Source organism: Cryptomeria japonica, chromosome 7, assembly GCF_030272615.1.
Source record: "Cryptomeria japonica chromosome 7, Sugi_1.0, whole genome shotgun sequence".
NCBI lineage: Eukaryota > Viridiplantae > Streptophyta > Pinopsida > Cupressales > Cupressaceae > Cryptomeria > Cryptomeria japonica.
The window spans coordinates 163,554,753-163,626,841 of NC_081411.1; the positions used below are offsets into that span (position 1 = coordinate 163,554,753).

The 72,089-nt window shown below is 33.5% G+C and overlaps 2 protein-coding genes across 2 annotated transcripts in view; both read right to left on the minus strand.

Annotated features, from left to right (window-relative positions):
• Nucleotides 1–10,751: 10,751 nt before the first annotated feature.
• Nucleotides 10,752–39,116, minus strand: LOC131856541 (uncharacterized). The gene is made up of 3 exons (XM_059208365.1): nucleotides 38,908–39,116; nucleotides 20,669–20,770; nucleotides 10,752–12,720 (listed from the first exon to the last, which is right to left on the minus strand). Exons 1-3 carry the CDS (start codon nucleotides 39,114–39,116, stop codon nucleotides 10,752–10,754), a joined length of 2,280 nt encoding a protein of 759 aa, XP_059064348.1.
• A 27,366-nt stretch (nucleotides 39,117–66,482) lies between these two features.
• LOC131856542 (uncharacterized) overlaps nucleotides 66,483–72,089 on the minus strand; it is an 8,073-nt gene continuing 2,466 nt past the window's right edge. Inside the window, exon 2 of the mRNA XM_059208366.1 lies at nucleotides 66,483–67,732. Within this exon, the coding sequence (XP_059064349.1) occupies nucleotides 66,483–67,732 (1,250 nt within the window). The remainder of the gene's footprint in view (nucleotides 67,733–72,089) is intronic.

Below are 72,089 nucleotides of genomic sequence, written 5' to 3' on the forward strand. Positions count from 1 at the left end.
CCTTTTGCATTGACACTAACATCAAGCCCAAGTCTTGCTAAACTTCCTCAACATACTATCCATAGATAACTTAGTTTCCTAAACAAAAAGGATAGCAGGAGAATTAGAGACAACTAGCTCACAAATAGGCTTTTTTCTAGGGTTTCTATTCAACCCCCTTACATTTCATGGACAAAAAAATCATTTTAGGGAGGAAGTAATGTGAGATTCAATGGTATTCATAGTTCTAGACTTCACTAAAGTCTCTCCTACAAGGTTCACCTTTTCTTGATCTTTTTCTTCTCCCACCTTAGGAGGCTTCTCCATAGTACCCTTTTTTAAGAGCCTTTTGGTGAATACCCAACCCTGGTGGGATATGCTTGCTCTTGTTGCCATCCTGTGAATATTTTACCTTATTTAAAATAGGTCTAGTGAGAGAAAGACTATCTTTTATAGTTGAACCACCACATGTTCCTAGAACTTCAAGGTTATCCATGGGTCATTTTGTATCTATTTGCATACCTAATCCTTCCTCTCACATTCCCTCCTGCATAATATTACCCTCTTCCTTAATAGGTTCCTTTGTCTTAACAAGTGCTTGTCCCAGAGGTTGATTCACAATCACACCATCAAATTGATCCAAATCATCCAAGGCATAAAACCTATTAGAAACCTCATCATTCTTTCTATCATTAAAAGTCCTCTTTTTGCCTCAACCGTTATTACAATTTTTGTAAATATGACAAAACCTTCCTTATCCTCCACCATAGGATTATTTCCCTTATATTGATTTGGGGGAGAATTAATTTGCCCAAATTTACAAGAACCTATAAATTTGGACTTGGGACACATCAACCACAATTGCCCATATTTGTGATAGATATGACAACGAAATGCCAAGGTTTCATAATTGATCTACTCAATCCATGAGGTTGTTTCCAATCGAATTTTCATAGAATGGGGTAAAGATTTATTTAGATCAATTTCAACACAGACGCAAGTATAGGTGATTAACTTTTAAATTCCAAAGGGAACCAAGGGAGTATCACCCAAATCAGAACCTTTGATGGAAGGTCCTTTGTACAATTAAACCCAATATGCCATGGGTTAATGAAGAGACCAACTTGATTGTAGAAATAATTTCCTCCTTCAAAAACCTTCTTTGTATCTGAAATACATGAAAAAGTCACCAGAAAATACCCATTGGTAATTACTTTATTAATTTAAGCTAAACTTAGTTATTTTATGTTTTATTAGATTAGGATAATAATAGATTAAGTTAACTTAGTTGAGCTAATATTTAGTTCTTTGAGCTAATTTTAGATTAGGTTTTGCTTGTTTTGTACAAAGCAAGTCATTCATTCATTGTAATCTACCAAATTTCATTACAAATTAATCTACATATCAAATTCCTCTCTAGATAAATTCTCTCTCAAGGTTTCGTATCATTAATCATGACTTCTTTTTTTCACATGTGATAGGTATTTTACATGCAAGTGATTCATGGGCTTGTGGGGTTGAACAAATATCTCCATCATGGTATTAGAGTAGTTTCTAGAGTTGCAAAGTATTTGGATTTGGATTCCCATTTCTTCCAATTTATGGGAGTTTATTCTCATATCTCCAATGGATTTGTTTCTTCCTAATGGGAGAAATTTTGTTTGTAAGGAGTGGATCATGTTTTGTCTTTAGGATACTTCTTCATTTGGAGGATCCATATCCTTATTTTATTTCTCCTATACGTAGATATTGATTTTACTTCTGTGATAGATTCATTTTTAGGGAGACATTTGGTGTCCTTTGTTCTTAGTCACAAGTACTGTTTTTCAGTTCTTTTTTTCTCTTTTGGAGAGAAGATTTTTTTCACTAGTTTTCTTTCCTTTTCTTCATTTGTGGGAGTTGTATTAATTTATACATGGGTACTTAATCATGCCTTGTTTCCAAAACCTATTCATGCTTACATTCATGCATTCATTATTATCTCTTTAGCTTATCCCTAAGTTAATCTTAAGAGAGGGTGTTGGAATAATTAGGATATTATCTAATTATTTAATTAATTAGGTCCTTTAATTACTTAATTTGTCTGTTTTAAAATTAGCTACTCTTTTATCGTTTATTAGACTAGGCTAGTAATAGATTAAGTTCACTTAGTTGAGCTTATCTTTTTTTATTTGAGCTTATTTTAGTGTCCTAAATTTATATTAGGTTTCTCTTGCTTTCTATAAAGTACGCTATTTATTCATTTATTATAAATTATCCAATTCCATTACAAGTTAATGTACATATCAGATTCCTTTTTGGATCAATTCTTTGTCAAGGTTTCATAGCATAGACCATGGCTTCTTCTGTTAACATGTGATAGGTGGTTTACTTGTCGGTGATTCATGGGCTTGTGGGGTTAAGAAAATAACTCCATCATGGTATTAGAGCAGTTTCTAGAGACATAGTATTTGGATTTGGATTCCCATTTCCTATAATTTATGGGAGGTTCTTCTCATATCACCAGTGGATGTGTTTCTAAGGGAAGAAATGTTGTTTCCAGGTAGTAGGTTGTGTTATGTTTTTAGACTTTCATCACTAGCACATGAGTTACTTCATTGGGGGATTCATATCCTCATTTTATCTCTCCTATAGGGAGATATTGATTGTTTTTTTGTGACTAATTCAATACTTGGGGGAATATTTAGATTCCTTCATGCTTGGTCACATGTACTCTTTTTCATTTCTTTTTCTCTCTTTTTCTGAGGAGTTTTATCCCACTTAGGTTTTTCTCCTTTTCTTCATTTGTGAGAGACAAATTAGTTTGTACATGGGTACATAATCATGTGTTCTTGTCGATACCTATTCATGCTTGCATGTAAGCATTCATCATTATCTCTTTAACTTATGTCAAAATTAATCTTATAAGAGGGAATGGAGGACTAAATAACACATTATCTAATTAATTAATTAGATGGGTCCTTTAATTAATGTATTCACTTAAGTTAAACTTGTTTTCTTTGTATACTTTATTAGATTGGGCTAATAATAAATTAAGTTCACTAAGTTGAGCTAAAATTTAGTTCTTTGAGATAATTTTAGTTTCCTAATTTTAAATTATGATTTTCTTTCTTTCTATAAAATAAGTCATTCATTCACTATAATCTATCCAGTTTTATTATAGGTTAATATACATATCAAATTCCTATTTGGATCAATTCTCCCTCAAGGTTTCATAGAAAATATTTGATTCACAATTTCTTATTTTAGATATTTGAAATTTAGTTTTTAAATCTCTAGAAAGAGATATGCATATGTATGTGTATGTGTATATGCATATGCATATGCACATGTATATGTATATGTGAAATGAGAGAAGAAATAAAACCATAACCAAATCTTGGAGAGAAGGTAAAGAATATAAATAAATAGAAAATTATATTTTAGAATAAATAAATTTTGAAGCCAAAGTCTATAGGGTGACATGTGACGATTATATTCACATTGAATAATCCAAATTAATTAAATAAACACAATCTATAATCACAATTAATCCAGATTTATTAGTTGGATCATTGATAATTGTAATAAATATTTAAAAATAAAATGAGAGAGTTTAATATAAAACCCTAATGTAGAATAAATAAATCTTAAGAGCAAAGTCTATGTGGTGACATACATACATATACAAAAATGTTCATTATATCACTATATAATTATTCATCTTCTTTTATTTTTATTTTTATTTTTACAAAAGAATAGTTACATAGAAATTAGGTATTACTCTTAGTTCAATATACATTTATTATAAGTTAAAATAATTATTATTTTCTTAGTAAGAAAAAATCGAGTTAAATATTTAAACTTAAAAAATAAAATAGTATAAAACTAAAATTACCAATGACAATTTTAGCTTAATTTATTCTATTATTTTAGTTTTAAACATTAGTAATTTATTAGACATTAATTTTTTACCTATTTATTTTAATTCACCTTATTCCCAAACTCTTCAAACCAATTTTAATTACCATTAATAAATATTCTCTTTATCTATAAATTATTAACTAAGTTATGGCAACATATATACGAGTAGAGATGATACCAATTTACATAATAATTATTCTATTAATAGTAATAATAGAATAATGTTGCTCATTTATATTTTTTGTTGACAAAATTAAAATTTATGCCCATAGAAATTAATATAGACCAATCAAATGAGAAATAAGTCATATTTTTTAATAACTTTTGTTAAAATTTGTGCATGTTAACTTTTGAAAAGACAAAAATTTGAATAAATATTCTATAATCTAAAATTAAATTTCATATTTTAATATTTTTTTAAAAATATGTATGTCCCTCTCTATTGACTATAAGAAGTATAAGTTTATTTTTTTTTATTTTTTTTTATATTATGTATTTCATTTCCTTTTAACAAGGGTACACTATTTTAGTGTCTCATAGCATCCTATGTTCAATGACTAAATTCATTGTAGAATTCATCTACATCATCCTTCGTACGACAATTAAATTCATTGCAGAATTTTACAAAGTGAACTGCATTCTTAGGAAGAACATGATTCTAAAATATTTCATTTACTTATTTTCTTCCAAGCATCAACAGTAGAACACAAATAGTGTATTATATTTTGTAAATTAGAAAGTGTGCATACACAATAGATGTGAGTAAAGAGGAACCATGCTTGTAGAAAAGGAGGAAAAGAAAAGAGTACCAATATAAAACTCCATGGAAATAACATAACCTATCTATCTTATCATGTGATAATGCTAAGAAGAAAAAATATGAACCTATGAGAAATGACGACACAACCAAAAAATGATTTCAATACGGAGAGCCAACATAGATTATCAACATGTTATCTCACGAGTACTTGCTCTAAAATAAATTATCAAATATGCACCAAAAGTGGACGAACATCTAAAACTTATACTACTATGTTACAAGAATATTTGTAACCCAACAAGAAAATCATCTAGCTCTCACAGCACATGGAAAATCCATGACATAAATTGTGATGGAGCATGATATAGGAGCACAATAAATGTGTCACATGGTTTAGAATTTATCTATGGTCATTTGGAATCAACCTTTCACATATTTGAATGTTGGACAAAAAGTGTTGCACCAAATAAAAACAACAACAAATGAAAACCAAATCCAATCTAGCTAGTTACATAGCTACATTAAATGACCTCTAAAGATAGAAACAATAACAATACTCAAATCTACAAGATCATTTTCTTATTTTGCAACTTGTAAACAATGCAAATGGAAAGAGAGAAAGGGAAGATCCATTGTTAATGTTTATTCGAAGTTCTACAACATCCCAAAGGAGAACTCTTAACAATTTGAAATTTTTTATTGGATTGAGCTACTCATATACAAATATTTTTTCCACATACAAACTAACATAGGAGTTACTAAGGATTCAATAATTGTGAATTGGAAGCAAATGAGTGCAACCAAATATGATGTATGACACATCAATTGGGCCATTAAAAAGTAAGCAAGCTTAAAAGAAGAAGAAGATAATAATGATATAAACACAAGGAGACATTAGATATGTATAAATGGAATCATTTTCATAGATGGGACCCTCAAAAAATATTAGCCTAAACTAACTCAAGATGCTTGGAAGGAAAGAGTTTGATAACAACAACAGGTGGGATCAAATTGCAGTACTCCGACATTTACATGAAAGTATGACAGAACTCATAAATATGAAAAAAATATTCAAACAAGATGAAAACATGCCATCTAACTTTGAAATTCCAAGCTATACCTCATTAATTAAGAAAAAATAGTACTCATGATAATTACAAACCATAAAAAGTGTCCCTTGATTAAACTATTGAACATGATCATTCAAGGAACAACGGCTATATGGAAACTCTACATAATCAGTCCCATAAGAAATGCACTCAAAAGTAAAATACTACAATAAAAAATGTAGTTACTCACACTAGCTCCTATAAAACTGTCATATTCAACGCGCATGCATCAACTATACATTCAACACTTAGGATTCCTATCAAATAAATGCAACTATTATGAGGACAATCATTAACAAACTTTCAAGAAGAGACGAAGGAAATATTATACATACTCATTGATGAGATGGGCTTCATAGGGCTAAAACTACTATTAAAAATAGACAATAGACAATCTGAGGCATTTCCCCACCATCAACATCTATGATTCAATGGAGTGTCCATTGTATTGGTTAGTGGTCTCACACAACTACCACCTCAGATGCACAAGCCTACATACACTTCACATTCAATTGCCAAAGCATTGTGGGACCAAATGTTAGTGCATAATCCTATCCTATAAGAGAGAAATATAATATGGTAGTCTCACCCATCTCACAAGTTGTTGTGATATCTATGATCTTTCTAACTTAACTATGAAAATTAAAATCTAAGCTTTGAATTAGTTAATCCCATCTTTCACTTTGATCGTGATACATTGTACAAATCTCTACATTTTGGATATTTTTTCTCATAATACCCATCTATTTTCAACCACTTCTCTAACAAAATGGTACTACATTCCAATATCTTTTGGATTAAATATGGTAAGGAAGGTTCTTGATCACCATGGCTATCATTATGAATCTTTAGCATATTTTATACCAAACCAACTTGTATGCATAGCCATTGTAGCCATATTACTTCCTTGCATGCATGAGTAGTTCTTATGAAGTTTGCCTCTCTTGCAGATAATACAAGAACTAGCTATCTTTTTCTCATCAAACTTACTATTCCTTCAAAAAGATGGAACACATATCCACTAGTACATATTTGATAATCAAAAACATCTTGATACTATTTATTCTATGATAATAATTTCTTTGGTATTTTCTTAATCTTATCACCTTACATTTAAAAACTCATTTAAATGAGGTTGATTTGTATTTAATTATTTCATATAATTAATTGACCTAGATATTAATTCTTTAAAAAATTACTTTCTAATATTTAAAAAATATTTAGTACTTAATTGAATTATGAATTAATTCATTATTATAAACATAATAAGGTCTTTTAGATTCTATTGATTTCTTATTCTAGATAATATGGAAACTTAAGTAAATAAAATATAAAAATGTAAACACAAAATAAAATTTTATGCACACACATCTGTATGTATGTATGTATATGTAGGTACATACGTACGTATGCGCACATGCACGCACACACACATATCATGACCACATTACCTTTTTTTTAACACAATAACTTATTTTAATAAAAAAACAAATACTTAAATATAATTATTTTTGTTAGTGGAATATATTCTAATCATCCAAGAATTAATGACCCATCATGAAAAACTGACCGTTGGCATGTACCCATACATTTAAAAAAAAAAGGAACAAACATTATCTTTTTCCATCAAATCATAAATATATTATATAGTTATAAAATTGAATCCACTATTTATCTAATTAACCTAAGGAACACTATTTTTTTCTTTCTATAATATACGTTAAAAAATGTCAAACAAACTAAATCTAGTAGAACATAAAAAATAAAATTAAAATATTAACATTGTAGTTATTTATTAAATTATTTAATTTTTATATTATATATGTAAATATTTAACAATTTTTTGAAATTAATAAAAAAATATTATATAATTTTTATTTAAATTTTCATAATTAAATAGACATTTTAAGAGAAAATATATATAATTAAAAAATATTTTCAAATAAGATGCAATAGCATGATTGGTTTAGAAATTACATATTTTCATAAAAATTCTCAAGAAGTCTAATGACTAATAATAAGTGTTTTAGACACCCATAATATGAAAGGGATGTCAAACGATTAGTGTGCATTAAACCTATTCTAATTGTGTTTTATTGAATACATCTATTCTTTCAATAGAAGAAAACACTTTCAAATAAGATACAACTTTATGACTAGTTTAGAAATTACATATTTATATAAAAAGTCTCAACACATCTAACCACTAATAATAATTGTTCAAAGCATACATCATAAGGAAGAATGTCAAAAGGTTCATGTACATTTAATTAACTTACAAAACTATAAATATAGCTATGATTTTTGAGAGGGGTTACAAACATGCAAATCCATAAATATACATATTCTAATTGTGCTTTATTGAACACATATATAATACAAGAAACTTCTTTCAAATAAGATACAACATTATGACTAGTTTAGGAATTAAATATTTGTATAAAAAGCCTCAACACACCTAACAACTAATAATAAGTGTTCAAGTCACCCATCATATGAAAGTGATGTTAAAGGATTAGTGTGCATTTAAATAACATACAAATCTATAAATATAACTATCATTTATTAGAGATGTTAGTAAGGTACAAATCCATAAATATATCTATTGCAATTGTTCTTTATTGAATACATACATATTATTTCAATACAAGAAACTACTTTCAAACAAGATATGGCATTATGACTAGTTTAGAAATTATATTTTTACCACTAATAGTAAGTGTGAGACGCCCATAATACCAAAATAACATACTTAAGCTACTTAAATATCAATCCATAAATATACTTTTTCTTTTATAACTATGCTTTAGCTAGAGTCTTGGAGTTGAACCCAGAACCAATGAAAAGCAAACTCACGGCCCAAACCAACTCAGCTACCTATACAAATTCCTGATTTATTAAAATGACAATTAACATACCAATCCATAAATATACCATTCTAATTGTGCTTTATTGAATACACCTTTGTACAGCCGTCATAAGCAACATATCAAACGCTGCTAGGATAGTCACGAAAAAACACAGTTTTGAGCAATACGCTTCCTTCACACCCCTCTTTGGCTTTTTCCATGGGCTGTAATAATGTTGTTTCGCCTGTTCAGCAGCTAACTCAAACTTCAACTCATAACTATCAATATCAAAAGAAATTCCTTTTCCGAGGTGATTGAATATATCCGCTACTTCTTTATCACTGCCGAGGTAGCTATCGATGATTCCAGCCCTGTGTAATAATTCTACACGTGGGGTAGGCCTGTTCTGATTATTGATTCTGTAATCAAATCCATATGCTATTATTTTCTTTTGGCGAGAAAGCTATTTGAGTTGGTGAAGCTTGGAGAAAAATTAGGTAGTCTAGTTTTGGCATCGTTTTGTGGATTTGAGGGATATTTTGGGAATGTGAAGCTATGGTTTTATTGCTATTATACAATTGGATATTCAAATCTGTATATTTTTTTTTGTTGATATAAAAAATCAATTTAATAATGTATTATATAAATTTCATTTTTTATTTGTCTTCTTTGTTTAGGAACTAGTTAATTAGTTTTGATGTTTTTGAATGAATTCTGGCGTAATTGATCAGTTATTTTTCAAGTCTAAAAAAATCTTAATTTTTGAATTGAGAACACTACATAATATATTAATCCATGTGACCCCTTTATAAGAATGAAAATTATTTAATTAAAAAGGATAAATGGGTGGATATTATTAATTAAATAACTTAAAAAATATATAATTATTTCCTTAGGCATCAAGTGATAAGGTGGTGACATATATGTACTAGGTGCTAGGGTGACTAAATGAATTAGATGAAATGAAGATCTAGGTGATGATTAGAAAAGTTAAGTGATATCAATGAAATGATCATTTTTAAGTGTTTACAAGAGCTACATAAGTTGTTATTTTTGAGATTATATCTATTCCCTATTTCTATGTACAACAAGGGTGGAAAGGTACATTATTCTAGAATTAAATCAAAATGGAGCATCTTAAGTATGTGATCCACTACATAATCCTAGTATGTGTGTATCAACAATAGTCATATTATTCTTAAAATCATAAGATCCTTTATAACATTTATAATATATCCTTCATTCACATTAAACCTGTTCACACCAAAGGTGTTCTTTGTCTATTCAAACAAGGGGAACCAAGGAAGGTAATTCTTGCTATACACTAATAAAGATGGCTGCCCATGTTCTAAGATTTTTTCTATGTGTGACCACCCTACCTCAATCACCTTTCAATATATTGATTGAGCATGCTTAACCCCTTGTTCTTCCTCATCCTTTTTCATTGTCCTTTGTTTCTTTTTTCTTTGTTTTGTCCCCCCTTCATCTTTAAAATGACCATGTGCTAGATCCCTTACCTATAGTGGGCATTTTTGTCATCTTCCAACCTCTCCTAATAAAGAGTAGTGTTTTTGTCAAATCCTTATTCACTAATAACTACAATTCCTCTTCCTACTCATCCCACTTAGATTTTATAAAGATTAAAATTTCAATCAAACAATAAATGTAAATAGAATACTTAATTTGCATTCTAATCACATATATACTCAAAACAACAAGACTATAAATACTTAATTCTTAAGCATTCACTTATAAAATCCTGCAAATCATTTAGTGTTTTTTTTTAAAAAGTCATAAACAAAATAAATTGATATTGCATGGAATGACACTAGACTCTTAATCACACCCAATCTAACAATATTAGATTCACTAGACAATACTATCAAAACATCTAACATACAATTATCTGACTACCTATAGTAAATAATCAAATACGTCCAGTACAATTTAAACTAATCTAATCTAACCTGTCGTTGTCTATAATAATAATAATCATAAGTTTCTTAACAAAATTACATCGGGATGAGCTAAATTGTAAATAATCTAACTAGTCGTTGTCTCAAATAATTATAATAATCATAAGTTTCTCATCCAAATTACATCGGGATGAGTTAAATTGTTCAAAGTACTTAAAGCGCTCTCTCTCTCTACTCAGTCCTTTTGTGTTCCAAATCCCATGTGGCCAAGCAACGCCCATAACTGTGTGATAAACTCCCCTCCAACAGTTAAGTACTCTGCATGAACTAGAGGTTTCTTAAAATTAGCATAATAAATTAGTACTGCAGCCCAATACTCTGATAACATCCTCCATCTATGTGCAGTTTCCATTCTTAGCAGCATCCTCGCTAATTTTGCCCCATTTGATAAGGTAGATGCTCCCTCGTAATGCTGATTATCATACTTCTCCTTGTAATGCCTCAATCGTTGAATATCAGACCTGGAGAGAAAGTCAAGAAGCTCAGAGTGGACATCTATGTACTCCATTCTTGCAATGTCGGAGTGGAGAGGCAATAAGTCTCGCTTCGAAACAAGCAAATGAGCACAATAATTTGAGAGCGTCTCGCTGAGACGAGCAAACTTGTTTATTTCTTCATTATCCTGATCTCTCCTGCGCTCCATCAGGCAAATTGTGGTAGCTATATGCCAGTGTAGAATTAAATGTTCTTGATCTGTTCCGGAAGCCCACTCCAGATCTGTCCCACACTTCGTATTGTAGGATGTAATCGTCTGTCTGCATTGTTCCGTAGTATTTTGATCAGAAGCTAAACCATTTAATTTACCAATGATGAATTGTTTGAATTCCTCTTCAACAGGCTTTGATTCAATATACCAGGACGTGACAATGTCTGTCAGGATCAGTCTTTTAGCCCACTTCCATTTGAAAGGAGAAAGGGATTTGCAGGTGTCTATCAGAGAGTATTGCTGGATCGACTCCTTCCAATACTTGCGTTTACGCCAACTCCGAAGCTTGTGGAGCAGCCAAAGAGCAATGCGGAGAGAGTTGTGCTTCAATTTGGTCAACCAGTCCTCCTGGGACTGCTCGGCACTTGAGCAAATTAACCACACCAAGGTCCAGTCAGAAGCTATAATTCTCAATAATTGAAGCAGCTCCACTATCACTGCTACAGAAATAACAATATAGGCCACCACTTCCACTTTCTCATGTCCGGGAATCAATCCTCTGTAAGTACACAAACCGCCAGCTACCAGCAGACAGATGTTGATTATGCGCATTGTAGCCCCGATTTTGCTGAAGGCTATGAACATTGACTTGGAGAACAATGCATCATACATGAACTTTAATTCTATTTCTATTACTGTAAATATATTGTCTTCAGATAAATGAGATAAACGGTCACGAAAAAAGAATTCTCTAGTCTCTTCCCACTGTATTTCATGAATATACAGATCTGTGTACCTTCGCATATTCATTTTGAACAAAGCGTGAGACAAGCAGAGGATATAGTTTTCCATTCCTTGTTGACTCTGATCTCTCCAAATATCTTGAATAATTGTGGGAAATTTTATCTCCCTTGTAGTCCATGTTCTTTCCCACTTCACGAGACCCATTACCGCATAGCTGCATCTTCTCGAGTAGTCCTCTATGCTCATATATTTGTACACTGGTTGACAGTACTTTACTATTTGGGAATTGCTGGCTAATCTCAAGGTAGCTGTTTTTTCTGCGTACTTAAAGCCTCCTACCAATAATAGGAGGATGGAAGCAGCTAGTAAATAGCTTTTCATATCGGATGCATACATTACATAGATTGCCACTAATACCTGGTACAGCATAATCAACAAGTGCCTTGTCCACAACTCGTTGTCAACCGTGGAATATGCAGTGATTGTATCTGGACCTCCCAAGTGCAACAGCAAAAGTGGAGCCCAAACCCCAAATATCCTAGTATGAGAAGACTCTCGTGCCATTGTCCCAAGGGCATAGATAGCCACAGCATCCGAAGACATATAAGCCAACCACAGAACTAACTGCAAAACTATCGATGAAAAGCGATGTCTGAATGATCCCCCAAATACCAACACAAGCTGCAGGGTCATGCTAAACAGGACTACGAAACTGATAAGCAAACTATCGGAAAGCCGCTCCATAGACAAATGGCTGCAAAAAAAACCAGAAGAAATGAAGCGACTGTCACTGCACTTACTTAATGTAGTGATCGTTGGCGGCCAATATTTTAAAAGTGAAGTTGATAAAATTAGAATTCAAAGCCACTATTTCTTTACTTAGAACACACAAAAATGCACTCCGTCTATATCTATTTGAGGATATGCCCTTTCTTGTAAATCTAACCACTTGTAAATACACTTGCTCGATTTTCTCTTTTCTGATATGGTATCATGGTATCATATCATGGTATTAAAGCAGGGAAATTTAGTTAATTTACATTGTAACTCGAGATATAAAAATAACTAAAGCATAATTATACATAGTTTCACAAGTGAATTATGTTATCAAAGGTTTGGACTTATCTATTCATGGGTATAGATATGGTACTATTTCTTCCCTGGATAAAGTAACATTCAGATATTTGTGAATGATGTATGGTTGGAAAGTGTGACAGAGACCCATGTAAACCCATAATTATTAATAGATATACAAATTATTAATAGATACACATTTTAATAAAGTGGAGTAGTCAAAAGGAAAATTAGAAATTTAGTTGAAATAGTTGGTTGAATAATTTAATCAAAATATTTATTATTGTCTTGTTGGATACAAATGGTAAATACAACACGACATTAATAAAATTAGTCTTTTAATATGTCTTATTAAGATCTTTCATAAAGAAGCAAAGGTTTTAGTGGTGTCTATTGTCAAATATTTAAAAAAGTGGATATGAAGCCTATGCTTATGTAGTAGATGAGGTAAAAAATAGAAAGTTCAATGAAAAAGTATAAGTGCATCTTTATTGAGTATGATAATGAAAATAAAGGATATAGGCTATATAATCAACATGATAATGATGTATTTACTATTAGAGTTGTGAAGTTTAATGAAATTGTTAGTGTATTTCCTACTTCGAGAGGAAAATTTTGGTCTACAAGTACAATAACTTGTGGAACTTGCTTCTAGACCTAAACGTGTGGATTTCTCAGAAATAATAATAGGTGGTAACAAGTAATGTTATGATTTACCCCTATTCCTTTTATTTTTTTTTTACTCTCCTAAAGATAAGGAAGTGTTATTTGACTATGGGTGACTAGAAATGGGGATCTTGTCCTCTTTCTATTCACCCCTAATCTCCCTTCTTCAACCCCCTAAATGAATGTATGCAGGTTTCTCTCCAACTCGAGTAAAGATACCATACCTTCCTCACCATTTTTTTGTGCAACTCTACCTTTGAGTGTATAGACAATATGGTAGGTCGCTTCCTCATAGTGGACCCTAAGACTAGTGACTTCTCCCAAACCTCCTACAATTATATCCTAGTGGATATCGATATTTCAAGGACAATTCCTATCAAGATAGTTGTAAAGGTAATATATCAACCTTGGACACAAATTATTGAATACGAGGGCATCCCTTTCAATGCAAACACTATTTTGGTATGATTCATTTACCCTCCTCTTGCCCACGTGACACTCATCTATATTTTTCCCCTACTTATTGGAAGGATGTTGACAGCTACCATCTCACTATTTTAATTGCTAATTTAAATGTTGAGATGGAGTTCCTTGGGGATTCAATGCCTCTATCTCTCCAATTGCTTCATCAATTTTGGTCACTTTTATTGTTGTTTTTAGATTGCCCCCTCAGATGGGGACTCAGGTTTCTTATTTATTCCTTAACTAGTTTCTAATTTATTATTCGCATATTATAATCCCACCTTCAATACATGGTGCTCACCTTGGGAGTTTTATCATTTGCTCAAATGGAGCCTCCTCCCCTACTCTAAAAGGCAATATAGGTAGTGATGATTCCTCATGAACTATTGTCCAACATAAGAAAAAAATCCATTATCTTACTAATCCTAATACATAGATTGTCCCATTAAGGGTGCAGTTGGGTCCCAACATAGAATTTAAATGATGACTTGTTTTGTTATTTTGTCTTGTTGAAATCTTATTTTCCTCTAGTTTGTTTTTTATTTTTCTATCTCTGGGCTTGTTGGTTACCCATTTGCTAGCCATGCTTATTTCTAAAAAGATATGGGCCTTACCAAAAACCTACTTATCTTAATCAAAATCTAGGTAGATAGATTAAAAAGTGCCTAGTTTTTGAAAAGGGACACAAGGTGACAAAATTTGATGCTAAAAATGTGGGAGTCTATTAGTAATTGAATTTTAAGATACTTATGAGGGAAAATGGAGGATTACATGTGAGAGAGTGACAAGGAACAAACAAAGGGAAACCTAGACAATAGAAAAAAGAGAATGACCTCAAGTAAAGTTCAACATAAAGCAAATAAGAACAAGGAATATGAAAAATATTAGTCTTTCAATAAATGTATTTTCTAATTTAAAGTAATAAAATTAAAAATAATATTTTATTTGCAACCCAATGCCATCTTGATTATGTGTTCATAAATTTAGACTATTAAGTTTCTATTGCTTGTTTGTTCATACTTATGTAGGAAATCTAGCTACGTATGTAAGGTATGAGTGTATTTGTGGGTGTCCTTGAGGCAGGGTGGAAGATTACTTACAATAACTGAAATGGTAAGTGAGAGTTTGTAAGAATTGAGTTGAGAAATTGAAAAAATAATAAAATGAAGGTAATGTATAGCCTACCCTTACTATGACTGAGTGATATAGGTTTGATTTTAGGTACTCTGAGTATATTCATTTCATTAGTGTCATGTTAGAGAAGGTTATATCTCTACGAACACATGCATTTTTCCTACTTTAGAGTTTGTATAGGTCTAACATGGTAGTGATTATGTGTGGTTGTGTGTCATGATATAGGATTACAACTAGAAGAGTTAAAATACAAGAAATAAGATTCATGAAAATAATATACATTTGATAAGAATATAATCGGCCGTATTTATTATAGTAGGAGATAAATAATTTATGTATGAGGCCCTAAAAGATATAAGCCCAAGATAGAGTATAATAACTTGAGGAAAATATATAGAGTATAACAACTTGGATGACCCTGATTATAAGCCAATGGAAGAAGGTGAGATGATGGTTACCCCTGGTATGTTTAGCACTAAGAATCCCCCTAGATGGGCGACCAACAAATATAAATCTACTAGCAAGATGATTTCTAAGGCCTAGCCTCTTTCTAATAAGAAGAATCTTGTAGCTAAGGACCGTGGTCCGAAGACTTCAGACCGAGAAATTAAACTGGACATTCCTATTAACGTCCTAAAGGAAAAGCAGAGGACCATGTCTAAAGAAGCGGATAGTGGGTTACAGAAGAATGGTTCTCTAATGAACCTAGTGATGGAAGCAACCAAAAGCCAGGAGATCTGCTGGAAGTGGGTGGAGAGAGAAATTGATACCCTCAAAGTAGGGGTTAAGCAAATAATATATATCTTCATAGATTCACCAGAGCCTAGCAAGTCTAAGAAGCTCATGAGTGTGACTTGGAAGCTCTCCCAAGATTTCAAGATTATTAAATGAAACCATGAACAAAGAATTGAAAAGGTAGAAGAGTCTATGGTGGAGATAAAGAAAAACCTCAAGAACCTAGTTGACATAAGAAAGGAGGCCATGAATTATAGTATGGAGGGGCTTGGAAAGATCAATGTCATGATTGCGGAGTACAGATCCATCCACAGTGATCCTAAAAAATAACTTGGAGGCAAAGACATTGCTACTAGAGACAATAAAACCGCAGGTCCTAGTTCCAGGACCAGAAGTAGGAGCAACAATAAGGGCACCTCCAGATTCATTATGGAAGAACTAGAGGAAATCAATAAGACTACCATCTAGAAGAAAAAGGACCCGGTGCACTCTCTTATTCAATTTCTTTTGGTTTGTTGTCTGTGTCTCTTTTGCTTTCATGTCTGTTCTAGGGTACTACCCTATTTTGCTATTGGTTTCTGTCTGTTTGGCTGATGGGCGGATTTTGTATAACTTTTGGTTTTGGGTCCATGTAAAACTCATTTATCTTTATCAAAAACTTGAGAAAAATAAGATAAGGATCAAGTACATCAGAGAGATAATAGTGACACCATAGATCAATAAGGAGATTAAAACAAAAAAAGAAAAAATATTTCCAAGAGAAAGTATAATGCTCTGAGCCATCTCCAATTATAGGAAGGGAAGAAAGTTGGAGCCACAAAGCTTTTAAAAAAGTTTTAAAGTAGATAAGATAATTGATTAGTTTACAAAAATAGAAGGTTATTTTGAATATGATGAGGCATAGCATGCTACTAGAGTCAAGGTTGTTCAAAATAAACTAAAAGGACATGCAACACTCTAATAGGAGGTTTTTGTTGAAAGGAGAAATGGTAGGGAGAAAATCATTCGGTGGGGTTTTACCAATTTAAATATAATGTCTTTATTGATTGAAAATTAGGTTATGTTGGCTAAAAACTTATAGAACTTGTGAAAAAGGGAACTCAGTGTGAAAGCTACACTAAGGAGTTTTACAATATTTTCATATTATCAAGTCATCATGATTTAGATCATGATAAATGATATTGATATATCAATATAATATTTAAGGGTGATCTAATTATGATGAATTTGAAGAACATTGAAGAGTCCTATTGATATGCCTTGAGGGTTGAAGATAAATTAGTAAGAAGATGGTAGAGAATAGCCAAAGGTAGATGTCGATTAGGTAGAGGAAGAGGATATATTCAAAGAAAAAATACCCTTAATAAAAATGCTAACTCTTCCCATTGTTCAAATGATCTAGGAATGAAGGTAGAGGAATAATTTGAGAGGCCAAGGTAAACTTTAAAAAGGGCACAATAATATTATTAGGGAATAGTTTTACTTATAAATTTGGTCTAAATTTCAATTTTATGAATATCAACAATGTAAGGGATAAGGATAAATAAGGATTAAAAGTTCCAATGAACATGCAATAAAATTATATTAAGAATAAACTATGTCTATTAGTGAACTAGATGAACTTGAGAAGGGATAAACATTGATAATGATGAGGACTCTATTGAAGCTAGAAGATAAACTTGTTAAAAGTGAATTTTTTAAAATTGTATGTTAGGCATATATAATGGGAGAACAAAAAATTTAATTTCAAGTGAAATGGTTGACAAGTTTTGTTAAAAATATTACCTCACCTAGATGTGATCACATAAGGCATTTTTACTATAAAAGGGAATCAAATTTTGGTTTATTAGTTGTTCTTAGAGAAATTTCTATATGGACATCTCTGAGGATAAGTTGTATTTCATGACATAAAGCCAATTTAAATGTGTTACTTACCTTTTTGGAAGATTGTGGTAGTGTGATAGGAAGGTAATCCATGATTGAAGATAAAAACATGTATACATTAGATAAAAGTAGTTGAAACATGTTCTTACTTCATTGATAACTTGAGGTCAAGAGCTACCAAAAGGAATTTTTCATGAGAAAAAAAAATCAAGGTTAATGGATTTATGATTTTGTAGTAGAATTGTAACCTATTATAGATGAAAAACATGTAAAGATATCAACACTTTAAAAGTCAGTTACTATTTTCATAGATCCTATAATTTTTATAGAGGCCAAGTTATGATTGAATTGGTTTTTAAAAGTCATTTACTATTTTCAAAGATCATATAATTTAAGTTTTCAACACTTAGGATCAACAAATATTTTGTTAAATACCAAAATCATCTAATAACACTGTGTAAGCAAGTAGGGTAGTAGTATACTCCTATTGTACATGCAGAGAAGAGGAGTTCCCTTCTAAATATTTATTCCATATTTTTCCACTAGAAGAAAAAATTCAATTGAAGTTGTAGAAATAAGAGGACAAACAAAAGGTTCACAACAACATAAAGACAACCTAACCTATCTATCTCCACCATCAACTCTCATGTATTGTTATAGTTCTACTACTTTATGTCCAAATTCTTTGTCATCTACATGATTCTATCATACAATGGGAGACTTAAGAGATGTAGACCAAGATAATGAAACTACTACATTTCTCTTTCCTATCATTAACCAAGAGAGGAATGTTGCAATGATGAACATACTTCCCTTAGCACTTCTGAATTTCCATGACCTTATGACAGATGAACTTGACACATTCTTGTTAAATTTTGATTTCCTCTATTGAAGTTGAAGTTAAATTTTAAGAAATGCAATTGGCATATTTAAAGACAAACTCCGAAACTTTTACAAGTGTGCAACCTATGTATTGACCTAAAAACTATGGAAGAACAAAAAAGACACAAGGATTGTTCACCCAAATGCTTCAAAGATATTAACCAAATAAAATCTAGTTAAGGTAGAACAAGTTTAACTAATCAATGTGTTGTGTCACTCATGCAAAGATTACATTCATCATTGGCTCCCACAATTATCATGACAAATAGAATATTTTCCTCTTCACCAACCCCTTCCCTTTCAAATCACAACATAGAGATACATTTTCTGCCATTGATTGTAAATCAATGATAAAGATTAAAAAGTACCCATGATCAATGTGTGAACAAGTGAACCAATAGTATAACAAGTGATATCTATGCATAATACTAGCATGAGATATTAATTTTTGCATTGAGCATCTGATATTAGATTGTTGCTTGCTAAATTTTTATTACGTATTGACATTATAATACGTTTCATTTGAAATTAAATATTAATTATTACTAGTCCTTGCCTATATGTAGGAGAGACTAATGTTTTCAGTGCACTAGTTTGTAAATATTTTTAGCCTTGAAATCTATGCAGAGGTAATATATTAAATTAAACTAAGCTTTTAGATTTTTTAAATAATAAAAATCTAATATTTATTGTTTTTTGATTGGTCATTAACATTTTATTGGGCTTTTTGTGAATATTTATATTTATAGATTTGAAATAAAAATATTGACCAATAAAAAATTTAATCTAAAGTTTTTACGGAAGGCTTAACAAAAATTAAAACAAGAAAGCACTTGCATTCTGGTAAGATAGAAAACTTTTTCTAGATTATTATTTAGTAGTGAACATTCTGGATTCTGGATCAAACACTAGTAGGCCACCCTGGCGTTCTTGGACTCAATCAAATCTTGCATCTTCTAAGTATCATTCTAGGATGAATGACAAAAATTGTAGGAGTAATGGCATGGCGGGGTCAATGAATGGAAATTTATGCATGAATAAGAAAGATTCCTTTGACAAGTATTTCGTGATGGAGAGCGTATCTCTTGCTATGGATATCCTTAGTTAGATATAATATATAAAATGCCTATGGATATAAAAATATGTCATGTCATAATTTTGTTATATTTGTATTTAAAAAATTATACATGGTCTAATCTCTAGTGATAACCTTATTCAGGTGTGCCTCAATAGGTGTGTGATTTCATCCTCTTGGAATATTATTGGGCATTGCCAATGCACCTCTAAAATCTAGTTTGGCTTGGATAATTATCTTTCATTGGTTTGGTGGAATTCTGGTAGTCCTAGGCCTCCATTCCCTTTTCATTTTGAGATTATGTAGACACATTTCCTTAACTTCAAGGATCTTCTAGCCTAGTGGTGGAATATTGAGATTCAAGGTATTTACATGTTTAGGGTCTCCCACAAACTAAATCTACTTAAAATTATATTGCATTCATGGAGTAAATCCTCCTTTGGAAATATTTTTAAATAGGAAAAGACCTTGAAGGATCAGATTAACTTGACTCAGGTGGAGGTCTTTGGGGCCTCATTGGATAGAACAAAGTAGGCTAAATTCCTTTTGGCAGTCCTTCATAATTTGGTTGTCAAAGAAGAACTCTATTGGAAACAAAGTTCAAGAGTCGAATGCGTGAAAGGAGATAGGAATACCAAATTTTTCCACCTATCAACTAGTAGACATAAAAAGAGAAAAAAATGCAAGAATTGATTTGGACGGATAGTATCTTTACTCAAAGGATGAGGATATCAATAGGCCAACTATATCTCACTTTTTTTCTTTACTCAACCCCCAACATCCTCAAGACCCTTTTGTTTTTGAATCTTTTGATAGGCTAATCCAAGATATCCCTAATATTATTGACCCCATGGATTTGGGTTTCTTAAAGAGTAAATTTTCTATAGAGGAACTGAAAGAGGTGGTTTTTTTTCCTTTGGACCCTTTAAATACCCAAGTCTAGATGGGCTTCTACATTTATTTTTATAATAATTTTTGGACATTGTGGGTTTGGACATCACTCTAGCTACAATAGAATTTTTGTCTTTATCTTTAGTGTTAAAAGAGATCAATAAAGCCTTTATTGTTTTAGTTCTTAAAAATTTGGGTGCTAATCGAATGTTTGATTTTAAACCTATCAGCCTCTGCAATAATCTATATAAAATGTTTTCTAAGCTCCTAGTCAATCGTATCAAGCCTCTCCTAAGGAAGATGATACATATTAATAAAAAGGGCTTTTCTCTGAGCTGCCAAATTTTAGATGTTGTTATTGTTGTTCACAAAAACCATAATTCTACGAAAATTAATCATAAAGAGGGTATGCTCTTGATACCTCTAAAGCTTATGATATGGTCTCATGGCCCTTTCTATTTGATTCTAAAAATTTAGTGAAGAAATTTATTGAAATTAATTAAGGCATGTTTTGAAACTCCCTCATAGTCAGTGTTAGACTATAGTGCTCCCCAATGTTGCTTCTCCTCTTTTGGTGGTCTCTAGTAGGGTGATCCTCTTGTCCTATATCCATTCATTCTTATGGTTAATGTCCTAGCTTGGAACATTAACAAGAGAGTTCATCAATGTATCATAAAAGGGAGTAAACCTTCCTTGGCCCTTTTGTTATCTCTCATCAGTAATTTGTGGATGATATGCTATTACTTGGATAAGCTTTAGTGACAAATCCTAGAGGTTGGTTTCCCATCATAATAAATTATACTAGTTCTTTGTGATTGAAAAATGACTTGGATAAGAGTTATATTTACCTATGAATGTTCCCTAGGTTATATCCTAGGATTCTAAATCGTGAGAGTACAAGTCTCAAATGTTCTTACCTGGGTTTTCCTCTTACTATTGGGAAAGTGTATGAGATAGTTTGGATTGGGCTATTAGAATAGATTCAAAGAAAACTCGATAGTTAAAAAGGTGCTCTCTTAAGAAATGTTTGAAAGCTCTAGCTTCTCAAAGCTTCCTTTCAAAGTACTTATAATTATCTCCTCTCCCATTTCCATATTTTGTTTTCTAAGTTTAAGAAGATGGATCAAATCTAAAAAAGGTTCCTCTGGTTGGGAGTTGATTAGAAAATTTAAATGTCCCTCCTAGATTTGAAGAAAGTATATTGTAATAAGAAATCAGGTTCGATCTCAGCATTAGGGACTCCTGTTCACTTAATCTTGCACTCATAGCTAAGGTTGGATGAATATTGGTTTCAGAAAATGTGGACTGGTCAGTCTTCATGAAAAATAAGTACCTCAATTGTAGGGATAACTATTCTTTTTTGACCTCTGAGGTCCTTTCTAGGGTCCTCATGTGTAGAATAACCTTATAAAAACCAAATATATGCTTTTTAAGGGTATTTGGTGAAAACTTGGTAAGCATATTAGACTCAAATTTTAGAAAGATCTTTGGGTGTCACCTATCTCCTTGGAGTTTCATTGGATTTGTTTCGCCACTGAAAAACCCTTAATGGAGAGGTATCATATTGATGTGAGCGGATACTAAGTTCTTGTCTCTTCCTTGTTTAAGTAGAAATTGAACCCTTCTTAATTTAATCTTAATATGAAAATGAGTGTTGTTGAGCTTCTCAAGATCCTCAATAACTTTAGTTTTTTTAGGTTGGATGTTGAAGATAGGTGGACCTAGACTTCTTCAGAAGATGGCAAGTACTCGATTGGTTTTGGGTTCAAGTTACCTGTTTAATCCTCTCCCCCTCCCTTCAATTGGTCCATCATTTGGAGATAATATATGATTCCAAATGTTTTATTTTTTGGTGGATGACTTTGCATGGTAGATTTCTTACTATTGACAATATTATAAGGCATGGTTTTTACTTTTTCAATACATGTGTTTTATGTGAGAATGAAGAAGAAAGTATTAATCATATTATGTTTTACTATCATTACTCTTGGAATTTTAGACAAAGAATCTTCCACTCATTCCTTGTTGAGTGGGTTTGAAATGGGGATTTAAGGGACTTTGTTTCTCGCTAGTCTCCTCTTGTCTCATCCTCTAGTTAGGTAACTATGGTGATAGGCCATTTTTCATGTTGGGTGGAGTGAAAGGAAAAAGATAACAAAATCTTTAGGGAAAGGAAGATTGGCTAGGACTCTCTAGCTAAAGAAATTATTGTTAATGTCAAAGAAAACATGAGTTGTTTTGAAAGATGCAAATATTCTCTTCCACCCTCTTACCTAGACTAACTAGAAAATTTGTAAAAAATGGATTTTATTAGATTCTCTTTTTAGATTCATATCCCCACCTATTTTGCTTAGAAATTCTATTAAATGGGCCCCTTGACTCTAGTTGGCCAAAATTGATTTTTAACAGTTCCTACAAAGGAAATATAGGTTAGGTTGCTAGGGGTGGTGTCATTCGTGACTGTAGAGGCAATCTAGTCCTAGCCTATGTGACCAACTTGGGGACACAATATTCTAGTGTGGTGAAGATGGTAGTGGCTTATTATTGTTTAGTTATTATAAAAGCTAAAGGGTACAATAAAATCATCATAGAAGGTGATTCAAAAACCATAATTTTATTGCTAAAAAATGAATCTAATCTTGACTGGAAATGCACATGATCTCCTTATTGCCAAGTGCAAGGACATCACTCATCGGATTAGCCACCTCAGTTTTAGGCATACAACAAGAGAAGGAAATAAAGTTGTTGCATCCTTTCATATCCCCAACAAGAAGGCTTGTTGTAGCCTTGTTGTTGATGAAATACTTCACAATTGATGAAAGATTTTAAATATTGCATACCCAACTCTTTTGAATGTTGAATAATTTAAAGTAAAATAAAAATAATATTTTTTCTTTCTAGGTATGTTCTCTTTTAATTCAATCATTTCTAGTGTTGAATATAAAAATTCACTTCATCTTCATCCAAGGCTAATACCTAGACTATACAATCTCCACCTAACTTTATTGCTTCCCAATGGGGCCCCATTGATTCCCCTAGACCTTGTCAAATTCAAATTTAGTGGTGGAGCTTTCTAGTGCCCCTATTTAAAAATTAAACATAAATGTTGCTTCTTCATCTAAAGACAAGCTTGTTGCTACCCATTTCAACCCTATAAAAGAGTTGAAATAGAAAATTACGCAAGCCCCACCTAATAAATAAATGGAGATGGTGGATTTGGATGAGGAGGGGCCTTCAAGGAATCTGAGTCTTCCTTGTCCTCAGAGTCTAACTGTCTCTTGCTTCCTTAGATGAGGTTGCCCCATTCCTACCTGGACAAGATGTTTCTACCCTTAATCCTAGCTCCCCCAATCAGAAAGTAAAGGTGTCTAAGGTGAAAGAGGATATTGGGTAATAGGATGTAGTTACTAAATGGATCCTCTCATAGTCTGATGTGGATAGGATTGAAGAAGTGGTGAAAGTGGGGGCTATGACTAACAAATGGGAGATGGAGGAAAAGAATGATACAATTTAGAAGGTTGCTATTGATATGGCTAGAAAATTAGAAGAACAGGAAAAGGTCAAGGTGATGTTGAATGATCTTAATGAGAAGTCATTTCAATGGGTTGAAATAAATGTAGTAGCAGAGCTAAAGGGGAGCTGGGAGGTCCTTTAGAGAAAAGTTGAGGAAATATCTATTTTGAGCTAGGGGATGGCTTCAAATAATTTGCCCTTCTTTTTTTCTATTAAGAAGGAAATTGAACATAGAAAGGTCAAGCAAAAAAGATACATAGGTTCCCCCTACCTCGTTGGTCAAGGCTATGCCCAAGTTTGGCACTGAAGTCTTTTCAAAGGAATCTAAAAAAAAAATTTAATTTTTTGATAAAGTCATTGGTCTATGTAGGTATTTCCAAGAGGGTAATTTCTCGATCCATTGGACCATCCTTTCATGTCATTGGCAGGTGGTTGTTTGGTTTTTGCTTTTTGGTTTTGTCTTTGGTCTTTGTCTGTGTGTTTAGTTGTCTTTGGTCTTTGTCTGGTTTCTAGCATATTTTGGTAAGCTATTTTTTCACTGTGTGCACATTCCTCATGTACCCTAGGTGCTATTGTTTAGTGGATATGTAAAGGTTTTGGCCTATCAAACTTGTGTTAATCAAAATTGTAACCAATCTATATTTATAACATTTGAAACCATATACTAGGTTGTATAGTGAGGCCTCATCTATTGTATTTCAAATTTTAATATTAATATAAGAAAATAACTCTTTCATGTAGCTCAGTTACTATCCTCTACACTCACACTAAATTGTGTGACCAAGAAATTTTTTAAAGGGTATTTTTTAAATCATCAAAATAGTGGATTTTACATTTAAAACTATTGTTTACAAACTATTATTAATATCTTCATCTGCTAGGTCTTAACTAATGTGAAGAGAAGATAAGGGCCTTATCTGTATCCTAATAAGTTCCAACTATTATTCTCAGTAAAATCATAGTAATGAAGAATCTTACAAGGAAAAATATCAAGAAATTTTAAAAGGTCATGTTAGCAAAGGATAAGTTGACACATGTTGGTTTGATCTACACAAAATGTTCTAGTCTAGCATCATATTACATACTGTGGCATGGTCTATAATACTAATTCTTAGATATGCTTAATGGCATGCCTGAGTGTGTGTGGGCATGCATGCGTGTGTGTGTGTCTGTTTATACACACACACACACACACATGTATGTACATGTATATGTATATATGTATGTATACGTGTGTGTGTAAACATACACATACACATACACATACACATACACATACACATACACATACACATACACATACACATACACATACACACACACACACATACACATACACATACACATACACATACACATACACATACACATACAAAATTTTATAATACTTCCACAATCATATTACTATATTCTTAACTACAATAATAACAATAATACCATTCAATGGAATTATTAAACATATTTTTACAAACTCATGTAAACCTTCCCATCTAATGAATAAAATATGCACCAAAATTTTAGGCATGTTTAGATGAAATAAGTCAAACTATGTATATTTACCTATCTCATGAATCTAAATATAATTTTAGGCATATTTACATGAAATAAGTCAAACTATGTATATTTTCATGTCCAATTCTTATATATATATATGATATTGTACATGTGAGGATCCATCAAAATGAGTGAAATATAGCATAAAATTCCTTAGGGATTTTCCAGTTATTAAATCTTGAGTCTAGTGGTAGTTCTCTCTATGTATGTATGTATGTATGTATGTATGTGGATGTCATTCTTATTGTGATGCTGTATACTCTTAATCTTAGTCTAAACTTGGCACTTTTCTTATGCTAGAACTTCTAGAGTGATAGATGTGGCTATAATTTTCTCTCCTATGTAGCCTTAAATTGAAATTTGGTGATGATGTGCCTGATTATCATGCCCTTGAGTAACAAGACTTTAATTAGCCAATAGGCTTTAGCGTGGAAGCCTAGAAAAGTGTCAGTAAGCCAGAAAAAAATCCGCATGTCAAGAGCCCTTTTCCCATTGGTGGTCGGAAAGATGTGTCTAGATTTATTGGCAGGGTTTTTTAAATTTTTATCTTCAACTTGTTGACATCCTGAATACTAAGAGGTGAGGGGTGAAATAGTATTCCCTTGAATTTATTAAAAAATTTAAACAACCATCCACATAACATAACTAGATTGAAGAATTGAAATGAACAATAAGCAGAAACAAAGTACACCACATAACACCAGTATTTATATGTGTAAAACCCAAGGCGAGAAAAATTATAGAGTGAATTAGATCTCGATATTATGTAAATAGTTATAGAGTACAAAAGTGTCTCACTACCAGATGGACTCACTATCCAAAGTATAACATCTCACTATCGGATGATGGCTTCTAGTCAATAGTACAAAAATTGAATTGTTAGAATTGCATCTATCATATGCATGAGATACAGTACCACTGAGGTGCATAATCACTTTCACATTCACTATAAAAAATCACTTTTACATTCACTATATATAATCACTTTCACATTCACTATGAAAAAGTGCAATTTATGATGAAAATATCACACACTAATCTTTGCTAAGAAATTGAGTATATACCAAACAAGTATTCATAAAGACAACTTAGCTAGAGTAAAAGTTTGTCCAAAAAGTCCTTTACCCATTGCCGCACAACTAATTGTATCATATAGGAGAAGTCGAAGAAAGTAAAAAGAGTTTCTCAATAACTTGAGGAATAGGTGCAATCACCAAAACTAATATGACTCTGATGATTCTAGAGGGAGTTGGATCAAAACCTTCATAATATATTATGCTAGTGAACATGGTACATAATTATTGGACCCATAATTGTGCCACAACAAAATATTATCACCTGGAATCTTGGATATAGATGTTAGATCAAATTTACAAGACATGATCCCATAGCCTTACAAAAATATTTGACAATGTTGAGCAAAGCAGACCCAAAATGAAATATCTTGAATCCTAGTAAATACCCGAGCTTGTGGGACTTGTGCCAAAATATGCTAGAATCATGTTGTGAGATCACAAAAACATCAATAACATCAATGATAGTATTCTAACAATCTCCCCCTTTGTCATTGATTGCAACATGACAGCTAAAACAACTAATATAACATATACAAAAAGAATGTTCTTATATACAAAAACTATCCTTCTATAAAAATTATCTATTATATTATGCATACCTACTCATTCCCCCTTTGGCATCAATGAAAAAGGGTATACAAAGAAAATAGTATACATAAAAACTCCCCCTGAAGCAAAAAAATGGGCTGATTGGAAGATTGTTTGATCTTCTGAATGTGGGCAGTCCAATTACTTGTGTTGTTCTCCCATTGATGTTGCATTGAGTTTGATGTTTTGTTTCAAAGAAGTTGTTGTGGTTTGATAGACATAGTTTGTTCCACAACCTATACTACATTCTTGAAGGCCTAGGCTTTCATTGGAGATTGTGTTAAGTTATATTTAGGGACTACTTTTACATGTGAGGATCCACATTTATTAAATTCATGTTTTTGACGTGAATGGTTATGGGCTACATGGTTTATCTACATGTTACCTTATTGCCAACTTTAGAGGATGTACATTAGCAAGTGTGTGATGTTTAGGGTTTCTTATGAAGATGTAATATGATGTTTTAGGTCACTCCTATCTCTTAGATGTATTTGCTTCATCATAATCATATTTGATGGCCTAATTCATAGGACTTGTGATTGTCTGCTTTCCTTGCTAGCCTAATTGATGTTTGGAGATGAAGAGGATGATATATATAAAAGATCAAATTAGTATTGATTGTATGTAATGAGTGTGTGAATCAACATGGATAGTGAATCTATGAAAATGCAAAAGTGTGTGGTGAATATATTGGTGTTGAATTTCTTAATGGTTTCCTATGTGAGCAACTACATTCAAAGAAGATTGTTGGAAGTAGTATTGTTGAAGGCTTATTCATTTTGATGTGTATGTTAATTTAACATGTTCAAAAATAGTGAGTTTTTGGTGGAAATGATGATTTGTGTAAGAAGTTTGCTCATGATATGCATAATGAGTTTGAGATGTCTATGATTGGTGAGATGAAATTATTTTGGGGATTACAAATTACTCAATTGGATAAAGGTATTTTTATATCTCAATCAAAGTATGTGAAGGAATTATTGAAAAATTTTAGCTTAGATGACAAAAAACTGGTTGGTGCATCGATGGTGACTGGATGTAACTTGACTAAGGATGATGACTCTTCGAAAGAAAATCAGACTAGGTATAGATCAATTATTGGTGGATTATTGTACTTAACTCAAATTGGCCCTAATATTATGCATTTTGTATGTCTTGTTGCTAGATTTCAATCTAATCCAAAAGAATCTCATGTTTTAGCTATAATAAGGATATTCAGATATTTGAAGGGAACAATTGATTTTGGTTTGTGGTATCCTATGGATGATGACTTTACTCTTAGTGCTTTTACAGATTCCAATTGGGCTAGTGATGTTGATAACTGAAAAAGTACTAATGGTGGTGCATTTTTGTTGGGTAAGAAGTTGGTTTCATGGATAAGTAAGAAATAGAATGCTATTTATTTTTCTACTGTGGAAGTTGAATACATTGCTGCAACCAACAATTGTACTTAGGTGATATGGATGAAGTAGATGTTGAAAGATATCATAGTTGTTTATGATGGGACTACTACTATATACTATGATAATTCAAGTACTATTAATATTTCTAAGAATCTAGTACTGCATTCTAAGACTAAGCATATATCAATTAAGTTTCATTTCTTAAGAGAGAAGGTAAATGAGAAGGAATTAATATTGGAGTATGTATCTACAAAGAAACAAATTCTAGATATCTTCACAAAGGCTTTGCCTAAGGATACTTTTGAGTATCTCCGGGAGAAGCTAGGGGTGATTTCCCCTCCTGATGAGAACTAAAATGCATGGATTTGCATTAGTCTGGTGCACTTCACAACGATATCTTGTCATCCATATTGATGTGGTAGCTTCTACTTAGGTAGAGTAATCAATGTTGTGGTTGAGTGGTTCAAATGTTCTAAGACAGAGAGGATCATGATTTGCATATGTGCCTTTTGCATTGATGTCAAAGGGCGAGAGAATCATGTGAAAAACTACTTGATCTCAAGGGGAAATTGTTAAGAGTTATGGAGAGATTGTTGGTATTTTAATTCTTTCTTTGCATTGATTTTTTTCACATTCATATGTTGTCATCAATGCCAAAGAAGGAGATTGTTGGATATTGCTGAGAGGTTTGCTAAGCAATGTGTTGTCATTGATGTCAACGTATTTGGTTGTGAAGCTTATGTTCATGTTTTAAGTAAAAAAAGATTTAATTTAGAGAATAAGGATATTGAGTATATCTTTATTGGCTATGGTGTCGATATAAAAGGGTAAAAGTTTTTGAATCTAATGACATAAAAGATTCTCTATTGTGGAAATATTATCTTCAAAGAGATTAAACCTTCCACTCTTGAGTAATAGCTATAGAAAGAAGAGAAAATAAATAAGGAGGTAGTTCAGATTCATTCTACCCCTAAGAGAGAAGAACTATGAACTCCTATTAGACATGACGTTGAGGAGAGCTCAAGAATCTCTAAAAGTTTTAAAGAGAAATAACCTCAACAATTGAGAAGGTCTACTCATAGTAGGCGACAACTTGAAAGATATGGTTATCACTAGAAATGTTCAAATATTTGTTGTTAGATTACTATTGTGTTTTTTCTTTGATCGCCAACACTAGTGAGCCTAGGAATATTAGAGAAGCTATAGGTATGAGAGATCTTGATTCTTGAATGGAAGCCATGAATGAGGAGATGACATCTTTGAAAAAAAATAATACATGGGATTTGGTACCTTTTCTTGAAGGACATAAACCAGTGGGGTGCAAATGGGTGTTCAAGAAAAAGTTGGGATATGATGGTGTTGGCATTATAATAGACAAGAAGAAGGTTGGCATTCCAATTATAATGAGAGATTGTTGGCATTTCAATAAGGATATTGAGAAGGTTGTTGATAACTATGGATATAACTGATTAAGGATGATTACTATCTTAATATTATTATTTTGTCATTGATGTCAAGAAATTGATTTTCTAATTCACTATGATGTTGCCATATCTTAAGAAGTATGATTTGATAAGTATAAAGATGTTGGTAAAAGACACAGAAAGAATATGATGAATAAGGGGATAAGTTATTTAATGGGCAACTATTACCGAGTTAGACAATGATGAGATCATGATGTTAAGATTATTTTGATATCCTACATATGCTATTGTTTGAAAGGTTAATACTATACTATGTTACCGAGCAAAGAACCTAGTTGGTGAACCCTAAGGTTATCGCTATCGGTTAATGAAGGCGGAATGTCTACTGAGTGAAGTTTAGTATTTACCAAGTTACAACCAAGCTATAACAAAATGCATTAAATGTTTTCATGAGATATTTAATGAAGGAAGCTGATGAGCTGGATCGGATTAAATGATTGGTAAGCCATGTATGAAGATTGTTAAAGAATCTATGGTAAAGAAAGATTGGCAGGAAGATCTATAGCTCAGATTGAACCACAATACCCTAACACAAGTTCCAAGGTGAAAATGCAAGTTCCAAGGCGGTGTAAAACATTTTCAGATCGTAGGATACATTGAACCTGGACAGGATTGAAGATCTGATGGCTATGATTGATCATGGGAAATGTGATCAAGAAGATTAAGCGGTTGGAAGATTGTTTATAAATAGGAAATTGTTGATAAACAATGTATGTGGGCAAGTGTATGCACATGGATGCTACATAGTGATTACCAAGCACAGAAGCTTGAAGACCTATTTTAATAATAGAGTATAGAACCCAGCAGAGGGACAAGATAAGTCCTATGAATTGATTGTATTGAGAAAATAAGAATCTGCTTCAACATTTTTAGATGTGAAATTGCAGACATATTTTTATTACTATTATTTTGAGAAGTAGCAGAAAATCGCTTAACCGGGTAGACTTAACAGTCTTATTTGTAAAATCCTCTAGCAAGGTGACATTCTTATTGAGTGTTTGAAATCCTTTAACAAGGTCACTTCCAACAAGGTCACTTCTAACAAGGTGAAGATTCTAACAGATCTGAGGGAAATCCCTTAACCGGGTCACATCTAGAAATGTGTTTGTAATCTTTAACCAAGCATACTCTAGAAGAGTATATTTCTTAGTGGGTCCGAAATCCCATAGTGGTTTTTCCCTATTTGGGTTTCCACATTATATCTGGTGTTATATGTTTGTGATCTTATCTATTTATGGGTCTGCATGCATTATTGTTTTTCTAATAAGGTTACCGAGGTTGAATCTGTTGTTTTTATTGAAGATTAAGTTTGAATGATTCACCCCCCCCCTCTCATATTGTTAGCTTGGCATCTGTACTAATCATATTTAGTATCAGAACTATCAATTGGTATCAGACCTTTGGACTCCGGAAGAAAAGTTTAGAGGCACTTGAGTTAAAGATCCAAAAGATGTATAAGAGGGATGCACTGAAGCTGAATAAGTCAATTTCTCTACATGGCAGAAAAGGATGAAGCTGCATCTATCAGGAATTAGAGAATATGCTATCTATTATCTGGAGAATGATTTCATCACACCGAGCACCTATCCATTGACAATGGAAGAGATAAAGGCAAAGCAAGAACATATTCAAGCAATGATTGAAATAACATCTACGTTGAGCGACTCAGAGTTTAATGATCTAGAAGGCTGCAATGATGCAAAGGCAATGTGGGATAAGCTCATATCAGTATATGGAGGAGATGAACATGTTCAAAGAGCAAAAGTGGATAGTCTAAGAGGACAACTTGAATCTATGAGGATGAATGAAGGTGAGAACATAACCCAGTATAGTACAAGACTAAAGGAGATTGTAAATCAAATCAAAAGAGCAGGAGGAACTATTGAAGAAAAAGATGTAACAAGTAAGATGTTGAGAACCCTTCTACCTGCCTATGCAATCCAAGTCTCTGCAATCAATGAATTGAAATCTATACCCAATATGCCAATTTCTTTAGATGCTACTATTGGTGAGCTACATGCATTTGAGTTAAGTAACTTTGATAATAGTGGGTCATCGCTAAATAAAGTTGAATCTGCATTCAGTTATTTTCATATTGATGAAACTGATGATTACAATGATAGAAAGTATAAGTACTCTGAAGGGAATCACAGTGGAGCAAGTGAAAGATTTCACAAAAACATGGAGGAGGTACACAAACTGTATGAGGAAATCAGAAAGCAAGAAGAGTTTGAAGCACTATTAGCTAGAAGGCTACCGAGAGGAAAAGGTAAGTATAAAGGAAAGCTACCTTTAAAATGTTTCAATTGTGATAAGATAGGACATATGGCTTCTAACTATCCTGACAAAGAATCTAGTGAAAAGAGAGATTACCAAGATGACAAACAGAAAGATAATCATTACAGAGGACACCGATATTTCAGAAGAAGAGATAAGAAGACATGTTTAATAGCTGATGAGGAATCTAATGATGATAAATCAGATGAGACTGATACAGAGGAAGTAGTTTATGTGGCTATCAAAGATGGATCAAATGAGGAAAGGTATGAAGAAAAAGCCCTAATATCTCGCATAAACACTAATGATTCTTGGATTATAGATAGTGGATGTTCACATCATATGACAAGAGATAAACACAAGTTTGTTATATTAGAAGATTATGATGGAGGATATGTTAGATTTGGTAATGATGTACCATGTCTAGTAAGAGGTAAAGGATCTATAACACTTCTTGATAATGCAAGATGCAATGATGTTTATTGGGTTGAAGGTTTGAAATACAATTTTTTAGTGTAGCACAGCTAAACAACACAGGTTACCGAATAGAGTTTGAAAAAGGACTTGTCAAAGTTCATGACAAGCATGGAAAGTTAGCTGCTACGGGGTCACAAACAAGAGGTAATACATTTCATCTTGACTCAACTTGGAATAAATGTCTATATGCAAGGATAGATGATACCTGGTAATGGCATAAAAGGTTTTGTCATGTTAATTTTGATAATCTGATCAAAATAAGTAAGAAGCACCGATCAAGAGGTCTACCGAGTCTTGAAAAACCTGAGAATGCTATGTACCGAGGATGCCAAATGGGTAAGATGACAAGATCAAGCTTTACAAGTAAGTCCTACACTTCTAAGGGAATTTTAGATCTTGTGCATACTAATCTTTGTGGTCCTATGAAAGTTCAGAGTTATTATGGTGATAAATATTTCATATTATTTGTGGACGATTACTCAATGATGATGTCAGTAATGTTTTTAAAAGAAAAATCAGAAGCTTTTCAAATGTTTAAATGGTACAAGGCTAGAGTTAAAAATGAAACAGGAAGACAACTAAAATATCTCAGATCAGATAGAGGAGGAGATTTTACTTCTGATGAGTTCAACTTATTTTGCAATGATCATGGTATAAAAAGACAAGTCTCTGCACCGAGAACTCCACAGCAGAATGGAATAGCTGAGAGAAGAAATAGATCTATTGTGGATTGTGCTAGAACACTGATGATTGAAAAGAAGGTGCCACAAACATTTTGGAGAGAAGCAATAAGCACGGCAGTTTACACCCTGAACCGAGTACAACTGAAGAAAGGAACTTTGAAGACACCTTATGAAATCTGGTATGACAAGAAACCTAATGTAAGTTATTTTAAAATCTTTGGGAGTAGATGCTATGTTCACAAAGATGATAGAAATGGTAAGTTTGATCAGAAAAGTGAAGAAGGAACATTTCTAGGTTATTCTTCTAGAAACAAATTATTTAAATGTCTGATCAAATCATCTAACAAAATAGTAGAAAGTGCAAATGTGAAAATTGATGAATTTGCAGAAAGAACTAATGAAGGAAACTCCAAAGAACTAGAAGATTATGAAGGATTTGTCTATGTTCAACCGAGAAGTCCTACCGAGAAGACTGCTAAAGAAAATGAAGAGAATATCCAATTACCGAGTGATGAAGAAGATCATATAGAGCCTATTGAGCTTGTATTAGCCAAGTATGTCAGAAGGAATCATGCACCAAGTCAGATTATAGGAGATAAGAATGATCCAATGGTGACGAGGAACAAACTGAGACAAAACACATGTCTAATATTTGAATTTGAACCAAGAATAGTGAAAGAGGCATTTAACAATTAAGATTGGATAAATGCTATGACAGAAGAGATTGATCAAATCAAGAAGAATGACACATGGACACTAGTCCCAAGACCGAAGGACAAAAATGTAATCGGTACAAAGTGGATCTTCAGAAACAAGCTAAATGAAAAAGGTGAGGTCATTCAGAATAAAGCAAGACTAGTTTGCAAAGGTTATGCCCAAGAAGAAGGAATTGATTATGGTGAGTTTTGCACCTGTGGCAAGAATTGAAGGAGAAAGAACATTGTTGGCATATGCTGCTTACAAGAATTTCAAGGTATATCAAATGGATGTCAAATCTACATTTCTAAATGGTATATTAGAAGAAGTTTTCATTGAACAACCTGAAGGATTTGTTGAAGGAGAAAATAATGATCAGGTATGTAAATTGAACAAAGCTTTATATGGTCTAAAACAATCACCTAGAGCATGGTATGAGAGATTGCACTCATATTTGATCAAAATTGGTTTTATAAGAACAAGTGAAAACAACAATATGTACATGAAGAATGATGAAAATGGAATACTGATCTCAGCCATATTTGTTGATGATATTATCTTTAGTGGAAATGACTCTCTATGCAAGAAATTTGGAAATGAAATGCGTAAAGAATTTGAGATTTCATTAATCGGTGAGATAAAACATTTTATAGGTATGCAGATACTGCAAATGAAAGATGAGATTTTCATTACCCAATCCAACTACATAAAGGAAATCTTGAAGAAATTTGGAATGGAGGATTCAAAACCAGTAAGTACTCCTATGACTACCAACTGTAAATTGTCAAAGAATGATGAATCTGCATCTGTTGATAAGACACTCTACCGATCTATGATTGGAAAACTGCAATATGTTGTTCACAGCAGACCAGATATAGCACATGCAGTAGGTATAGTTGCAAGATTTTCTGTAGATCCCAAGGAAACACACATGACGACAATCAAAAGAATTTTTAGATACATAAAAGGCACTGAAGATTATGGCTTAGTGTATTGGAAAGGAAATGTTTTTGATTTAAAATTTTATACTGATGCTGATTGGGCAGGCAACATTGATGATAGAAAAAGCACAAGTGGAGGAGCTTTCTTTTTAGGAGAAAGACTAGTGAGTTGGCTTAGCAAGAAACAAGGATGTGTTTCTTAGTCAACAGCAGAAGCTGAATATGTTGCTGCAGCATTGAATTGCACCAATATAGCATGGATCAAACAACTATTGGAAGGTATAAATGAGCAAGTTACCGAGCCAGTAACTATATTCTGTGATAACACTAGTGCCATTAACATCATTGAGAAGATTGTTGGCATTTCAAAGGATATTGAGAAGGTTGTTGATGTTTATGGATATAATTGATTAAGGATATTTACTATCTTAATATTATTATTTTGTCATTGATGTCAAGAAATTGATTTTCTAATTTAGTATGATTTTGCCATATCTTAAGAAGTATGTTTTGATGAGTATAAAGAAGTCGATAAAAGACATAGAAAGAATATGATGAATAAGGGGAGAAATAAGCTATTCAATGGGCAACTATTACCAAGCTAGACAATGATGAGATCATGATGTTTTAGATTGTTTTGATATCTTACATATGTTGTTGTTTGAAAGGTTAATACTATACTATGTTACTGAGCAAAGAACCTAGTCGGTAAACCCTAGGGAACCTAGTCGGTAAACCCTAAGGTTATCGCTATCGGTTAATGAAGGCAGAATGTCTATCGAGTGAAGTTTAGTATTTATCGAGTTACAACCGAGCTATAACAGAATGCATTAAATTTTTTCATGAGATATTTAATGAAGGAAGCTGATGAGCTGGAGTGGATTAAATGATTGGTAAGCCGTGTATGAAGATTGTTAAAGAATCTATGGTAAAGAAAGATCAGCAGGAAGATCTACAGCTCAGATTGAACCTGGACAAGATTGAAGATCTGATGGCTATGATTGATCATGGAAAATGTGAGCAAGGAAATTAAGTGGTTGGAAGACTGTTTATAAATAGGAAACTATTGATAAACAATGTATGTGGGCAAGTGTATGCACAGGGATGCTACATAGTGATTACCGAGCATAGAAGCTTGAAGACCTGTTTTGATAACAGAGCATAGAGCCCATCAGAGGGACAAGATAAGTCCTATGAATTGATTGTATTGAGCAAATAAGAATCTACTTCAACATTTTTAGATATGAAATTGCAGACTTATTTTTATTACTATTATTTTGAGAAGTAGCAAAAAATCTCTTAACCGAGTGGACTTAATAGTCTTATTTGTAAAATCCTCTAGCAAGATGACATTCTTATTGAGTGTTTGAAATCCTTTAACAAGGTCACTTCTAACAAGGTGAATATCCTAACAGATCTGAGGGAAATCCCTTAACCGGGTCACATCTAGCAATGTGTTTGTAATCTTTAATAGGATTTGCTTTTAATCGAGCATACTCTAGAAGAGTATATTTCTTAGTGGGTCTGAAATCCCACAGTGGTTTTTCCCTATTTGGGTTTCCACGTTAAATCTGGTGTTATATGTTTGTTATCTTATCTATTTATGGGTCTGCATGCATTACTGTTTTTCTAATAAGGTTACCGAGGTTGAATCTATTATTTTTATTGAAGATTAAGTTTGAATGATTCAACCCCCCTCTCATATTGTTAGCTTGGCATCTATACTAATCACATTTAGTATCATAACTATCAGATGGCAGTATTGATAAGAATAAAGCATGGTTGATCATTAAGGGATATTCGCACCTATTGAGGGAATAGATGATGGTGGTATTTTTTCTCCCATTCAAAATCTATCATCCATTTAGTTCATGTTATCCCTTGCTACAACTCATGATTGGGGAATCGAGAAAATGGATGTGCTGACAGCATTCCTTCATGGTGATTTAGAGGAAGATATTTATATGACACTGTCAAAGAATCTCATCATGAAACATAAAGAGAATCAGGTTTGCAAGTTAAAAGAGTCTTTGTATGGTCTAAAACACTTTGTAACCGATGACCATTGTTGCAAATTTGACATAAATTTCCTTTATATCATCAACCCTCATTGATCGACCATCGAAGGTGGCGTCGATGAGTTTACAGAGTTTGGTGTTGGAGAGTTTAGAACTAGGGCCGGGAAAACCTACAACCTTATGCTGGAAGCTGATGTTATTTATAACTTCCTCAGTGATCTTGTAGGGCCGGTCCAACTAAATGAATTCTCCATGAATGTGGCTGAGAATATATCAGACCCATTCTACTTCGGCAAATGTCAAAACGCCCATAAATTAGGTAAAACCCTTCCTCTGCAAATGGGCAAATTCTAGCTTTAACTGGTTGTTGTTGATCAGTTTCTTAGTGAATACGTAGGACAATTTGTAACCTCCAAGATACTCTATGTCACAATGGATATATGCCCTAATGTGTTCAGTATGAAGTACACAGTGGCAGACACTTGAAAATGCTCCCAACGGATAATCCAAAAGTGACTTGAAAGGGTGGTTTTTGAATTTAGGATAGGGGCAGTTCTTGATTTTCACTAGCAGAGTATCGACACTTGATGAAGAAGCCATGATTTCCAAAGAAGTATCAAACTAGGGATTTTGTAAATGGTAAATACCTCAAGATTCTATTAGAGGATGAAATCACTTTTGAGTGTAGTTGCTTGCACAAATCACCTTTGGACTCTTGAAATTCTCTGGGATTCACTCTTCAGAATGCTCAATCATTGTGTGAGAAAATAACTTAAATTTTTCCCTTTTATCACCATTAACCTTAATTTTCCACTGTCATAAATGTTGTTGGTAAGTCTAACCGAATCACACAGTCTGTGAGTAGGTTCTAGTAAACACCTAAAATTGCCTGATTATCCATCCACAATAAAAATTCTCTGACTATAGATCTAATCTAAGGTGTTTGCATGATCTTCAATGATTTGCCTACCCCTAAGTCAGAGTGCCTTAGTAACGTGTTGTTCCTCCTTCCGATGCAGGACCTGATGGCTCTACCAGTTGGTATGTCAGTTGTTTGTCGGATCTCCTAACCCATCTTTTCTCATGCTATTTTTTGATATCTTCTACCTTTGCCTTTCCCTTCTCATCTGCATTTCTATTTGTTACTCCTGCAATATTTAGCACATGTCCAATCTTGTTGCATGCATAACAGACAATATTGTTCTTTTTAATTGCTTTGTTAAACCCTTTATTTCCTTGATTTCCCTTTGATCTACATTGGTTAACCATATGACCAAATCTACTACATGCATGACATCTTACATTTCCAAGACCGGTGAATGATGCATTGTTTTGACTATTCCTATTCCCACACTGACTTGCTATATGATGATATTTATTGTATACAAAGCATGTACCATTAAATTTGTGAGCATTAGGTTTTCTTACCAGTGATTTTTGGTACTGATTGTTGGCATGATTATGCTTCTAACCGGATGATTTATCTTGTTGTCCAGTACCAGAGCTTTCTCCTTCTTCATAGCAAGACATCTTTTATCATTAACATCTCTCTGACTCTTCAGTAATTCATCAAGTTTGGCAAAGTTGGCCTTGAATTTGTCCTTGTACTCATTTGCAGTGACTAAATCGTCTTTCATGATTATGATCTTTCTCTCAAGTTCCTGTTCATTGTTCAGGGACTAGATCAACACAAGCTTTAGCATATCATTCACATGTGTCAATCTCTTGCATTCATCAGATCTATCCTTCAATACTTGAGCTAGGTTTTTCTTCATTCTTCTTTTTGTCTTCAATTTCCTTGCACATTCTCATGGTTAGGGCTTGCATCTCATTCTTCAAGAGAGTGTTTTCCTGAGTGAGTTTCTGACATTGATCCTTCATAGCATCTTCTTCATCACTATTCTGATTTTTCAATTGATCACATACTTCCTTCCTCGTAGCTTGAAAAATAGGAATCTTTCATTGTAATGAGATGATGTGTTCTCTGGCTTGCATTAGTTCATTCTTTAGTTTACTATTTTCCATCTGTTCATTATAAAGATCCTAATGACTAAGTAGAAGTTGTTGTTGTGGACCAGTTTCCATTGATTCCAAGTTCCAGATCTTCCTCAAGTGGTTAAACTTCTTCTAAGGTACTAAGCTCTATTACCAATTGTTGGAATCCAAGAACACTAAGATGGGGGGTGAATCAGTGTTCTACCGATAAGTCTAATTCTTAACTTATTGTTTATGAACTGGTTAATAGTAAATAAAGTTAAAGTGCATAAACCAAATAACACATAAAGAAGTAACATCATAACACCAATATTTATATGTGGAAAACCCTGCAAAGGGAAAAACCACGGTGGGCCTAATACCCACAATATCTATATACTTGATCAAGGTATACAAATATTACATAGAGGGGATTGCACATGCAATGAGGTTAATAGACTAGATCTCACTGCTCAAATAGAAGTCTCACTTACTTACACAACACTACATATAGATTACAAATAAAAATCAACTCATAAAGTGCATCTGACCATGCTAGATAAGTTGCAGTTTATATTCTATCAACCCTCTCTGTGAACCTATTTACTGATACTCTGTTCAGCTACTGGTTGAGACTACGCATTTGAAACTGTGCACTAAAGCTTCCTCTCGTTGACCAAAATGCATAGTGTAGATCGGATAGATTAGTAAAGAGGAAGATGAGAGGCCCAATTCCAAATAAGGGGATCCATAAAGTACCATAGTTATGGCATAAGAATGAATTTCACTTAGTGGGTTTTCTTTTCACTTTCTCAATATATTTCTAGAGCCAAGTCTAAGAATTACCTTCCCCTCCATCAAGGGTTAATTCTTAGGCTCTATAACTTTAATCTTCCTTTAATACTTCCTAGTAAGTCCCTATTAAGTCCTCCTAGCCCCTTGTTGGACCTAAATTTGGTGGTTGAGCTTTTTGGGGCCCGCATGGCGAAAACCAACCCCACGACTAGTTTTAAACCTAAGCTTGTCCCTACCCATTTTAATCCTCTTAGAGAAGACAAATAGAAGGCCTCCCCTAATCTTCCTCCTATGAATGCGGAAGTGCTAGATTTAGATGAAGAAGATGTGTATAACAATTTTTAATCCTCCTCTGATTTGGAATCAAACTAGTCCCTTCCATTTTCTGAGGAGGTTGCTCTCATTTCCCCTAGTTAGGAAATTCTTGACACTAAGACTAGTTCTCCTAATTTAGAATCAAAGGTTTTGAATCTAGAGGGGAATGTTGAACGGAAAGACCTGGTCATTGAATTAAATTTTATAATAGTTCAATGTGGCTATCGGGAACATTAGTAGACTGGAGACTATAGTTGAGACCGACACTAAGACAAACAAATGGGTAATAGAGGATGAGGATGAACAGATCTGGAAAGCTATGAGTAATATGGTTGGTAAATTAGAGAATTGGGATATAGTGGAAGAAATGCTAAAAGACCTAAGTGAGAAGTTGTCTAAAAGAAATGAGAACAAGGTCGTTATGGAGTTGAAGGAAAGCTAGGAGATCCTCAAGTGTAAGAGTAAGGAGATGTCTAAGAGAAGCCAAGAGATGGTCCCAAAGAATTCAGCTTCCCTATAGGCTATTCATATGGAGACCACAAGAAAGCCAAGTGTAGGAGACATGCTCTAACCCCTTCTACTTTAGTGGAGCCCTATGCCTTTATGGTTAAAGACACTCTAGACTCTAGTAATCCGAACTCTACTAAGGACTCTATAAAAAAAAATCTCTTTTTTTGTTAAAGTCTTAGGTTTGTGTGAAGATTCGTAAGAGCATAATGTTTTCGCTCAAAAGACCATCTCTTCATGTCTTTGGTGGCTAGCTAGTTTATAGTGGTTTTTGTTTTTTGGTTCTATTTCTAGTTCTATTTAGTGCTTGGTGGTTCCTTTCTATTTTTGGTATTTTTTCTTTAGCTAAGTGTGCATCTCTCATGCGCCTTGGGGGGCACTTTTTCACAGTTTTTTAACAATATTGACCTAACCCACTTTAATCCTATGTAGTCATAAAAAACTTATAAATAGATATGTAAAGCCTAATTGCAAATAACTCAAAAGTTTTAGAAATAGCAAGGACTTTGTGTTGCTACAAATAAAGTGATAAAATTTAGAAAACAATATTTTTTGTTAAGGTTCAAGCTTGGTAGATTCAAGGCCTTAATTTGTGCTTGCTGGTTAGGGGTACTACATTTGAACCCCATGAGGTGTGATTATGGTATCAAAATTACCTAGTTAAACTACAAGTAGATTATGCCATCTTTTATTTATAAAATACTTACTCTCTTCAGAATTCCTAGATAAACCATGACAATATTGGTAAACCACTAAGGGAAAATAAGGCAAAGAATATATAAGAACTTCTAGCTAATATAATAATATAAAGGCTAGAAGAAAAATTTTAGTGAAATTTGTTGGTTATATTATATTACTAGTGTAAATCATATGGAAGGTGGGAGAGGCAGGAGAGGCAGTTGCAGAGAGGCTAGGGTTTCTACAGATGAGGAGGTGTCTGATGTGGATGTTGATGGAGATGGATCTATGTTTGTTGCAATGGTTGGGGAATGGACACATTGTTCTCTCGTGGCCCTGTGTCCTCCCTCGTGCTCTGAGGTGACCCTTGGTTTTGGTATTTTTGTGACCTGTGTTTTGCACTGGTATGTGGGTGTGGCTCTACTTCGTGTAGATGGGGGTGCGTACCTGGAATGTGTAGGGAGTGGAAGGGTTGTCATGGCTGCCTCTTTGGTTTATGTTTGGGGATTTTGCTTTTCGCCTTCCCTCTTCTTTCTATCTTGGTGTGGAGGGGAGGTTTGGGACCCAGGTGGACTGTCGAGTGCCTGGTTCTTCTCTGGGTTTGGTGTGGGCAGAGGGGTGTGTTGGAGCGATACTATTCTCTATCAAGGCCCGATGATTTTTTTTGTTGTGATTTTGCTAGGTAATCTTGTCCTTTCTTCAGATGGGTACTTCCCTTTTTTAGGTTTTTGTCTAGATTGGGTCGCGGTTGTCTATGGGAAGGATGGGTAACTTTGATTTGAGTGGCTTTGTGATCATTTGGGGGTTCATTTTCTTTCTCAGTCAGTCTCTTTATTTTCTTTCTCTTAGGTTGTTTGTTGAGGTTTCTAATGAGGTGATCCCAACTCTTATTGAGGAGGAGTTGTGTCTTGCTTTTCTTCCCATGAGTAGACGCAAGGAGATCTTTTGGTTGGTTTCTCTCCTTTGATGATCTATCTGGTCTCTTTTCTCCATGGTTCTAAGATCCATGATAAAACCCAGAGCTTTGGGTTTGGGGAGCTTGCTAAAACCCTGTGGGGTGGATCTCTTTGGTCTTGAGTTATTTATGATAGCCCTTGTTTTGTTATTTTAGCAGAAGATTAAGGGAGCCTTTTTAAAACCCTTATTTTTCATGGTTTCTTTTCAAGTTGTCATCTTTCAACTTTTCTCAAACCATCCTATTGAGGTGGACCTTTCTTCTGTTGAGGGGAAGAGTTGTAGGTTGAGTCTTTTGGGATGGCTCCTATTTGGGGTTTTGGATGCCCTGCGTTTTAAGGTCGGTGGTGTTTATGTTTCTCTTTCCTTGTTGCTAGGTTTCTTACCTCTTTCTCCCATCAAGGTGGAGACTTTAGAGGAGCTTGTTAGGTAGGAATCTGTTTGGATCAGGCCTCTTCTTAAGTGCAAGGTTTTGGGATCCTTTTCAAAATGCAGTTGTCTAGCAAAGCTTTATGGTTAGATCTTTTGACTATTGGACCTTAGTTCGTGGTTAGAAGCTCTGCTCTCTATTGATGGCTTCCTCCTTTTCTACCCCTATTAAGGTGCATCCCTATCCTATTGAGGTGGAAAGGTGATTTTTTGTTGGAGTTGTGACTTCCAGATGCTTTGAGGTTGTTGGCTTCTTCATGGTGGTTTTGGGAGCCATTATAAAACCGAATTTGAAGGTTAGGGGATCCTTTCAAAATCCCCTTGCTTTAGTTCAGTTTTTAATGTTTATCTTATGGTTTATTATCTAGTTGGATAATGATAGTTTTCAAGTGCCCAACATAGACTATGGTTGTTTTTGGTTAAGAGTTGGGCTAGCTTTTAGGTGTCTGGAGTTTTTATTTCAAGTTAAGGGAGCCTGAAATTTCCTTGCTGGTTGGTTGAGGGTGCCTGTTAAACCCTCATTCTTTTCTTTTATGAGCTATAGTTTGATGATGTAGCCTTGTTTGTGTTGCTCGCCTAATTTATATTGATTATCTTTAAACTGCTTGGCTGACTCTTTCTATTTGTGGTTGTGCTGGTTTTTGGAAGGCATTAGCCTATTTCATTGTGTTCGGCCTGCTAATTTTCCTTGTTTGTATCCTTTGTTAGCATAGTATTGTGGGTTCCAGATCTTGGTAAAATCTAAGGGTTTTGGGTCCCTTCAAAACCTATTGTAAGGGGTTTCGGGTCCCCTCAAAACTTGTTTTTTACCTTAATCAAAAATATTTTAGTGAACTTTGATTTATTCACCTCATTGGATGGCTTTCTATGTGAGGAAAAAATTACTTTTCCTATATCCTAAGCCTTTGAAATAATACCACCTTGAGGCTTGCATGGCTTACCACTATTACTAACTCAAGTTTTAAATTTCACACCACCATTCCAAGGATTCTATTTATTTTTATAGATCACTATTTTTGACCAATGTTTCTTTTTTGGAAGAAGGGATATTATTAACCTTCTTGCATAGGAATACATCATCCTAAAACTAACTATTTCTAGGATAGGGCTAAATAGACATCTAATCCTAATTCCATATAACTCCAAAGTTCTATAAATAGTAAAGACTTCATGTTGCTAAAAATAGAGTGATAAAATTAAGAGAATAATATTCACAATGAAGGTTTGTGTTCTTTTGAAGACCTTAATTAGTGTTTGGTTCTTAGGGGTGCTACCCTTGGAACCCATGAGGAGTTCTACCCCTCAATATCTACACCTAGACCCTTGTATGGGGTGTTTCTTCAAGAACTATCCCCCATATCAATACTATATGAAACATAGGTTATTAGTAGGACAAAAAGTGGGATCATTGTGAGATGAAAGATGATGGCAATATCTAGCCTTATAATAATAATATTAACATTAAAATAGATATTAGACAAGTTGAGATAAAAAAGAATAGAGTGTCTCAATTGTCTAATGTGAATATTAATAATATTCTTCAAATCTTTAGAAAGATCAATTTTAGCACAAAATTGGTTTTACAAAATAGTTGAGAAAAAAATATCTAGATCAGCATAAATAATAGTTCCTAGTGAGCTTTCTATTTTAGATCATGAATTATAGAACCTTGCAAAGACAACAAGAGAATCTCCACCATATAGCGATATAGAAAGCACTCTCCCTAGAGACTTAAAAATCTTGCACCTACGTGTGATTATAAGCAAGGACATACAAGCAATTTGAGGCGATATTTGAGGATGACCTCTAAATGGATAACTATAGAAAAGTACAAATAAAAAACTTTTGTGAGGTTTTGAAAAACATTGAGGTACTTAGATCTTATGCAAGACCTAAATCTTTCCATTCTTTATGCACACTTTAAAATGGAACATTTCCAACAAAATAAACTATTGTAGGAGAAATATTTAAGCTATTAGCAAGCACAATAAAGATTTTGGAAGGGGAAGAACCATATTTGAATGCATTTTAAAAAGACATACCTCATGGAAGTCCTTGGGATAAACTTATTGCATCACTTTGACAATGAAGCCAAAACTAGGAGTAACCTTTAGATTGATGAAGTTTGATCGTATTGAAAAGGAAGAAAAATGCCAACATGCATGGCAAGTGAAAAGACCTCACAATAAACATAAAAAAAACTTGGAGTATTTGACTTGAAAAGATAAGTATGACATTAGAAGGGACATAAACAAACAAAAAATGTCAAAGACTTAAATCCTAATAAGACCTCATATTCTAGCTTCCCCATTTGATCACATATAATCTCTCTATGTTTTTCTCCATTGCAATTTGAAAGTAAGCATATTTATAATAATGATCAAAATCATATTATCTTTATAGTTTACAGTTAAATAGTCACATTTTCACTATTTAATTATGAAATATGGATGTATATAGTACTTAGTGCAAAACAAAGCTACAATTTAAAACTATTGAACTTCAATTAATAAAAAACATCCAAATTATATGAATTGGATGTCCATAATAGTGAGGTGCCCATCATTCTACTTAAACATCATCTAACTCAATGATCAAATAATTAATAGCGATTTTTTACCTCATCCATATTAAAATATGATTAATATTTATTTTTTATTTTTATTGACAATTTACTATTAAATTGAATAATATATAAGAAAAATTAGTATTAACAGAATTTACTCTCTCCCACAACTCACATGAATGAATGATATGCACATCCATGTAACTAAATGATGGTATGAAATATTAATGTAGTTATGGCTACCATGGTTTCTGTCCATAAGCATTTGCATTGCTTATTCATAAGATTTGATGGATAGAATAATGTGACTTTATTGAAACATGTTTTTACACTTCGCCTAACACAATATTGGATAGGAACTCTCATTGTGCACATGAAATTAGATGTTAAAGCTACCATACCAAGAGACCATAAGATCAATAACCATCACAAAGATTGAAGGGGTTGTTTCAAGCTATAATACCGACCTCTTTATTTTGTTTTAATATTATGTATGGTCTTGTATATACTATGATGAATAGTAATTCTGAATTGATTTTGTTCAAAGAACTTAAGTAATTAATGCTTAAACATCACACATTTTAATGGTAAAAAAATCTACAAAAAATTTACATCTTAATGACTTTAAAAACTGATAAAATATTCTACAACAATTTTACATTTTAACCACACTAAAAATTTATAAACACTTAATTTATCTTTATTGACCAAAATTTACTCCAATTTATTTTTATCGACCAAAATTTATTCGTCCTCAGCTGATACAGAGTTATAATTCACATGAGGATGGCTTTTGATCTAAACTTATTAGAGCATGCTTCCAGAATATTCATCTCCTAATTCTTTCTTCCTTGTTGTGATGCTCATCATACAACAGATATGAAGTGGAAACTGGTAGATTCAGTAGCTTGATGAATGTCTCAACGTTTTATAATAATTCTCTTTCGCTTAAAAGAGAAAAATCAACAAAGAAAGAAAATTTCAAGAAACCATTTCATTCCATTTATCAATTTTTTTAATGGGTTCCCCTTACTCTACATCTATTAATTTTTATAGGAAGTTTTGAGGGCAACGCCTATACAGAGATCAAGATAAATAAAACAGTTACTGTCTGATTTAGTTTGAATTTTAAATTAATTAATATTTCTGATATCTGTATTAGTTAAGGATAATCATTATACCTTTTTTCGTTACTGTTTATATGAAAAAGTGAAACTCAGCGGAGCTCCACTTTTCACTGAAAGTTTTGTTCATGGGTTTTGTAAGCATATAAAAAGATAAAAAGAATATTTATAATATTTGGAAACCCTCATCCATCCGGTTGGAAATGGTCACGATTTAGAAGCCCTTCACATAAAATTTCTGAACAAGTTTAGCAGTTATAATCTTCTAAAGGTCATCTCACCAAAGCACAAGGTCACACCACTTGTTGACACACAATGTGGCCTAGTCCAAGACTGCATTGCACACTACGGCTCAGTTTATAATACCACATTCTTCTATGGAAGGTCATATAAACTTCTTAACTAGATATCTATATATAATATTATCTTTTGATTATTTACAATATTATTTTAAATCAATCAGAAATAAGATCAATTTTTAATTGAATTAAAAATAGATAAGCATTTAATGTCTTATGTGTGTATTGGATGATTGAACTGGATTCTCATTAACATTATAATATAATAAGAAGAGGGATAGCATTTTGTTTCTTTACACTTTAGATTCTGTCTTGTAATTGATTTCATATATGAAGATTTCTTTAGATTTTTCTTTTATATCTCTTTCTTAGCCTCTTCATTATTCTCCATTCTTAGTCTTTATGAAATCTAATAGACTTAACTAAACTCAAACATTTTCTTATTCCTCTAATTCATGAAGATAGATCGAAATAAAGATTTGTAATATTATAATAAATACATTTAATTTAAAAATGTGAATATTTATTAAATAATATTTAGTAGAATTCACTACACTCAAACATTTACTTATTTCTTTGTTTCATTAAGATGAATCAAAATTAAAAACTAAAATATTATTAAAAATTTGACAAACTGATTGGATTCCGAAAACCTCAAACATTTTAATATCACTATAAAACTAATTAACAAAAAATATTATATATATTTATGAATAAGTTTTACAACTATACTCTTCTATTCTTAAACCATATAAATAGTATCATTCTATCAACCATTATTATCTATTATAAAACATATTTTTATTGACACATATTAATGACCTCATCTAACAAACATTAAAGTACTAGAAATTTCACAACCATTGATTGTTGGCTATGCCCACAAAACTTTAGCAAGACTAAAAATTATTTCATGCTAAAATCTTTTTAATACCAAGAATTTCAAATACATTTTATTGATATAAATATAATTTGAAAAAAAAGCTAAAAATTTCATCCTGCTTATCTGTTGTAGAAATCAATTATTATTAGAAAACATTTACATATTAAAGCAAAAAAAAAAGAGAAAAGAAAGAAGAAGAAAGAAAGAAAAAGAAGAAGAAGAAGAGTGTCTCAGAGGTGAAGCATCTATGGTTGAATCCTATCTTCACAATACAATATTAAGTGTCCTGAACTCAGTTTTTAATAAACTTCAACAATTACAAAGACTACTTCAACATTTGTCCCCATATACTCAATTTTCATAACCTCAACAGTTCAAAACACTGTTTTGAACTGTTTCCATAGTTACGATGTGCAACAATCATACGTTATTTCTACACTCTCTTCTAAAAGTCCTTTCAATTGAGTCTTTCGATCATTACGTTTACCCTTTTATCTTCACTTCTAAGAAGATTTAGAAATAGCTTAATGATAGATTCAATGAAAATAAATTTCTCAAAAATTACATGTTGGACAATGTATTAAATTATGAGAATGAAGTATAAACAATTATGGTTAGAATAGACTCTATTATTTGATAATGGCATTGAAAGGCTTATTTGGAAAAGAAAGCATACTTTTATACTTTTCAGAATTTAGTTTGAAGAAAGAACTTACTGGAAGACAGTCACAAATTGAAGGTGTTATGACTCAGGGGCCTTGGTGCGCATAAGCTGCAACAATCACCGATGACAATGTTGTAAAGAAGAAGTATATTAAATAGCCAAAGCAATACCGAACATAAGTAAGTCTCTAGTCGCGAATACCAGTGTTTACTGACAGAGTTTGTGGTGTAAAGCTCCTCCTTACCCAAACTCATAGTTTGTTAGGGAACACTTCATATACTTCAAAGGAAGATTACGTTTACTAAATAGAGCAAAAGAGTTTTCTGGGAAAAAGAGTATACATCAGTCAATAATAACATGGCGGACAACTTTTGGCTGCATATGGAAACCGTGTGGAATAAATTGGGGAGGTGGACCCCTTGCTTAATTAAAAAAAGCATGTACCTACTCTGCGCAAGGATATTCATTGAAAAAACTAGTGCGTATTTTAAACTACTTTAATTTTTATTTTAATTATAATATGTAAAATATCTGATGAATAAAAGCTATTTTATTTTAATTATAATATGTAAAATATCTGATGAATAAAAGCTACTTTACAAATATAAGAAGAAAAAGACATCAATTCCAATTACTTAGGGTGCGATCCCATGAGGGAGCTTAAGCTTCTATTTTCATGGAGCAAGAGGCCCCATTAAACAAAAAAAATTATGCTATGGGATTATTTAGAACCTTTTCCTAAAAAATAGCAGCCCCTACTTTTTAGGACTGCATATCTAAGGAGGTGAAATTGGGTAGGGGCTAAAAATTGCCCCACCCGCTTAGGAATGATAGTTTCAACTTATCAAATATCTAAGTTTATTTTGTTATTAAAAAATAATTGTGGAGGGAAAATAAGATTTTTAACTTGTTTTTATCACTCTAGAGAGAATAGAAGGCAAAGCTACATATTCATGAGACCATCTGCTTCCTTAAATGAGAGAGTTCTATTTTCACAATATAATTTTGCAAAATAGACATTGCTAGATAAAACTGCAGCAAAAATATATGAAATTTAGAAATGCTCAATAATAATAATAGATGAGATGTTCATAGCCTTTAATCCCTCCCATGACCTAGACGAAGCACATCAAAATCAATTGACAATGTTAACCATAGTAGTAAATGTCAAACTCCTAGAGAACTACTGCAATCATTTATTATTTCAATTGGCTCTTAAAAGTTAAATATTATTAAATTTAAAAATTATAAAATATAAGGTTAGTTGAAATGCATTAGACATCAATCAATTCATAAAAATTATTTTGAGGGGATAGGTACATAATTTTTCGCTACGAAATAGAGGGTGCGTTTCACTACGCTTTCATCTCCAGGCTGGCAAGTGCAAAAAATTCAAACCAACAGTAGACGTTATATTGGCATTGTATTAAACAAACATTTCCAATTATAATTAATTAATTAATTAATTACCGAAGCATTACATTAAACGAAGATTCGAATATTTGTTACGTCTCTATGTGTTGGTGATATTTTTTTATTTATCACGTTATATACGTTAAACATGTATAAATATTTTTTAATTAAAAATAGTTTATTTTGGCTTAAATGACATATGACATTGACTTGAGCAGGATTCTTACGAGGGTCTAAAATGTGAATGGTGACTAAACCAGTCAAAGTATAAAACCGTAATTTGACAAAGCACGTGCCTTTGAAAAGGTCTCTCGGTTGCTACGTATATATATGCCTGTATGAGTTCAAGTAATGCTAAAATTAAAAACTTATGGGTGCATATTGTGAAATTAAAATAAAATATTCGTTGATAATAAAGGAGGTTTAGGCTTGTTCTTACAGAAAATGAATTCTTGATCATTGCCTAGGGCTTCGATTTTTGGGCTGAGACTCTTAGTTTTACACGAGTTTACACAAGAGTTAACCACCATGTTACAACTCTTATATAGGAGATTTGGAGTGGCAATAATCAGCAAAGGCCACTTCACTTGTTTACAATTTTTCTCTTTATTTGTCACAGTTTGGGTTCTCTTAGAACAACTTGTTGGGAATGAATTTGTGGAGTAATATTATGGGGTTGTGGTGTGAAAATATCGTGATAATATTGTGTTATGGAGTTCAATTTTAAAATTGTTGTAATCTTATTGTGGGAGTTAAAAAAACATCGAGCTAAAGAAATATAGCTTTATGTTTTTTTTAAGAATGAATAAGACCATGTATGGATAGTTGTCTAAATAGAGGCTTAAAAAGATACTTATTTCTCAACCACAAGTAGGTGGTCTTATTTTCAGGCAATTCTAGGAAACCTTTGACGTTACCAACAATCTACCTTCATGATCAACCATATATGACTTTGTTCTACATAATATGGGAAAAAGTCAATCTTTCATACCAACCAAGGTTTATACATTGTAAATCTATTTGGAAATGTTAACAATGATTGGGAATTTTTTATCGATTGAAATTTCTAACATGTGTATGATGTATAAATCCTGAAACATATACTACATGATAGATATGAGTTTTCCTTTCCTAGCATATAAGTCTACTTGAAACTATGACAAGGGTCATTCTTGGCAAAGCCGTAGAGTGTGTATCAACTATAATGCTCTCTTCCTTTGAATTTTAAAATCAATCTTTCAAAATAATATTTTTTATAGGAGCTTATGTAAATTTATTCTATTCTAAATAATCAATACAATGGTTTAATGAGTTTATGGATTGTCAAAGTTGCAAATATTTTGTAGTATCAAAAGGAGGGTAGTGTGATATATGGAAAATGAGGCAAGGTGAGATTAGGACAAAGACCCACTTTCACAATAGTCTTACATTAGGAACATGAAACAACTCAAATATGTGATTGTATTTGACTAACCCTTTTCAAAGAGTCAAATAAAACATACAAGATTTTGGTTCCTACACTATTTGAAAGGTGAATAAGTTTGAGATAATGTTAAACTATGATCAAGGTATGAAGCAAATGAGAGATTAGAATGCTGCAATTCACTGATAAACAACTAGAGATTCTACACCAGAAACATAAAAGGATAGAAAATACAATTGTGCACCAGTATCTGCAATTCAGAGCTAAATTTGTGTGACCCAGATGCCCAGAATGCCCTAATATTTTGACCTATAGCTAGTTTCTAAAAATATATTTTTTTAGAATGAGACTAAGCTGCTTGCAAAATTTGGAGGGAAGCCTTGAGCATAAGGGCACCCCAAACACCCTAGTCCCAGAAAACAATGTTTAATTTTTTAGAATGGGTTTGTATTAGTCTATTGAAGGTCTCATGAGATTCATATCTTGATTGATGACATGTAGATGCACATAAAAGGAGAGAAAGTGTATTGTAGAGAGGGATTTGCGAGGTCAAAACTAGAGTTTGTAATTAACCCTAATAGAAATTGAACTTGAATTAAATTAAAAATCTTGCCTTTGAAGGGAAAGGCTAGATCTAAAATTCAGATCATTGATTATATCTTTGACAATAGGTGTGCAATTCTCTTAGGATAAGTCATCTATGTGCTGATGCAGTAACATGATAAATCACATAAAATCCATCATGAAATCAAACATAAATGGAAGATGTCTTGATGTAGTTTGTTGCCTCTTGAATCAAATCTCCTTAAAGAAGAAGAATTGATGTTGAATTAGAGTCATGGGATGCAATAATGATCCATGTTGGAAAGAATTGAGGAGAATGCCTTATATAAGGATTTCATCCTTAAAATCTCCTTTAGGATGACTTAGATTTAGTGTATTTTCACATGGATCTAGTTTTGAATAGGGTAGGACCACCTTATTTTCCTCTTGACATTCAAGGCAAAAAGCAGGGCTTTGGGGTGACCTAACCCCAACAACATTTTTTTGAACTTTTAGGGATACAGGATAACATGGTTCTAATGATGATTCCAACTTAGTGGTTAAAAACACAATGTATAGATATGTGAAATATGTTTTGTAAGTTGAAATTTGGGTAGCATAAGGATAAAACAAGATAGTAAAGGATAAAGGGCACACCTAGATTTAAAGGCTCAAATAATAGTGCGATGATATAATAAAGTGGAATAAGACCCATAATATTAAATTTAATATTAATTAATTATAATAAAGGTCCCATAATACATAAAGTAATGGGAAATACTAAAATGAGTGCTAAGAGAGTGTGAAATTGGATGCACTAATAAAAGGTGTACAATTCACAACACTACAGATAGAGATTTAAGAGTTATATTATAGGTTGATAATTTCTATATTTAGTATTCTCAATCATTCTTAGAACTTCATATTTCTCAGAGTCAATACCAAAACTAGGAGTACATAGAGGGCTTGTTGGGAAAGTTTTCTATTCAACTTGTAATTTGTTGCAATCTTGTATATTAAAAATACATTTTAACTAATGACATTAAATCTTTCTTTACCTATACTGATTTTCACCAGGTGTTAATTATTAGACTCATTACCATTTAGATTCTCTCAATGCATTTAATTCATTTCACTATCATATTTGTAGATATGAGACATTATAAGATACTTAGTGTAAGGTGGTGAAATTAGGGCCTCACTAATTAGTTTAATCTAACCACTAGTTTCACTTAGGCCTCAACCTTATATTAAGGAAGGAATTAAATTTGATTGATCCAATTCTAAAAGGACTTAATTCTAATCATATTAGTTCCTCCTTGCTAAGCTTGAATTTGAATTTAATTTAGGGTTAAATAGAAATGCTAGATCCAAAATAAACAATGAGAATTTGAGATGAAATAATAGTAAGAAAATGTTATAAATGAGAAAAAGGTTACAACCTAGGACAAAAGGTATAGGTATGATTGTTAGGACTAGGATGGACTGATGAACTATCACCATAGCATGCACTTTGGCACCTTTTATCCTTGGAAAGAGTCAAGAAGAGGAGACCTGAGATGAGGACTTAGCAGAATTGATCTATAAAGACTCTATCACCATGGAAATCCCACAAGATAAGCTTCCCACAAATCAATATGGCAAAGGCCTTACCATTATGCAAAGAATGGGCTATGATGGTCAAAGTTCTTTGGGACCTCACAAGAAAGGATGACATGAACCGTTGTAGCCTAAATTAAAGCCTAAAGATAACAGTCGATTAGGCTTTCAAAAAGAGACTCTTCCTAAGCTTAGGTTGAAAGGGAAACCCATCAAACCTCTATATCAGCCTAATACTCTAAAGAGGCCACCCTTGATTATATCAGTAGCACCAAGAACCACACCAATTGCCCCAATGAGGTTGAGAATCCCAACAATACCATCTATAGTACTAACCATCCCACCAATAAAACCAACAACCCCATCATCAACAACAACCACATCAATAGGACCATTAGCAGTATCAGAACCCCTAGCAGTATCGACGACACTAGTCATTCCATAAGAAGCAATAGATTCAAAAATGCTGATACTCCCAGTATTGGATTCACTGATCCCAATAATCCTCCCCGCAGTACCAATCATTCCATCTCCAAAGGTACATCAACCGATCCTACCATTAGCAGTATCAAAACTCCCAACAGTATCGACAACACTGATCATTCCATCAAAAGTAGTAGATTCAACAATGCCGATACTCCTAGTATCAGATTCACTGATCCCAATAATCCTCCCCGTAGCACTAACCATTCCATCTCCAAAGGTACATCAACCGATCAAATATGCAGTGTTTAACTCAAATGATATCCCGGTTTGGTATAGTAATCTAATACTGGAAAGTGACTCAGACACTGACTCACACGAGTGGGAATTTGATTCCGTACATCTCAATACTTCAGATGAGGAAGACACATCACCATCTCCCCCTCACAAAGAAATCCCTGTTTACGGAGAAGCATAGATTAAAACCTCTTGGGTTCATGAATTGGAAACACCTTCCATAGACTCTACGTCACATCCTACCCCTGATTCTGACAAGGAGAGTACCATTAACGACCTTCACCACAACGTCTTGACCCTCACTGACACATCTTATGAACTTAACTTGATCGATAAGGTAATTCCCATTATCCATCCTGAACTCATCAAATGGAACCAACCAAAACCCCCATGCCTTGACCATTTCCAAAACGATGAGGTGATCATTGAATTTTTGGAACTACGGGATAGTATACCAAGCAGCGATCACAAATCTGGATTCGCCATTAAACTCAATAGTGCAACCTACTTTGGGGTTGATGCCAAACCTTTCGGCTACAAAAATATTACAATAAAACATAGATCTTCCCATGAAAACCACACTGTGGCACTATTTGATCCCAAAAAAAGTAAAAAGAAAGAGTGTATCCAATGGTGAAAACCTCCCTGAGGCGCCTTCGGATGAAAGGTTTGACATCCTCCCCTCCAATATGAATTACGAACAATCAACAATCCTTATTGAAGAAACAAAAGAATTCAATGTGGGGACTCCTGAAACTCCTCACCACATACATCTAGCATCTCTTTTAACTCCAAAGGAACAACCTAAGTTTGTCGAATTCTTCGAGAAGTATCAAATCAACTTTGCATGGTCATATGCAGACATGCCTAGTCTTGATCCCGATTTAGTAATGCATCACCTCACCGTAGTAGAAGGAGCTAAGCTTGTCAAATAGAAGCTTCACAAGATGCACTCCCAGATTGCAGTACTCGTCAAAGCATAACTTAAGAAACTCCTGGATATTGGTTTTATTAAACCAATTAATCATGCAGATTAGATATCTAACATTGTACCTATCGAAAAACCAAATGGGGGCATCTGTATCTGTACTGACTTCAAAAATCTAAACAAGGCATGTCCTAAAGATGACTTCCCCTACTAAACATTGACATGATCATGGACCTAACAACAGGACATGTCGTGCTTTCTCTTATGGATGGATTTTCAAGGTACAACTAGATAAAGATCGCACCAGAGGATCAACATAAGATGACCTTCACATGTCCATGGGGAACATATTATTGGAATGTAATGCCTTTTGGTCTAAAGAATGCAGGGGTGACCTATCAAAGAGCAATGACCACCATCTTTCATGATATGATGCATACCATAATGGAAGATTATGTTGATGACTTATTGGCAAAATCATTAACAAGAGAAGGTCATCTGGAAATATTAGAGAAAATCTTTGATAGACCAGAACAATATCATGTTCAACTCAACCCAAAGAAATTTGTCTTTGGAGTAACCTTAGGGAAGCTTCTAGAATACATTATCTCAAGCAAAGGCATTGAGGTTGACCCAACAAAGGTCAAAGCAATCATGGACATGCCACCTCCAAGGAACATCAGTCAGCTAAGGACACTACAAGGGTGGCTATAATCCATTTGAATATCATTACACAACTAGTAGATAAATGTCATTCCTTTACACATCTATTACACAAAAACATCAGCTTTCAATGGGATGCTAGATGCCAGCAAGCATTCCAAATGCTTAAAGGCTATCTCATGAATACACCATTACTGATCCCACTAGATCCAAGTAGACCTCTATTGCTATTTATTTCAACAACTAATACAGCATTGGGATTACTACTAACACAACATAATGTAGAAGGAAAGGTGTGTGATGTGTTATGAACACAATTACACACCTATTGAGCGAGCTTGCCTAGAAGTAATCTTGGCAGCAACTAAATTGAGGCACTACCTATTAACACATAAAGTATAACTCATTTCAAAGATAGATCCACTAAAATACCTACTCAACAAAGTAGCATTGGTAGGCCACTTGGCCAAATGGGTGATGATTCTAAGTGAATTTGACATTGAGTATGTGGACCGTAAGGCTATCAAGGGGTAAGTTATTGTAGATCAGTTGTCCGATGCACCCCTCATGGTCGATCATCTTCTTATTTCCAATTTTCCAGATGAAGAGATATTCATGATCACAGCAGCACAACCATGGAAACTATACTTTGATAGTTCATATACTAGGCATGGCTCGGGGGCGGACATTTTGTTTATCACACCTCAAGGTAAGAGCATCGAAAAGTCTTATAGGATAACTTTTCCATGTACAAACAACATAGTAGAATATGAGGCCCTGATCACAAGACTTAGACTACCCATACAATGGAAATTGAAAGTTATAGATATATGGCAACTCCCAACTAGTCATCTGACAAGTCACAGACGAATATCAGACCAAGGATGATAAATTCATGTTGTACAAGAAAATGGTGGATAGTTTAAAAGCATCATTTACTACTATCACCTTTGAGTAGATACCCAAAGATCAGAATCGAGCTACTGACACCATGGCTACCATTACATCTCTCCTAGATCTTTCACAGAATTCAACACGCTACGAGTTCTTGGTAGAACAACTTTGGATTCCCGCTTATGATATCCTTGAATCCGAGATGATATGTCGCCTTGTCAGTTTTGAATCCCTATGGTATGGTGAGTTCTACAACTACCTCCGTGATCACACACTTCCTCCTAACCAATTGAATAACCAACGTAAAACCTTCATTTGCCAAACTGCTCGATATACCATAATTGTTGAAACCTTATACCGACGTAGTCTTGATGGTACTCTCCTTCGATGTTTGGAACAAGATGAGATAACAAAGGCCTTGGAAGAGGTATAAGAAGGAATTTGTGGGACTCACTCAAGTGGTGCTTCCTTAGCAAAGAAGATCATGCACACTAGATACTATTGGTCGTCCATGGAAAAAGAGTCCTATTTTATTAGAAAATGCAAGAAATGCCAAGTTCATGGAGACTGATACATGCACCAACATAGGAATTGCAACCAATCACAACAGCATGGCCCTTTTGTCAATGGGGACTTGACCTAGTGGGTAAAATTCATCCATCTTCATCCAACGACCACAAATTCATTATTACCACCACCAAATACTTCACAAAGTGGATCGAAGTTGTTCCACTTACCCAAGTCACTAACAAGAAGATCGCCTCATTCATCCTTAATTACATCATCTATCAGTATGGTGTACCCATGTCCATCCTCATAGACAATGGGTTTCCTTTCAAAAATCAAGATGTCTGTGAGCTTTGTGAGAAGTTTCACATCTAACACCGCTTTTCCACTCCCTATTACCCACAAGGAAATGGTTAAGCCGAAGCATCGAATAAGAACATATTGAGAATCCTCAAGAAGACACTCAATGATACCGACCGTGATTGGCATGTTTAATTAAATTCAGCACTAAGAGCATATCGAACTAGCATTCGAACCCCTACAAGCGCAACTCCCTACTCACTGGTCTATGGCACCGAAGCTATCTTACTTATTGAATTTGAGATACCATCTCTACAGATTTCCTTTCATAATCTCATAGATGATGAAGCTTACAAAGTATCATGTCTTCAAGACTTAGAGCTACTTGATGAAACGTGACAAGCAACATACAACCACCTCAAAGCCTATCAGCAGTGAATGAGAAGAAGCTATAATCATCGGGTTAAACCTCATACATTTGAGGTAGGTGACCTTGTTCTCAGAGAGAGTCCTCGTAACCAACAAAACAAAGAACATCAGGGCAAGTTTGAATCAAACTGGTTGGATCCATATGGCTCACACTCAACAGTTAGTTACTTCTCTTGCTTCTTGTTGTACTTCACAGATTGCAGTGGGTGACTTTGTTCAACTTTCAGTCTTGGGTTCAAGTTCTATCTCTTTGGATGGGGGTACTCTACAAGATGTTCTAGTTGTACCTGAAATCTCGACAAACCTCTAGTATATTTATCAAATTTGGCATTCTGGCTTTGGTAAGACAGTTGAGTTCTCACCACATGATGTGGTTATTCGAAACCTCCATGACTCTAATTTGGTTGTGGCTACTGGGAGTGTTGATATTGCATCTTGTCTTTATAGATTTGATGGATTTGAGCCCTCTACGGATACATGTTCATCTCTTATAGCACATGTAGATTAAGTGAGTAAGCTTTGGCGTGAGCGCTTGGGCCATGTCAATTACAGATATCTTTAGCAGATGAGTACACAAGCACTTGTTCTTGGGCTCCCACAGATTTCCTGCACTATTGGTGTTTGTCATGGTTGTGTGTTTGGCAAGCATCAAAGGGATCCCTTTCCGAAGGGAAGATCCCCTCGTGCTTTAGCACCTCTAGAGTTGATTCATAGTGACCTCATGTCATTCCCTACTCCTTTTTTTGGGGCCAAGTATGTAGTCGCATGTATTGATGACTTCTTTAGATGCACATGGGTGTACTTTCTTACGTACAAGTATGATGTCTTTGATTCATTTCGAATCTTCAAGACATTTGTAGAGAATCAGTCTAGTTGTTCTATTTGGAAGATACGTACAGAAAATGGGGGGGAGTATATGAATTGGGCTTTTAGAGATTTTTGCATTGAGCATGGTTTATAGTATCAGTTTACTATTCCCTACACCCCTCAGTAGAATGGTGTCACTAAGAAAAAGAATAGGACTTTACGAGAGATGGTGAATTGTATGATTCAGTCCAAGTCCATGGATTTGTCTTTTCGGGTTGAGGTAGTCAATTATGCTAACTACATTCAGAATAGGATGCATCACAAGGTGGTTCAACATATGACTCCTGAGGAGGCTTAGTCTCATGACAAGCCTGGTGTTTCTTTTTTCTGAGTATTTGGAAGTGAGGCATGGATATTTATTCTTGATGTTCAGAGGAGAGCAATGGAGCGGAAGAGCCAACCCATCATTTTTGTTGGATACTATGAGGATGTTAAGGCATACAGGTTGTTTGATCCTTCTTTCAAAGAGGTCATGTTTCGACGGGATGTTCAGCTTGATGAGTGCCTTCCCACGGTGGATACCCTATCTCCAGTGTCTACCCCTCTTCCTACTCCTCCCACTGCATCTCTTCGGGATCATTTTGAGGATGATCCTGTTGATGTTGATGATGATCCACCATCTCCACCTCCACCTCCACCTACTCCAGCTCAGATGCCCAATTGGGTTCGCTTTACTGTTGAGGCGACAAGATCTATGGCCGGTGATCCTTTAGATACTTGTCACACCCATTCTCATACTGTGGGCTCTAGTCTTTGGATTCATTCCATTTCAGATGATCCTCAAAAGTTTTCAGAGGCAATAGGACACCCTGAGTGGGATTGTGCTATGTAGGAAGAGTATTCTTCTTTGATGAGGAATAATACTTGGGATCTTTGTCCACTTCCTAAGGATAGAAAGATGGTACGGTGTCGATGGTTGTATCACACCAAGTATGTTGCTGATGGTTTGATTGATAAGTACAAACCACGTTTTGTTGTGAAGGGTTTCTCGCAGGTTGAGGGTATTGATTATTCCGAGACATTTTCCCGTGTTGCCAAGATGAACTCTATTCGCTTTGTACAAGCGCTTGCAGCTTCTAGGGGATGGCCCATTTTTTAGATGGATGTGAAGAGTGCTTTCTTATATGGAGACCTATAGGAGGAAATCTATATGGATTAGCCTCAAGGATTTGTGTAGGATAGTTCTTTGGTTTGCAAACTTTGGCATTCATTGTATGGTCTCAAATAGACCCCTTGGGCTTGGTATGAAAAGATGGACTCTTTCTTTCTCTCCACTGGTTTCAGACATTGTCATTCCGATCACACAGTGTACATTCAATATCTTGAGGGTGAGAACCTGATTCTTGTGCTATATGTTGATGATCTCCTCATCACAGGTAGCTCATCCTTTATGATTCAACATGTTCAATGAGCTTTGATGGACCAGTTTGAGATGACAAATCTCTATCTTCTACACTATTTTCTTGGTCTTCAAGAGATTTTGCCTTCTGATGGGATCTCCATTTACCAGCAGAAGTGTGCTCTTGATATGCTTCAGTGCTTTGGCATCCTTGATTGCAAGCCTTCCCTCACTCTTTTTCAATCAGGAATTGTTTTGATTACTACTTGCCCCACTCCTTTAGTAGATTCTACACTTTATGGGAAGTTGGTTGGTAGTTTGTTGTACCTGACACACACTCATCCTGACCTTTCCTTTGTGGTTGGCCTTGTCTCTCAATTCTCCCATGATCCTCATGAGAGTCATTGGCAAGATGCCAAACATATTTTGTGGTACATTTGGGGCTCCATTTCTCATGGCATTCGCTACACATTAGGGGAACCTCACATTGTTGGCTACACTGACTCAGATTGGGCTGGTGATGTCAATGATCAGAAGTCTACTTCTGGCTTTGTTTTCTGTCTTGGCTTTGGTCCTATCACATGGTCTTACAAGAAGCAGAATACTCATGCATTATCATCTATAGAGGCTGAGTACCAAGATGTTGTTCTCGCAAGTCAGGATATCTTATGGCTTCAACAATTGATGATTGAGTTTGGTTTTCCTCCTGATAGTCCCACTATTCTTTGGTATGACAATAAGAGTGTTATTCACATTTCTTGCAACCCTATGGAGCATCAATGGACGAAGCACATTGAGCTTCACAAGCATTTCATCTGCCAGTTGATTTAGGATGGTTCTCTCATTTTGGAGTACATTCCCACTGCCAAGCAAGTTGCAAACATCTTCACGAAACCTTTTTCATCGCCGCGCTATCATTAGTTGTGCTCTATGCTTAGGGTGAAGGAAGTTGTCCTTGGAGGGTCTTTATGAGGCCTTCCTTCCTTCATATTTCTTTCAGCATGTTCTTTTATCTTTTTTCTGAGAGGAGATTTTTACCACTGGGTTTTCTCCTTTTTCTCCTTTTTCTACATTTCATAGAGATTTCCTTGTATTTGGGTACCTGATTAGGCCTTTTTGTCGGGACCCATCTTTCCTGCTTTTAGTAGTTGTTCTATGTTTTCACTTCTCCCTAAGTCTTGATTAAGGGGGTGTGTTAGAGTAATCAGGTCTTTACTTGATTAATTAAATGACACTTGTTTAATTAATTAAGTTCCCCTTTATCTCTTTTACACTTAAGCTAACTTTAGGTGCATAATAATTAATTCTTTTATTAATTATTATGTCCAAGCCTAGGGTTTTCCCTTTTAGGGTTTTTTGATCTATTAGAGGTTGAATTCTTTTCTTTTGTATTATTATTCTATTACACATTTTTGTGAATACAGAGCTCTCATATTCTTGAGAATTTCTTGTGTTTATGTTTTTTTTCTATTGCTTCCTTGCTTCTCCTTGTAACAGGTTTATCCAGCTTGCAAAGATCATTTGGGCTCCTGTGGTGTTGTATTTATCAACTCTCACAAGTCTTTGCGGTTGATTTGTTAGTTAGTCCCACTATTTGTTGATCTGAAAGTGCACACAAAAGGGATTCTCTAGCTCTACAATAATTCTCAAGCTCCTTATCCAAGTTTGTTGGAGGAGGATTGTCGGATGCTGAATTATAAGGTGTAACACCTTTCTCAGTAATCTCCCAGATTTCCTTCCCAAGACATCTCAGATGAGTCTCCATCCAAATCTTTCATACCTTATAATATTTTCCATGAAGCCTAGGAATTTCTCTTAGGAAAACAGCTACAGATGAATTTGATGAGCTTGTACTGATAGATGCCATTGAATCTTCCTCAAGTGATTAAGCTTCTGCAAAGAGTAACAAGCTCTGATACCAATTGTTAGATAGCTTAGATAACCGGAGGACAACTGAGAGGGTGGGGGTGAATCAGTTGTCAACATATTATAAAAATTTAAGCATTCAAAACCTTAATACCAGAACACATAAGATCAATACTAGAAAGTATAAACCAAATACCTTAATAGCAGATATAATAATTAAGCATAAATATAAATCATGGAATAATTACCATCCATCCATAACACATGACACCAAGATCTGTATGTGAAAAACCTGACAAGGGGAGAAGCCACGGTGGAAAACCTACCCATAGTTAGATAATACTTTTTTAGTAAGTATGTGATTACAAAATTGAGGGGCTTGCACATGCAAGAAGGCCAACAGCCTAGGGCACACTGCTCATCACAAAAGGAGCGTCATTGACTCTAAAATGAATCCAGACTACAATCCAGAAAGAAGAGTGAACTGCAATAATAACATCTCTTATGCCTGAGTATAGTTCTGGTTAAGCTCAGTACTGAAGGATTGAATCCTATCTTGCGAACCCAATTCCATCACCTATGATCAACTAAAACCTCTGCATATGATTAAAACATTATTCACACACAGATAATCGCATAATCATTCCATAACGCACATCCCATGATCTACAAAAAGATGCTACATCATATATACCATCCCAAGACCTAAACAATTAGGTCGGCCACCTAAATAATATATTCATTACACAAACCCATAATCCAATGATCAACCAGGTCAGCTTGGGTCGAAAACAATGTAAACCAAACATTAAATCCCACCGGTAACGTATTGCAATCATCTATAAACATGTTACATTAACTGGTCCATAACCTAAATAGATCCGGACCTAAAATAGGTCACCATCAACCAAATCCAACATCACCGATCATCAAAAACACGAACAAGATAACCAATAGCATCCCACGAGCCATCTAGAATCCGCACCAACACAACTTACCAAGTGTATCAAAATATATTTAACAAAGCTCTATCGATGAAACCCTTACTAGTAACCAAAAGGCTTACTAGAACAAATGATAGCGTCTGAATCATCAAACCTTGAACCAACTGATCGTATTACACAACATGAATGATGAATCCAAACAAGTTCCACAAACCAAAACATATTAGAGTATAATCCAACCACTCAGCCAGAAACTGCCGGATACCGATAAACAACCAAAGCAGCTAGTGTTGACATCAATGACAAAACATAATCATTTCATCCAAATTGCTAACACCTACATGTGGTACATAAATAGATTAATAGGAATTTTATGTATATGATAAGATAAAGGACCAAATAGGTGTGATAAATTACATCTATTGAGCTCATAGGGGTAAAATTGATTTGACCAAAAAACTTCATGTGGAAGAGTTTTTCCCAAAATGTTTACTACTTATGTGGTGGCCATGATTTTAATCAACTTATTTGACCAAAATGATTTTAGTTGAAGCTCTTTAGTTTCTGTCCAAATATAGATGCACACATTTTTTAAAATAGCATATCAATATTTTCCATAGAATTATTGCATGCAAAATAGTTTATTACAAAACTTGGTGGAACTAGATTTGTTATTGTTTTATCATTTTTTGTAAACCATCTCCAAACCACTATTTTTAACAATTCTATTTCTCGAAAAAACTAAAAGTATATTGTTTAGATCTAAACATTTCAATTCTAAAACTCTATATATTTAAATTTTAATTATTGTTAGTAATTTATTTTTATGTTTACTACAAGTATGTCGTTTACACCAAAGACAACAATTTTACTACAAGTTTATCTTTAAAATTTAAGAAAAATATAATACATCAATGATGGGAATCCTTGTTGGAAAATTATATTATGTGTAGTGATGTATATCGAAATTAAATGTAGTTATAAATATGAATTGTATTATGGCTCATGTACCCTCAAATATTGTTGCAAGGCTTGAATTTTTACCGTATTATTTTCCATTCTAGAACATAGAATACCTAAAATAGTAAGTGGGTAATATATTTGTTGTAGAAATCATATATTATGAATATGAATTGATGACTAAAAATTTGTAAGAAATTTAGAAAATAAAAAGATGAAATAAATTATTTTTCTTGGTGTAAGATTTGTCAACCAGATATACAATTCATTATTACATATTCAGTATGCATCTTTCCTCTTATGTAAAAATTTAATTAAGTTGATATTCAAACTGCTAGGAATTCAATTTCATACTTTTAATTGGTTGAACCCAATTTGAACAATATTTTTTCCTTTTTTTTTGTTTGTTTGTTGCCCCCTCTTGCCATCTTATGATAGAACTTATATTTTATTTTTGAGATTATATTTTTACTCTTATGAATGCTTCTCTTGAATATGATAATATGATGTTTGAATTTTATTTTATATTTAATGATATGTTTAAAAATATTAAAAAAATTATATCATCCTCCTCTATTTCTTTAATGCTACAACAAACAATAAATAACTATGAAATTATGTATGATACAAAGAATTGTAGAGAGGGAGTTTTCCTAGCATTACTAGAAGAAGTTCACCTAATATGATTTGATAACTTTTTGATGTTAAAATTGAATCCGAATAAAGAGGGCTCCCAAATTGTTGGATTGGTTAAATTTTAAAAATTTATTATCTTCTTTTATTTAGTAAAATTAAAAACTACAAAGTTTTATTGTTGATTAATCACAATAATGCGGCTATGAGAAATATTAAATTAATATTTTCTTAGAAGTTTGAAGTGAAGAGGATTTTCAAGAGGGTCAATCGTACATTATTTATTTTTTCAAATCAATAGATGTTTGGAGTTTGAAAAAGTTACAATGGTAAGAAATATTGACCTTTCAAATTTGTTCAAACTTTTTTTACTGCTATTATCTATGGTCAGTATAGCTTAAAGATAACAATTTTTATTTTTCATAGTATAGAATTTAAAACTAATAAGAAAAATTATTTATTGTTTTAGAAGATCAATATTTTTTAAAAATGAAAAGGTAAGGCCAAAAATAAATCCAATTGGCTTGAAATTATTTTTGACTTGTAACAATGTTACTTTATTCTAATGAATAAATAGAATGAAATATTATTCTAAATATATCCTTTACACAACCTTAGAAAAAAATCATGTTCAACAATATATTGATCTCGCCACCTTCGTCGAAGAGTTTATAAATATATGTGAAATCAAATTAAAAACTTTAATTTTTGTATACACGTGTATGAAGTAAAAGTAAAAATCATAAATTAGAATTTTAAATTTTAATATTTTCATGGGGTAAGTCAATACAAAATTGAGGATGTCGTATATTAAGTTAAAGAGGAATCATAAACTATCCATATATTCTAATATTTAATTAGCTAGATCAAATGTGACGAAGGAAATGTAGTAAATTTGATCACTCTAACTAAATTGAAAGTCTAAAACTGTGTAAAAATAATAACAATAAAATATTAAACTTATTTTAATATTTCAATAAAATAAGAGAACTAAGGGGGAAGGATGTCTATGAAAATGCAAAATAAAAATTAAAGCAAAAGTGAATTTTAGGGACAATTTATTTTTCAATTTAAAATCATCTTTCAAAACAATGTTATATTTTAATATTATTTTATGATACGGTGAAATTGTGTTTTTAAGAAATATATTGTTTTAATATTTTAATGGTGATATATTTTTTATTTTCCTACCTTCCAAATTTTTCAAGGAAAGGATCATACAAGCTATAAAGATACAATAAACTATCAATTTTAAGTGATTGTAGAAATGAATGTTCTTGCTATAACTAACAAGGTTTGTACTCTAGGTGTAAACTTTGATTTTCAATGGCTACCTATCTTCTTTCCACTCTTGTTGTTTATTTTTTCTACTTCTTTCTCTTTATACATATTTTAGAAATGAGGTTGCAAAAGGCTAAACATTCTTACAATAAATTATAATATTATGATGCTCCTTTATCTAAAAAGGATTATGTGTATCACTAAGTTGTTGAGTTTAGGTTGTCTATTCTTTTCTCTATTGTGATATATTATTTAATTTTATGAGTGTCTCAATGTTTGTTTCAAAGAGGTTTATGTTAATGTAAAAGATGACTAATCATCAAGTCTAATAAAAAGAGATTGTTATATGAAAGTTTCTAGGGTCATCTTTGATTATCTTCAATTATTATGTGCTTGCTTCTTTCTCAGTAATATCTTAAAATACAATTCAATGTGTAAAGAAGCAAGAAGATGACAATGATGAAATATAAGAAGCACTAATTATTTTTAGCTCGTCAAATGGTTTATTATCTAATAGAATTATTTAAATCTTCATAACAATTCTCATAATAAAAACTATTGTTTAAGCATTTATCTTCTGGAAACCATGAGCAATATTGACACTCTTCAAAAACCATCAGGTTCCGTAGCACTGTTTCTGTGCTATCCCATAAGTGGACTTCAGGGAGTAAAACAGTACGTTTTCCGGATATCCCCTTTTCAAATCCCAATTGGCCTGGTTTAAATTCGATTCCAGCCTGGCCTAATAAATAGGCACTTGGGATTGACACCTCATTGAAAGAAAGATTCCTATCAAGACGAGGAAACATATTCATGCAGTTGAGTTGTCGGAGCCTATCAGGTAGTTTCATATTCATCGACCGCCAACAGCGTCCATGGTCATTGTTGCCACCAGAGCGGTCACTTTCAACAGCAATACCTGTTATCTCAGTTTCAACAGCAATACCCGATTCCGCACTTGTACTTATTAACAGATCATTAACGACCAATCTAGACAAATCAAGTAGATGGCGTGGAGGTCGTTCCTTCTCTATGTGCCTCTTAAGTTCTGATGTATTAGGACTATCAGGTCGTGAAACTGAAAAGGGAAATCCATTGAACACATTATATACACTCAGCAATTCAGCCAACTTTGTTGTTGCATCTTCTCGGGATTTAAATTCCAACTCGAGTAGAGCCAAGAGAATAAATAGAGGAATTTGATTTTCCACCTTCATGATATCATTCATTATGGCAGAAAACATGGTGTTATTATTTTGAAAAACAAGGCTGAAAGCAATTGCTTCATTCGATCTAAAGAATTCAACAATAAAACAAGCATCCATTGCCATCATCCGAGATAATGCCTTTCCATCAAAGTTTATTGATTCTTCATAGCACTCTCTGATGTTACACTCAAACTTTTGAATCTCTGAAATCAATGTGCTCAAATCTATTTGAAGCCTTGTTAGTGTTCTACGGACTGCTTCTAGTTTATGTGAATTCATCGTAGAGAATTCAGCATTAAAATGATGGTAAGGCCCAAGCGCTACAACCAAAGGAGTGTATGCTTGTCGTTTAGAAATCATTATAGGTTTAGGCACTCTGTAAATACAAACATTTTCTGACACTTGCCACATTTTACTTGGACATTCGAACATACTCTGCATTTCGATATGCCACGATTCATCTGAAACATTGCATTGTGTTTGAACTCCACAATTTACTTCATTTTTGAGGCTGCTATAAACAGGCATGTCTGGTTGAGCCATCTCCTCTGTACATCGAAATGAAAACCATTAAAAATGAAAAGGCTGAATTTCTTAAAAAAATCAACCAATGTGATTATGATCATATTGAATGCTTTCACTAAATTAGAAAATGTTATTTTAGAAACATTTTTTCCATTATCTTTGACTACTGGAAACAGAACTCTCTTTATTTATAAATATCTTAAACAAAAAATTGAATACATTGAGCGATCCGAATATTTATCAAGGAGGGCTCCATAAATTTATATAAAGAAGGATGGTAACTATTAAGACTAGTTTAAAAAAACATCCAGTTAGGTCTAAAATCGAATCATGTCAGCAGCAAAGTCAAAAGGGAAAATATAAGTCCAAAGTCAGTCAAAACATATTTTATCCCAAGAAAAAGTCTCCCCCATAGCTTTCAAAACCTGGTCAGCGCCCCTCTGAAACCTTATTGTGTTCGTCCTTTGCAAGTGGATTTATTACTCATCCATCATCGCCTCCATGGTCAGGGCCACTTATGATTCGAACGCTTTGGCTTCTGCTTAGGTCAATACCAATGTTTTTGCAAAATGAAGGCGGAAAAATAGATGTTTGCTAGGACATCAACGTCTACACTGTGGTCGTTACATGGAAGTGCTGATTTCCCCATTGCCATTCCTGTCAATCATATGAAATCTCAACTACTAAGCTGATCTGGGGCAAAATGCTTCGCAGCCCTCCCGTTGGGTAAGATATCCCTCACCAACACCAAACTTCCCTTTGAATAGAATTCGAGGAAGAAGTGATCTAAGGGGAGGATTATTTCGCTAGAGGACTGATCAGTTTGTTTCACTGACCTGTCGCCCATCCTCCCCGATTCACATGAATGGATTACAAAAATATGTTGACCAGAATAGAGAATAATTTGGACATACATCCCTGCGGACAGGGGGGTTTCCTCACTGTTTCTTATTCTATAGAGAATTCAGACACTTCCCTTTGTGATTACTTGTAGATTTAGGGTAACATTCACTGATGTTAAAACATTGGCATCTTGCTTTGAACCCCATCATCGACTCTTTCAGTATCATTCCTGTTTGGGTTTGACTTCCTAACCTTCTGCTTGAATTTTGGATCAAGTCATGCTATGAAGAAATTAAGAGCTTGTTTAAATGCTTCTTGATGACTGAGATGGTCATCTTTTCTTTCACTCACCAACCTTTGCTTGGATTCTTGTTTATTTAGATATTTGCAAAGATCTTCCTATTAATAGCATTTTAAAAGTAGGTAATCACACTTGGACCCAGATCTGTATTATGAAGCTGGTCAGATAGTTAAGGATTATCCTAAATTTAGAAGCAAATCAGTTTACCAACGCTCATGGCGGCAAGGTGCTCTTCCTCGTCACCTCTTATTGAAAGCGGCCTAGATAGTTTCTAATTCTTCGTCGGAAACAACACCGGGTCTCAACTGATGATATGGATATTGATCCGATATTATCTGTATTGTAAATTCAAGATGTAATTAGGTTTTATGGCCGACTTAGTTGATATGGATACTTAGGACGAAGAAACTGATGTTTTATGTGTTGGTGGCATTAGAAGAATGATTTAAGCCGTCCCAGAGAAGATAGATATTTGCCTGAGTGTTGCAGATTGTAAAGCATAACTGGATCTGATTTAGCAATCTGAAAGTGCAAAGTAACAAATCATTTTTTATTGTTGTTCCCTAACAGTTACAACAACATAAATCTCTTAACCGGGTAGGTCCTAAAAGGCCTTTGTCATCTAAGTCCCCTAACAAGGCAGCTCACAAAAGAATGTTTAAATCCTCTAACTAGGTTGATCCTAACAGATCATTAAGCTCCTAGCTAGAGTGATAGGCAAATCCCTTAACTAGGTGACTCCTAATAGGGCGTACTTAAAAAGAGTACAAATTATTGTGGGTACCTATTCCCACCGTGGTTTTTCTCATTTGAGTTTCCACGTAAAAAATCTTGGTGTTCATGTGTGGAATGTCCTTTCATAGTGTTTATGTTTTCATGCACCGGTTATGATATTTTATTGCCAGTACTGATAAGAAATGGTTAGATAAAGAACTTCATCAGATTGATAAGGTTGATTAGTTGAATGATCAAATTGGTATGACTGATTAAGAGGTAAAAGTGTTGATAATTGTGATTGATGGTTTTAGCAAATCTGATTTAAAGGTTGTTAGATCTAATTGTAGAAGTGGAGATATCTGTTAAGAGGTTTCAAATCTTATTTAAGTTTGTTTTGAGTTCAAAGTTTAAGTTACTATTAATACTGATTCACCCCCCCCCCGGATCTTCATAAGATTAAAAGTAACAATGCACATTATGGGATCTGTCATGCACACAAGGGTCAAAAAGTACACATTTCAAACTGTCACTGATACTTGCTTAAATATGACACAATAATCGTGCACTTAAAATTGTGAATACGTATATACAAATGCACCAATAGTCATGCGCTATGAGTACCAATAAAGGTGCACAAATGGGTCAATTATGATCTGGAAATGCTAAAAAATGAGTAGTTATTGGTACATGTGAAATTAGTAATGGCCTTTTAGTTCTATATTTTTTGGCTTTTTTTAAGTTAGTAATTGGGTGGTTGGGTGTGCAAGGAATGAATGGTTATTAGAACATGAATGTAACTTGTGCTCTTCCTCTAATTAATAGGCATTACATCAGTTCTATTCAATTATTATAGTTTGAACACATAGAGACCTTTTTTCATATTAATTAGTCTTATTTATGCATGAATAATTTCAACAGAGAATTAATTTTAATTCATATTTATTAATTTTTTACACATTTTATTATACACATTTTAAAATAAATTAATTACTAGATTTTTCTTATTTTTCTAAAATAATATCAATATATATATATATATACTAAAATTTATTTTTATCATAAAATATTTAATTATGATTCACGTGATTTGTCTATGATTCTAGATTTTGCATACATGATTCTACATTTACTCATGTAGTTGATCTCTTACATTCTAATGATGGATCACAGAGTGTGATCAAAATCTTGTTGCAAAAAATTCATAGAGAATTGAATCCAAAAATATTTTTAAAATATATTAACTAGCACCTACACAATAAGGGGGTGCAAGGGTTATGCTGATAGTAAGATATTATTGGAGTTGAGGAAAAATTAACTCTACAACTCCCAAAGATCACCTAGATGCAAACCTGTCACAAAAGGAGAGAAGCAAAAAAGTTGTGGAGGCCAAAATGCAGAGATCCAAAAAAGAGAAGCCATATTGATTGTGCAATAAGAATGCAATTCAATAATTACAGTTGTTATGAAAATACAAAGAGAGAATCCTTATAAAAGGATACTCGAAACCCTAAAGGAGAAAAATCTTAAAGAATTATAAGATTCCTAAGTTTAGCCTAAGCATAGAGTATAATAGAATAATAATTAAATAAATAATTATTAGCTATTAAAATATTACTCTAACACCCCCCCTTAAGATGAACTTAAGGAGTAGCTAAAAAAAAATGAAGGACTAAAAAAGCATGAAGAACACCACTGAAGCATGAAATAGCTCCAAACACTGTCAAAGAGTAACTATTGATCTGAAGAACCTCCACTGAAATAGAACATGATTAGATAGAAAAGACTATAATCTGCATGAGTGCCCTCAAATGACACTACTAGAATCATATGGCAAACAAAGGCAAACAACTGAACTCAAAGATACAAATGGCATGAAATAACAAAGCCTGAAGAGCTGATCAATCGAACCAAGGAAGCATTAGAACAACGGGACAAACCTCCCCATAATGCTGAAAAGGGAGAGGGACAGGTACACTAAAAACAACAACCATCAAGAACTGCATGAAGAAGAACCAAGAACATCAAAGGTGCAAAGAAAGTACATAGTGTCATGGAAGGAACACTCACGTGACAAAGGTAGATGACAAACAAAGGCAAACATCAAACCCCCCATAACACTTTATAAATAGTGCATGTACAATAAGGAACAAGATGTGCAAGATCTCAAGTATATAATGCACGATGGCACTTTATCTCAGTGCATTTACATAAATAAAATACAATAATGAAAAGAAGAGACAAATGACTGGAAATAGAAAGAACAACCAAAGACAAGACATCCTACTCAAAGAAAGAGATCCCAAGATCTGAAACATCGAAGATATTCACCAGAGTGCTGAAAAGCAAAAACTTGAATAAAATATACCTGGAGTAGAATCTGGAAAGAACACTCGTGATTGGAAAGCACACAGAACAAGCTTTCCAACAATATAATTTTTTGGAAAAATGGAGTTCGGATGCTCAAGTGATGTCTCTCGGAGTGCAAAAAAGAACCTATGGCTTTGACAGAAAAAAAAAAC

Bases quoted from the DNA above. Each gene is read 5' to 3' on its own strand.
- LOC131856541 (XM_059208365.1), bottom strand. From the start codon at position 39,116: ATGAAAGACGATTTAGTCACTGCAAATGAGTACAAGGACAAATTCAAG. The intron at 20,771-38,907 runs GTAAGAAAACCT...CACCTCTTTCAG, and splicing joins ATCAGTACCAAAAATCACTG to TTCCTCTATAGAAAATTTAC. The intron at 12,721-20,668 runs GTCTTGAGGATG...TTTTTTTTGCAG, and splicing joins AAAGATTCAAAAACAAAAGG to CCATTTGTCTATGGAGCGGC.